Below are 72,089 nucleotides of genomic sequence, written 5' to 3'. Positions count from 1 at the left end.
AATCTGTCTGTAAGTGTGCTATTTTTCCTCACAAGGAATTTGTTTTGTCACATGTAGAGTCAAGCACAGCCAGTCCACTTCACTGCAATTGGTAATTCATGCTTAGTGCATCTATTCGTCCAGCTCAAGCATACTCGTATTGTTACCTACTCCTTCAACTGTTAAACTTGCCATTTGCTGTGTGGGTTGATAACCCATTGAAATCCACCACACTGCTGTGTTCCTACAACCTGACCTTGTCTCTTTTCTCTACACATTACCTGCTGTCTCTTAGCCGCCATGATGTTCAGCTTGTCCACCTCTGGTTTCAAGGCCTTATATTGGATCCCAAGGTCCTGTTCTGTTCCTGCATTACGCACTTTCACCAGATTGTCCTCCACCTGAGCCAGGTAGATGGAAAAAGTTAGACAATATAAAGTACAGAGTCCCTCAGTGAAAGTTAGAATTTAGACATTTAAACCCATCATTTCAAAACTGCATTCAAATCATGCCAATCAAATATGATGTGAATTTAATTAGCTGTAGTCTGTCACCTTAAATTTCAAGAGGTAAAAGATCCAGTGGTATTAAATAAGTTTTAAATGAAATTGAAAAATGAAATAGATCAACCAAGCACCATTTTATCCTTAGATACATTTATGTGGGATTGTACCAGAGCTCATAATAAGTAACACTGTTCTTGATAGAGCAGTTACAGTATGGCATATGCAGAAGAATCTCACCAGTTTAAGCTGCAGTAGAAGTTTGTAGACATCAGACATGTCTGCCAGAACCAACAGATGTGTGACTGCTGACAGGAGGGCTCTGGCAGCACGAACCATATTGCCCCTCTTCACGGACGAGCAGGGGTCTTCTGCAAATTCTCCAGAAGCCTGCCGCATTGAGTCACCTGAGGATGTGTGACAAACCAAAAAAAACCATCTGCTGTTATTCTAAGGTTTAGACTGAAACTTAAAATGAAAAAAACTGACTTTTGAACCAGGAATAACCGTTGTGTACCACTGGCATTCATAGGGCTCAAAGTATTAGTTGGAGTATTGGCCTACAGTAGCTGACAGCAGATGTCTGAGAGCTGCCACAGTCCATACAAGCTACAAGTTAATTGCGTCAGAGTCTTCATTTGGGACAAAGGGGAGTGAAGGGAGAGAGGAAACAGCACATTTCCTGCTTGCTATGGGTCAACACGTCCACACAGAGAGACAAAGACACACACACCTCTTCCATGTCCAGTAATAATGTGTGCCTGCAGCAGACATGCACACATAGCCCTCTTAAAAAGAAAAAAAAAAAAAGAGGTCAAAGCCATGACAAAGGGCTCACTGTCTGGTCTGTCCGGCACCATGCTTTGTCCTACATTAGATGGGCCTGCACAGTTGACTGGGCACACAAATGGACTTTGTAGGCTCACATTATGAACAAGACAGTAAATCCGTAAATAGTTTACTTCAGTGGAGACAGATGCAAACTCTAATCTTTGTTGTAGACATAACTGTTATAAGGCATGTTCTACAGATTTGGTGCCAACAAAAAGACAAGTACTTATCTTGTCCACTTTCCTCTGATGTGGAACTGCTCTACAGGCTGATGCCAAGAACACATGACAAGCACCAACATGAAACATTGTTTTGGAAAAAAAATATAACTCAAAACTAATTTTGCGGCTTCCTGTTCATGCTCATCAATTGTTACCATCTTTATAAATACTTTTTCTATGAAAATATATAGAGAGCAGCTCTATGTTTTTAGCAACACTGCTTAAAAGACTCCAGCCACCATGAAACTAAACAAGGTAAGCAACTACAATTATAGATGCTATCAAAGAAAGCAATAGGTTATAAGTAGGGATGTAGCAAAATGTCATTTCATGAAATAAAAAGACAAATCTTAGAAGCTGGCTCTAGACGCAGTGCAGAGTAAGAGCTGAGTGCTGTTTTTATAAAAAAGTCAGTGTCCTCTCTTCCTCCAAGATAACGAGCGACTTGTGTTTAGATACAAACTTAAGTGACTTCTTGGCTTTGAGCACAGAAATGTTTTCTGGTCACAAACAGTCAATGAATGAGTTCCTCAACTGATGTATGCTGTGTGAACAAAAGGAGACAGTATGGGTGACAACTCAGGCAGACTTTTCCCCCAAAATTTTTTGAAAGAACTCCAATTTTTCACATTTTCTTCCAGGCCATCTACTTTCTGCCACCCCCTTTTTTTCATGGATGGACTCAACTACATACTTTTATTGAAGTTGAGACACTTTCAACTTTAGCAGATATAATTTGCAGCACTTTGAACGAAACTGCTTCTGTTCATCTGTGTTCAAATCTATCCACTGACTCGCACTGATGGGGGCTACATGAATGCTGACATGACTTGCATTCATGTCACCTCCAAAATAAGACGTCAAATCTAACTGAACATGTTGATTTGGAGGTTGATGTGTGACCAGTTGATGTGTTTTTATGACAGTAGTCCAACTAAGTTCATACAACCTTTATGACAACACCCTGTATAACCAGTCATTTACCCCTGCTTTCAATCTCTATGCTAAGCTAAGCTGTCTGACCTCCTGGCTTCAGCTCTGTATTGCACACAGACAGAGTGGTATGAATCTTCTCCTCAAACTCACAGAAAGAAACCGAAAAGCAATCTGTATGAAAAAAGCTTAAATTAGTTTAAAGTTTAAATAATGATACAATGCACACCACAAATTACCTAATCTTATTTATCCAGCCAAACTTCGAAAACAGAAGAGAGGTTTTAAATTTTACAAAAACATTTGCAAGGTGTAAAGAACATATTCCACGGCATGGCGCTTCCTAACGATTTCATGTTCTGTCATAATATTATATCTTACATATATTTAATAACCATTTTGCAGTAATATGGGTAGATTTTTATTTAAGCACTTCAATAACTCAAATAAAATAAGTCAAAGTAAATAATAAATCCTCAGGCTTGAACAAGACTGTCATGATTTACTCTGTGTATCCAATAGCAGACATATTAATGCAATGAAGGTGATCATTACTAGTACCACACTGCATAAACACACTGCATGCTTATTAGTAATATAGTGTTCAAATATAAAGCAATCACTGTGAATCAGTAGCAACAAGCTGAAACTCATCTGAAATGCGACCTCACTGACGTGTCGTGTAAGCTAATGCTGCAATGCAACTACTTCATTAGTTAATATAGATAATATTTTCAGTCTGAATTTTTTTTAAGCAGTGGCAGAAAAATCTGAAAGCAAGTCCATCATCTACTGTAACTTCAGTAATTTACATGCAACACTGTCAATAGCCACCTGCAGTAAAACCCCCTGTCCAGATGATGGCGAGTTAATTAGCCACCGTCAGTGTGTATATCAGTCTTGTCTTTGATCTCACTGCATGACCTTGTTTAGTTTTAACCATTGCATCTGTTCGGTATATGGCTACAAGGCATAGCTATAGCAAAATGCCACAGCAGCTGAGTGTCCAAAACTTCTTAAGAAGGCAATAAGAAGCCAATAATGCAATCAGGATGAAGGACAGGCAAGTAATACTGATAAAGTTTATCAGCGAGCGGCAGCTAATGTTACGCAGTGAGCAAGTGGCAGCAAGGAGGTAAAAATCACTCATCTGCTTCGCGTGGTGTTGACATGAAAAGTGACCGCTCAGCCAGTGTCTCTGTTTATCGTTTCTCTCCATGCTCTTTTAAATGCAGAATCTAAGTCATGTACATTTAATGGTATTGTGATCAAAATGTGTCTTTTTATTAAAAATTTTAATGGCCCGTAAAAAAATGAGTTTTCACGACCCTGTCTGTCAGAATGATGGACAAAGAGAACGTCTATGAAACACCTACAGTACAGATTAAGCAGAACGCCGGCAGCTGCTGCAGTTCTCTTCAATAGACCTGTTCAGCCACAACACTGCTGTGCAGCATGTTCAGAAGGCCAATACAAAATGGAAGTTCAAAGAGAACATACTTGAAGCTTACAAGGACACTTTGTTAGGGAGCCAGTGTAGACAGCATATCTAGTCCATCAGGCAGACAAACTGAAAACCACAGCTGTAAAAATGGGTGTGAGAGAGCAGTGACTGTGGCTTCGGCAGCACCACATCAGCAACTGTTCATCATCATCGTGCATTGGACGGAGTCTATGAAATTTCCTCCAACAGCAGGGTGAAGACAGGTCTCCATAATAACAGGGTGACTATAGTGAGATTGCATTGCAGGGCTGAGTTGTATAGGGTCGAGCTGGACGCTATGGGTGAAATTATTATCACGATGTTAATAAAATGGTATAGGTGGAAATTACAATTGATCCATGAGACAGACAAATTGAAAAACACAGCTGTAAAAAAAAAAAAAAAAAAGTGTGAGGTGGCGGTGACTGTGGCTGTAGCACTACTGCGTCAGCAGTAACCGTTATATGATCATGTGTTGAATGGAGACTGTAAAAGTTCCTCCAACAAGGCTTCACCTAACAATAATTTCTACTCCCAACTGAAGTAGTAATCGATAATCAGAATAGTTGCATGTTATTTCTTTTTCAATTGACTAACAGATGAATCAACTCTAAGATAGATCAAGAGTTTTAAAAAAAAATGCAACAGTATCTTAAGCACAGTGATATGAGAAAAAGTAAAAGCACCAAATACTCACACACAATAATTCAAATGCTGTTTGGTATTTTTCAAATCAAACCTGTAGGACAGAAATTTCACACCGATCTTGACCATTTCACCCCGACAGAGAGCAAAAGCAGTTTGTGCAAATGATCAACAACAGAGATCTCAAACACAGTCCGCACCTTCAGGCTGTTATCCCCCCCCCCCTATGAACAAAATCAATAAGGCCATTTTCAGGGGGTAGATAGTGATCAGTGCTCCTTTTAATAAACTTCCATCCGTCTAACGCTCACCTGTGGGCCACCAAGTGCAAGATGAAATGATTAAAATGTATATCACACAACAAGACCCCCAAACAGCAGGACAACAAAGACACGGACACAACAGACAGGGAGGGAAGGGCAAGATGGAGAGGACAAGGACGAGAGCAGACAGAAATGGCTGAGTTAAGAAAAAGTCTTCAACGGAGGTAAGAAATGTGAAACTTCAGTAGATAATACAATGATTTAAAATATTTTTATAAAACAATATAACCACTAAATCCGAAGTTTAAATAATTAAAAAAAGATTTTGTCAAACAATGTTAGCACCTTCGTCATTACATGGTCATATCAAAAACCATTTTCTACCATTTTAAAACAGCTGGTAAGTCACAGCTGGGTGGAAAACGCTCTCTGAATCCAGAGGGGTGTGTGTGGAAAGGGGGGGGGGGGGGGGGGGGGGGGGGGGGGGGGTGTTACCCTACTCAATAGCCGTATTATCAGTCTAGGCACGCTCCACTGAGCAGCATGGCATAGCTGACAGCCAGGCCTAGGCACCAGCTAACAACAGTCACTGAATTCCAGTCCAGTGACAGCTTACCATGACTACAGTAACATTCCTGCCCATTGAGCACTGCACAGGCTATCTAGCGACATGTCATTTACCTCCCAACTACTCAGAGCAGAGCTCGAGGAGGGGGGACATCTAACTCGCTGGGCATCTGGGGAGAAAAGACACAGTGACATAGATGTCGCTTCACAAGGTGATAACAGCCACCCTCAAGCCATGGCTCCCTGGTCTCAGTGGTCTGCTAGTGTGTCAAAGGACTGTCAGATATCCAGAGCAAAGAGGAATAAATGAGACTTAAAAGTGTGGTTGTTAGATGATGAAATCTGCTACTGCAAGACAAATGATACTTTAATTGGCTGCTGACTGGTAGATGGTAGATTCCTGTCTTGGGACGCACAAGTTCTTGGACAGCACGCGTGTCACTTGTGTCACAATGAACCGGTACTCTATTAAGCAACTCGGCAGATACAGGATGCCAGACAAATCCTCCTCCACCACCAACACGCTCCCACAATAATCTACATAGACAAGATGCGCCTCCAGTGTGTGATGATACCCTTTTGGTTCTGTCATCATCCATATAGACTGCTGGGGCAAAATAACACATCTCACAAGATGACACAAAAGGTCCAGGAAGGGCTCATTGTTGCTTCTGGTGTGAACAAGATAATAAGTAAATCAAGCTGACTGTATGCTCCTGCTCCTGACGGGGGTCTGACACCGGTCAAACAAAAGGGTGAACGCAGGTCATAACAATAACGAAATATTACCCAGCCCTGATTTGTGGATTATTTTTTTTTATCTTTTGTGGACGTTACATTTTAAATTTTGGTCTACACAGTATATTCCAGTTGTACATCAGTTTTAGACCATTGTAGATGGCTAAATACATTTGGTTCTACAAGTCAAGTTGTTGACCAAACCCAAAACAGAGTGAACACATGGAAAGCAACAAATATGAGAAATCAATATTCTCAAAAATGAGTCTTTGATCGACCGTACCACTCTCACTTTCTGTCATACAAGAACACAACAGCAAAGAAAAAAGAAGATGGAAAACACAACCCAACAGTTAAGACTAAACAGCGTGTGATGCTGAAATCTAAATACACCCACTTTGCTACATATGCATGCACACTTCTGATAGGAAATACGGTTTAAATTGCATCCTGGTAGACGGGTATGCAATGACAGTGTATAGCCTGATATGAATGTGAACCGTCTGCATACTTAAATGGAAAGTCTCTATTAATGGGCTCCCTGAAAACCCCATAGCAAAGGGAAATCTATCAGGCTCAAAGCATATTCTTATTTCAAGGTCTTCCACTGGGGCAGATGATATGTACATAGATATGATTTATTTATCATGCCTCCCATCTTAAGAAGCACTCTGTACAAGCTAGAAACCACACACTGTTGCAATATGTATTTTCAATATACCTTGCTTGCGGACATCTTCCACAGCAGCAGTCAGCTCGTCCTTAAGAAACTGACTTTCCTTTGCAATCTTTTCTCCTTTCTCCAGGAAGTTTTGGGTGGCAGTCTCCACCGATGCCGCCAAAACGTGAGCCTTCTTGGAGCGTCCTTTCTTCTTGTTAGATGGGCCTTTGTTGCTGGAGTTTACCAAAGTGGTGACCTATGGCAGGGATAGGAAATGATTCAACAACAGACACTGACTAGGTTTATGCCAACAGCTCTTTTCACACACACACAACCTATAACAGTTTCATGTAGCTGATATGCAACTTGCTATCATTTCAGAAAATACAGCTGGTGAGGAGCTCCTTTTAATACTAATTAAAATTACTATTAACCTGCGGCCATTACAACTATGAGCTCTCTGACCCTGTCCTATTATTCTAAATAAAAATGCACAATGTGTCTACATTACCTGGGTCACCAGGGGCTCCAGCAGCCGCTCCACAGCCAGAGTACGGATCTCTAGACTCTTTGGATCCCATTTAAAGTTGATGTTGGCTGTGTTGATGCTTGTCATGGTGTCTGGAGTTCTGGGGGTAACAAAACTGACAATGTCAAGGAAAAACATTGAAACAGATGGCAAGGGCTGAAGTCTGCCTCATGCTTCAGCTGCACTGATGAAACACAATTAAGACTGCATCAAACACAAACATCTTTGTCTTCCATAAGATAGAAGATAAGCAGTGAGTAAAGATAGTGTCGCTTCCTTTATGAATTTCGGAACATTTCACAGAAATCAAGAGAACATAATTTCAGAAGTCTCTTAACGTTTGTACATCAGTCACATTGATACAGCCAACAATGCTCTATCCAGACTTTTTTGAGAGTAAAATTCACAAAATTTCAGAGCACTTTCAATGTAACAAAAAAAAGCCTTGACCAATATATCAGTCAGATGAGTGAACCGTCATCTACAACACTGTGATCGCAGCAGCTCTCGGTTATGTCCGTTAGTTAGACACGTTTTCACTATATAGGCCACCATGTCTGTGACTTTTCCCCTTTAAAATAAGTATCGGCATCAGCCTCAAACGACCCATATTGGTCGAGCTCTAGTAGCTAAACTAAAGATTAAAATTCTCAGAGCCTGTGTCATCACATCTATTATTCCCACAGCAATCAATGTAGCTCCTCATATCCAACTTAATTGTATGTTTCTACAAATACGACGATGGGGTTGTTTCATTTCAAATATTAAAAAGACGTTTGTCTAATATTAGTAACTGTGTAAATAAGGCCCCAGAATCTGTTTAAAAAAAAAAAAAAAAAAAAAAAAATCAACCTATATTCAAGGTGTATATTCAGATTTGAACCTTGAAAATATAACTTAAAATTAAGCACTTTCCAAACTTTGCATGAACCCTGTTCCTCCCCTCATAGGATGACTGCCAAAGGCAGAGAGCAGCAACGCTGTGGCCCAATTTCGATTTTCTCTTTTCAAGCAGAGACTGCAGCTCCATTGATTAGCGATCTAACATGGAGGGGCAGTGATAACCAGGAAGCCCCGAAGGGTTGGGGGGCTTCAGCTGAAAAGATGGTCAGCTGTATAATGAGAATATTGTTGTAGATAGCCATTAGCCTACATAGTCAAAAAAAAACATTAACAACACCAGAGCAGCATCTGAGTAATAAGCATCTAATAAAAACTGTTATTTATTGGTTGGGTGTGCTTTTAATTTTTGCCTTCAAAAATCCTGAGTAATGTTTGCATTTGGATGGTGTACTTATGATCTATGCCCCCTTTTAACTTTTAATCAAAAAAAAGCAAGTTAGTATGGATGGAGGCAGATTGCCTGGCACGGTCGTAACTCAATTTATCATGGACAAAAATCTTAAGGCACCTTCTTACTACTCACAGAGGCTTTAATCTACAATTACTTCTGAACCACTGCAAGGTTTCTCGTCCACTATAATATCAAAAGGTCACCTCACACAAATCACCACGAGCTATTTTTATCCCCCTAGAGGTATAAAAGCATGGAGATAGTTTCAGTTTTGTTTGCTGTGGTTTTCAGATCCTCACTGTCGTAGCAACATCCGGATACAATACTATTGCGTGTGGTGTGTGTGTGTGTGTGTGTGTGTGCTAATCCACATTTCTACTGAAACTACTTCAATCTAAGAAACAGCTGCTTTAAAACAGGTTCATGGCTTATTTCAAGTACCCGGGACGGTGGTTGTGAAATGCCCTTCACCTCGTTTTTTATGGGTGTGGCAGAGAGAAGTTTCAGAGATGTTAAAATCTGATTAACCGAGGCCAAAAAAAACTACCTGCAAGTGATTTGATAAATAAACCCTTGAAAACTCTTGACCAACAAAGACGTGTATTTTACAATAACTATTAACTGATTTTTTTTCTATTTTATTTCATTCATACCTTGCAGTTATTATGTATATCATGGTCACTTACTTTTGTAATATTATTTATATTATGGTCACTACTCTTGCAGTAATATTATTATTTGTATCATGGTCACTTTTCTTTGCAATATTTCTTACACTATGGTCATTTTACATTACAATACTCTTTATACATCATGCCACTTTTATCCTCAGTACAGTCTGTTTTGAAGGTTGATTGTTTTTCGTGTTTATTGTGTAGGTTATAGATATTTCTGTCTGTTTATTGTGGGGTTTTTTTGCCTTTTCAACTTGTTTCTGATTCTGTAGTGTATGCTACACTTTCCTAACAAGTAAAATTCCCCGTAGTGGGATGAATAAAGCATATCTAATCTAATCTAAATACAATATTCAAACAGAAAACATTTAAAAAATAGATTAACACGAAGACATTTGACACTGATTACGTGTAAAGAGGAACAGGGTGGGTCTAACACCTGGTCAGCTAACTTATAGGTGCTAACGCTCAACGGTTAAGTAGCTTAAGTTGCACCTGTTGTTGCTAATTTTAAAACGTCACATAAATTAAGCAGGTAATTGACACTACAGCTAAATTTAATTAAAATTAAATAAAAAAAACCAGTGTTGATAACCGGTTTCCAACGAGCTTTTTTCCCCCTCTTATTATTAACCGTTAACGTCTGAGCCAACGGTTGAGTTACCTGCTAACGGACGGCGTTCCAAACACGCTAACGCTAAATGCTAAGTCGACACAACAAACATGAACGCTGGCTCCGCCGGCCCGCGGACAAACTCTCCTTAAAACGTCCCAAACAAACAGGCTATCCGAGTATAACTATCCAGTTTAATGCCAGGTTTAAGTAGTTGTGTTATAGTTCAAATCATGTTGTAAACTTACCGATAACAATCCACCAGAAAAACTGGGAGTTTAAAAGTTCAAAATGGAGGAGTGAGAATTACGGAGAGTTCCTTGCCTGAAAAGTTTTCCTCCCTTTTCCTCCTGACTCTCAGTTTAACGCTCCTCCTAAACTTTTCCAAGCTACTTCCACTCGTGGGTACAAAAAAATAAATATATCGAAAAAGGTTGAACACAGCTTCAAAAGAAAAAGAGATCTTTAGCGGTTACCTGAAAAGTTTCGTGTTATAGGATTGTTTCGATGTCGCAGACTATTGCCCAACAATGGATGAGGCGGAGGCGGAGGCGGAGGGGGGCTGGGGCGGTGACCGAGTTCCTGAACTTCCTGGCAGCGGGGCAGGGCGACCACAGGACACAGCAAGCCCGAAAACGAGGAGGTGTTTTGGGCGTGGCACTCACTGTATGTGTCCATATATGGATTAATTACTGCTTCCATGAAACTAGTGTACGACCTGGCCAAGCCATGGAGTTAGCCTACCAGTTTCAACTTCTCTTTTTGTTTTTGCAGTTTTACAGTCTGAAGGAGGAGAAACTAGATAGTGGAATTAGATTAGATTAGATATACTTTATTCATCCCACCACGGGGAAATTTACTTGTTACAGCAGCAGAAGAAAGTGTAGCATACACTACAGAATTAGAAAAAAGTAGAAAAGGCAAAAAACACAGAAATATCTATAACCTACACAATAAACATGAAAAACAATCAATCCCAAGTACTGAGAAAAGTGGCATGATATATAAAAAGAGTATTGAAGTACTGAGAAAAGTGGCATGATATATAAAAAGAGTATTGTATTGTAAAGTGTAAGAAATATTGCAAAGAAAGTGACCATGATACAAATAATAATATTATTGGATGACAAATTTTATGTTTGGCAGGATTATTATGACAAATCCTGGAGTGAGTGGGACAGTTAAATCATGTGATCAGACAGGCCTAATCTGGACTATGTTCATCATAAAATAATTAATCCAAAAGTTCATTCCCTCATACTTTGGAATGTGATCCAGAGCTCGCCTTAGGTAACAAGTAAACATACAAAGCACCATATTACCACCCTATAAATCACTCCATGGTTAGGGATTTTTTTTTTAAATGTTGTTGAAAACTTTTATTATGCCTCTGTCACTTTGCTTCAGTTTTCTAATCTTGTCCACCTGTACCATGTTAAAAATTCACACAGAAATGTTGGTTATGTTCATTTTAGCTCAAATAATGCAACATATTTTTTGTTGAATGATTTCATTATGAAGCAGTAATGAAACAACCATGACCTTATGACCTCATGACTAATATTACTGTAATCTTTAAACTATTTTCTTACAGTTATCTAGTAAAATGTGTCACTTTTTGTAAAGAGTAGATGAATCACTTTGAAGGTTACCTAATTTTCTTGTTGAGCCATTCAAAGTCTAAGCTCACAGGACACCAAAGAGTTTTTGTTAAATAGAGCCTTTTGTGTTAGAGTGTCAGACGCTGGCTCAGTAGTCTGGATTTTAAAACTATTTGCTATCATATGACCCATTCTCTGTTCTTGTCATTTCACTTTATGAATACAATTTAGAACAGCTTGATCTGAAAACCCACTCAGAAATTACGGACACGATGCACTAATGCATTCATCCCATGCCTATCATTAACATCATGTTTTGTTTTTAAGTAATTGGCTTTAAATCTTAGGCTGACAAAGTCAACTGAAGACCCCAGAGAAAGTCTCCAAAGTCTGATGATGCAGCATGAACTGCACAGGCACACACACACACACAACGAGCAGGTTGTGGCTTCGGTTTCTCATATTTTATTAATGTGTAATAAACCTGCTACTACACCGGCACTGACATTTCACATAAGACTTTTATTCAGATAGCTTGACAGGGCTTTCACATGGCACAAATTTTACAACTTCAAGGTCAGGAGAAACTATATAAGCTATGATCAGTATGCAGTTTTATGGTTTGTTGCAGGTGTGACTAATAACGTTCAGACATTTGACAAACATATTCAAGAGCCAAGTATTTTAGTTTGGGCCTAATGAAGTGTGAAAGCCATAAATAGATTATCTAAAGAGGCCAGGTGCCAGCCGTCCCGCCTTACTTTTCCACCTACAGACACACACACACAAACACACAAACACAATGTTTCTTTAAACAGTAGTATCATGCTAAAAGATTTTACTTTATGGTCGCAAAGTGTTGTGTTGTAATTATGTTGTTACACCACTTTTTTATTTATTTCTTTTGCACCTTTCCATCAGTGTGTGTGCCCTCAGTAAACCTCAATGGCTAAAGACAAATCTACTTTAAAAAAAACATTATAATCAATTATGACAAAGCAAACAAATCCTAATTCAAATTATATACAGATAGAAAAATACTGAAATAAGTGGAGACAGTCATCTGAAATTCAAGGAGGTGGCCGCAGAAGACATCCCAAACAACAATTGCGTTTTGTTCTGTAGGCAAGTACAAGTAACACACTTCTATTTGTTGGCTGGAGTAGGTGTTAATTAAGAACCTCCACCAATGCAGCATGAATTACAGTCCTGAAGAGAATGAGCTTACAAATGTACTTACGAAGCTCTTAATGAAGGCCTCAGAATATAATTATTTTCTGAAAAGACACTCCTGAATATTTGTTTGTGCAATAATAAATTGCAACGTAATTGTTTTCTCCGTAGAGTTTTGACCACAGCAAAACTGAAGGGTCATGCATTAAATATGCATATTAAATTCCCCAAAAACTGAGATATATCCGTGAATCCTGTGTGTAATATTAATTTCAGTCAAGAACACAAGGACCTGCCACTTTGCATACTGTAGCAGAGATTTGTTTATCCAATTAATACTCTGTGGCAAAGAGGGATTGGATGTGGCACAACTGTGTGCATGAATGATGGATGTTTGTCCCAAGCAACAGCTTGTTGGGAGGACAAGTTTGGGTGTGCTTGACCTTCACTCTTTTTGTACCTGTTGAGCTCGACAAATGATAAGAGCACAGCATGCTATAAATAATTCCTTCTCATTATGTGGAAGTGCCCATGTTTGTCACACACTGAATGTATAATTGAGCACATGCAAATCTGTAGTGTGTGGCATTATGGTGGATTGTAAAAAGAAGAAGAAAAGAAAAGATGGTGAAAATGTCATTTCAATCATGATGTTAGGTGCTCATTGTCCAGAATGTAAAGATTGCGTTGATGTTATTAAATGTGTCTCTTTTTTTCCTGCTCACTAAAGCTATTATTTTCTCATTTCTATTTATTCACCATGTCTCATTGAATGGCAGTCTTGGCACTGCTCCATGCTGATAAGAGAAACATTTATGATTGCAGTTACAGGTGAGCCTTTTTTCACTATTGTGTTATCAGCTATTGTTTTGCAGACGTGGAAGTGACTGTACGTTATAGCTTCCTGTCAAAGCAGTTACTCATGCTTTGACGCTGACTGAATTGGAAGCTCCCTCACTGCAGGAGGATTTTGTTCCCTGACATAAGGAACACAGCGACTTTCAGTCTGCCCACATTCACCTGACTCATCCTGACAGCTGTCCATGGAGCAGCATGATGTCATCTCCAGGCTCTCCCTCACTGTGCAAGACCTTGTACCTCCATGATTAGAGATGAGTGTGGTGCAATGTAGGCGTCACTCTTCCACAGCAATACCCGAGGGGTGGAAAGGAAAGTCAACAGGCTAGTAGCACTAATGATTGTCCTCGATAGCAGTCATTCACTGTGACTTTCTCGCAGAGGTGAAAAGAAACATACATTATCGCAGGGAATTAACAAAAAGTCCCATGGGAGGACATATCAGGCATGTTCACAGATAGGTCTCGGGACAATGATGTAATGGCTGCAGACGGCAGTTATGCTATCTGATTGGACCATTGAGAAGGTCGCAGCTCTCTTGACTCAAATGCTGCCACCCATTGTTGGCAGTCTGTTGAGCTCCACCTGCTGGCTCCACCTCTATTCCTGTGTAGTCAGACTGTATGGTATCAGCAATATGATGTAACTGAGTGACATGCTTTTGCGCCTGTTGCTGGACTGCTGAGCAACCTTTCATAGCAATATTTTTTTTCCCCTCAGATGACCTTGTGTGTTTATGAAAGTCAGAATTGTAAGTGAGAGAGGGATCTTCAAAGTCTGCAAGAGTTCCACTTGAAGACCTGTTGTTGACAATATTAAAACAAGTGTGTATGATTGACTTTTTCTAGCGCTGTCCGCACTTTTTCTTGTGGGCATGCTACATCTCTTGTCGAATATGTTTCACAGATGGGGAGACAATAAATGTTTTACACATCCAGTGAATTCTGACTGAAATACAATTACCAGCAGATCACCAACTGCAAACACACTCGTCACTCACAGTGCTCACACTATTCCAGAAACCTTGTTTTATTCCAAAATTCTCCTGAGAGCTGATGCCCTAATTTCTTGCTTTCCAAGTGGGATTCAGGCTAAAAAAGAAGGTGAATCATGTTGAAGAAAATGAAAAATGAAATATAATACCTTACAAAGCTGTAATGAGTCACGGGTTAAGACATCCTTCAAACCTTTTAATCTTTATAACATATAGATGCCTGTGTGCTTCATAAATACAGTATACTCTTTGTTAGTGTAAGCACTAAAAATGCACAAGGTCACTAAATTAGCAGCACTGAAGCGCTGACGACAGCTTATGTAACCTCAGACAGTACATTACTGCCTGGCTTTAATTTTTTAACGATGATCTCTGAGGACATCAGTGTGCCACAGACATAAGTTTTTTATGTGACTTTTGGTCACTAAGTACATTTACATGCAGAGTCTGCATATGTTGATTTGAATGTATAAGTTGAGCTTTTATTTGTCATTTGAATAAAACATTATTACAAATCACAGTATATATATAGATATATATATTATATATTATATATATATATATATATATACACCACACCCATTTTACTAAGCTTACTTGTTCATTACTACTTTACTGCTCAACCTGTTTACAGTACTGATTCACCTGGCTACCACAGTTACTACTTACATGATTTTTCTTTTTCTTTTACATTTTTCATACATATCTCTGTGAGAACACTGTTGGTGGTAGCCTGAGATCTTTGATTTTCATTGCCAACTGCAGCTTCAATGTAATTTCTGTGCATATAACACATATGATAAAGAATTTCAACTTGAATCTCAGAACAACCTCAAACCTTTGACATACAGTCAAGACACATTTCTATGTGAAACTGTGCTGGAAATAGAATAGAATAGAATTCAGAGATGGATTTGGACTCATAGAAAGTTAGACTTCTTTAGGTTTTTAAACTTAATTATGCCTATAAAAGTACCACTGTTGCCTAAGGTTCCTAATTAGAGCATTACAAAGCAACCCAAACTTTAGATGTGTTGCTGCCTGTTGAATTGCAGTTTTTTTTTTTTTTCTTTTGCTTACCTCAAGCAGAACTGATACCTCCAAATATTTGTTTGTTTACTGGTCTGTTAAAAAAGTATTTCACACAATATATTTTAAAATAAAGTTTTCTCCAAACATGTCAAACACAGTCACCTTCACAGGACCACATAAGTGTTCTTCAGGAAATGAAAAAGGGGGGAAGTAATGTTCCTACTGTGTATTCTGTGTAGTGGCCGTGCTTTGTTTTTGATACAGTGCAAAGCATGGGTCAATGAAAGCATAAAATGTTTTCACATCACAGAAAATTCAGCAAAGGAAAGTGATGCTTCGTTGGTCTGACATTGATTCTTTCCGATTTAAGGACTCCTGGTGGGGAAGATGTCACCAGTATCTCTGTTTATTTGTGGTTTCCATCTTGAGCTGTTGTCAGTCGTTTCTACCCAATGTGCTGCTGTGATTTGAATGGATAATGAGGTCTAGAAGTGAGTGAAAAGTTTTTAGTAGAATCAGATAGCAGCAAATGCATCTTTCCCCTTCAGGGCTTATAAATTCAAGAGGCATTACCCACAAAAATAGCTGCGATTTGAATAATGAATAGAAGATCGAAGAAAAGCTGATCCACTGATATGCAAAAAGGTTGTATAAAATAAAAAAAATACACAAACTACATCACTTCATGAAGTAATTATCCATCCCAACAGCAACATGGTAAACAGCGATTTTGTATTCCACTAGGAAACATGAAGGGAATGCAGCAAAAATGTTTATCGTCAAAGTGCAATGGATAATTACCCATGAATTACCCAGAGAGACATTCCTTACTCCCTCTGTAAATTCACCGTACCTGCAAGTGTAAATATCAGTCAGAAGAGGTGACAGTGCAGTGCACAGCAGGCCTATGCTGCAGTTTTAGAAAGAAAACCAGTCACGCCTACTTGGAAGTGTGTGGTTGCTGTGAACCCGCTTGCTTATGGTTCCAAGGAGTGAGATACAATGTTGAAATACTGCTGGACCAGACAGCAATAAACGCCCAGTCGTTGCCAGGGTCCCCCACAGTAAACAATCACTCGGTATCTGTCAGCCGGATGTCTAATCAATCATGGGGATGTGTCCACTTTAATGCACTGTCAAGAGAGGTTTATGGATTTCTATTTTGACAAGTCAATGTTGCCAATAACAGGGAATCCCATGTGTCTATTATCAAAATTTCATGATATTTTTAAAGAGGAGATATATCTGTTGTAGCATAAAATCAATGAACAGACCGACATTTTTTAATTCACTGATTTTAAACACCAGATTGCCTTATCCAACCACATAAGTAAATAAGACTGTGTTACTTTGTACTTCTATAGTACACCCAACCCAAGTGCTGCAACTACTACTTATTGTCATTATTGATTAATCTACTTATTTTCTTGATTTTTATAGTCTATGGAGCAAAAAATACACATCACAAGTTCCTAGAAGTCCAGACAAAAGGGGCAAAGCCTGAAATTGTTCAATATCATGACTTAAACGTGATGTAATGATGATTTTTACAAATCAAATTTGATCAAAGTTGCAGATAATTTTTTTACTCATCAGCTAATTGATACTTACATACTGTACACAATGATAAGCAATTGGAGTTATCACCAGAGTCTGCAGCTCCACTTGCTTTTTAAAGCTTTCTTACCAGTTTCAGTTCACTGTTCGTACTGTACGGCTGCAACTTTATGGTTTTGGCTCACTCTCACCGCTCTCATAGCGCATAGCAGGCAGCTGTTTTCAACAGAAAAGCAGTGAAAGCCAACTGTACACTGCCTGCTCACCAAAGAGCAGAGAGACACTTGGAGACTAGCTGGTGAACATAGTGGAGCAGCTAAAGAGCCAAATATTTCCTTTGGGAACAAAAAATAGAGCTAACACAAAATACTGGACTTATATTTGTCAATTGGTCAGAAACATGAGTCCAAATGAATGTAATGTTATTCCATAAGTGCTGGATGTGTGAATACAGTTAGCTGATAAGTTCATCAGATCAGCTTTAAAGGTAAGGATGTGTCAGTTTTGTGTTCTTGTGTTATTCACCTATTCTACCAGTTTTTACAAACCAATATTTTATTATCTGTAATGTCACATCTAAAAGATTGAGCTGAATTTTCAAACACAATTTAGATGTCTGATCTGGTTTAAATATCAAAGTCCTAACATTGATAAACTGTAATAACTTTCCCAGTAATGAGGGGTGTTGCAAAATGCCATTTCATTTAATGACCTTTGATTGAATGTCTGCTAATGACGCTTGGATGTGTACAAACGACCTAAACTGAAAGACAAGGATTTATGACCGGGGAAAACTGATCACACCCTGTCAGTTTATATTTTGTGTGACAGAGCTGACATCCACTCTATAGCAGCACATCCGCAGTAGGATAAAATACATGGCAGTGAAAAACTAATCCTAGGGTTAAACTACAGTTGACTGTAGCACTGACATGTCTTTGAAGACAGACAAAGACGAGACATAGTGATAATAAAAGGCACTGTCACATTGCAATTTCATCTGGGAAAGAACTATTGTTGCTCCGTTTAACATACCAAGGTTATCTACTGACAGGAGACAGGCCTGAAAAAATACAATGAGCCTCTGACAAATATAATGCAGCTTATCCGAAAATGTGTCTTCTCTTAAGTATAATGAAACTATTAAGCATGAAGCATGAAAAGATCAGAATGGAGGAGACTGACCCAGCTGTGTTTTTACAGAACCGGAGAGAGGAAATTAGTTTGGAGGGGCAGAATAAAAGGAAAAACAAAGTGAGGAATGGGCCTAGTTAGGAAAAAGCAGTGATCAAAGCACAGCGAGATGCAGCCAGTCTGTGTGTTGCACCATTAGGTCTCCAGTATGTCACTATGGCTTTGGTTGGCCCTTTTCTCACACATAAGACCACAGTCTGCACCTTCAACGCATTGCTTGCTGATTGCTCAGCTTCATTTCACTGATTGTGTTAAATGTTTCATACACTATTGGAGGGGGTAGCCTATGCCCACAAGGAGGACTTCCTAATGAAAGATTTATCCCGACAGATGTCTGGGTCTGCCTTCACTGCCACGTAACACTCAAGCAAGCCAACAGAGAATGGATTAGAAAGCTATCTATACTCACTGTGAGGACAAATTCTCCAAATGCTGCCTCGCATCGAGTTGGATTTGAAAAATATAACACTGACATAATTACAAGTCATTAATTATTGAGCCCTGAAGTCACAAAATCATAAATTGGGCTGGGATAATGAATATATGCCATCTTAAATATTGGGGAATGAAGATATATTTTTTTAATCTCCTAAATCTGAATAAATCAATGTTTCTGATATGAACGTTCAGTAAAATATGTGTAATGTGAAAGGTGCTGCTCATTGTGTAAAAAATGCTGGAGGATTAATACTCAACTCTTCAGCTCTACAGATTGTTTCAGGCCATTAAAATGCCATTGAGGAAAATGTAACACCTAGCCAAAAGTACAAATATTTTTTCTGATTTCCCAAAACAGAGCTAAAAGGAGAGTGCATATGGGATATACACAAGTTATCCAATATCTGCTTAATGTGTGAATAGCAAGTGTTAATAGCCATTACAACTTTGTAACTAGTGACAGTGTGGCTGCCACTGATTTTCTGCCCCCCCATTGGCCAAAACTGAACACGAATACAGATTAAATGGATGCATGACATTGTCACAGTCCCTTCGATTTAATTTGCAGATTGCATACTGTGACAGTCTAAATGGAGTATGCGTACAAAATACTGACATTTCCTCGCTTGTGTGGTTCACGTTGTTTAAAAAGCTTCAGTGTCGACGCTAGTGGTATGCGTGCGTGGGTGTGTGGGTGTGTGGGTGGCTGGGTGGCTGTAGTTGTGTGGGATGTAGATTGAGTCAACACATTTTTCATAATAAGTGCCCTTCATTCGTCAGCAGATCCCATTCCATATAGAAAGATGAGCCTCTTCCTAATCTCTTAATAAAAAAGTAGAGGGACAGGTAATATGCTTGACAGATTCGAGTGAGTATTTAATTATTTCAGCATTTTTTCTTTGCTGTCTAAACTTTTAAACATAACATAATAAATTGGATCCAAAATCAGCCTGAACTGTTGCAGGTTCTCGTTGTTCACACTCTATGTACCATATTAGATATATAATTACAGAATTAGTGCTTTTGGTGTTCTGCTGCGCAAGGTGGAGACTTTGCGATGAACTACTCTAAATTGAGTTAAATATGCAAAACCTTATCATGAACTCCTGGAAAGTCTCCAGCCCTTACTATTGCTTTACAATTATTTTTGAATCTTTGATCACTAAGGCTAAAAGGGGAACTGTGAACTGTGAGGGCCAGTTCTACATCACACTAAGGGGAAGCATCTTTATTTTAACTACTATTCATCTGGGTGCTGCTTTGAATGCACAATAGACACGTTTTTCTAAATGGATTAACACAGTGTAACACACAGTTTTTAATTGTAAGGTATTGACTGGATGTTTAAAGTCTAAAGTATTAAAAGTATACATTTAAAAGTATGGGCTGCTCTATCGCTTTGAAAAATCATTAGCAAAGTCATCAGTTTTACACTTCTGTGCTGACGACTCTCAACATCTAAACATTATATGCCTTCTGTGAAACTCATAATCTTGCAAACAACAGATGTTTGTAATTGTGCTGCTCTTCAGTCATGTCAAAATAGATATTTTGCTCATCGGAACAAATTTTGACAGTATGTATAGACTCAGTTATCAGCATGTCATGGCAAGATGGTCCTTTCTGTACAGAGTTTGCATGCATGCACCCTACATATCTGTCCTGGTTCCCCTCAAGATGCTTTAAATCCCTCTCACAGACCAAAGGCATTCAGTTTAGCTTGATAGGACACTGGTAGTCTTGCGTAACCAGACATGCTGAAGAAAGGTGTGGCTGCACCCACCGTCATTCTATTTCCAGGATTAACATCATCCTGTTTATTACATCTTGTCATATACACTGCTATGCAAGGTGATTGCTATCGATCAATGCCACCTAGAAGCCTTAATTATACTCCCTTGCATTAGAAAGGTCTGTCTGTTGGCGAGGCGAACCCTGTAGTTCTCCTTAAAGTCAGGCTGAAAGTGTTATTTATCTTCCTGGTACTGTGGTGAGCCTCAGCTTTACAGTTACTGTAAGTGACTCAGTACTTCATAGTTAGCATTAGGTCAGGTTCCTACTGATTGGAATTGATTTTGCCTTTCCCGTTATCCATTTCTGTGTGTTTGTGTTGATTGAAATTTACACATGTATTTTAATGTGAATGAGACTGACGCATAAGACTAAATGTACATTCTCCGTGTGCGGCTGTCTACAGCCACATCATATATTAATTATGGTGCAGTGCTATTAACTTGGCCAGTGTTGCTGGAAACAAGCCGTGATTAAAAATACATGCTGCAATGATTGAGTAAATGTAGGTAATATACATTCAGGCTCTCATTTATGCACTCTACCAGAGTAAAATGTTAAGCTTGTTATTTGGAGTAGTGAACCTATGTACTGCATCCAGGCACTTTTATCCGAGTGTTAAGTTTACAGTTTAGTATTTCAGATACATTTCACACTTTTTTTTTTTAATGCATCATAATTTTGAGGCAGGTGAGCATAAGGGGCTTAAGAAATATCTTTTGACACTGGTTTGCTCATTGACAGGCTTACAGTATGTTCTTCCGCTGACCTTCCTCCCTGCACTGCACTGAAATGCAAAGTTGTCAATGGCGGAGTGGTAAGGAATGTTGAGTAGCAGAGGACCAGAGTTCAAATACAGATAACATAGCCAGAGGTATAAGTGGGAAACAGTGATACTACTGCTGGTGCTTGTCAAGTTAATGGCTTTAGAACAAGTATTTCTGTAAATAGAAATAATCAGCTAGTTTCAAGTGTGTGGACATTTAATGATGATGTATGATGTGATTGGTAAGTGATGGGCACAATTTGTTTTTTTTAAATAATCCATTATGTTATGTAAGTCTTATATAAAGTAAAAGTGAAACTATATGACTAGGTTTTCAGCCAACAGTCAGCGATGTGTTATGAAATCTGTCTGGAGTCTGGTGAACATCTGATGATACTCCAATTATATTACAACAAATCATATAGTATCTGCAGTAATGTTGTGAATTTCATTATCCAATCTGAAAATAATTACAGACTGCTGAAACTTTCACAGCTGAAAATGAAACGTATCAGTGGCAGATCGAAACACTCCCTGAATTGAATCTAAATGATGTCAACTGACACATGCCTGTGAAAGGTGCAGTACTCATGCATTGTTTTTTATTTCACCTGCTGCTTTCCCAACACTGTCAAACCCGCAGGATGAAAACTGTTAGAGCAAATCTGTCATCAAAAAGAATTTTGATGGCGAATCATCCATCATGCTCTGACACAAGGCTATTGTGCTGCAATCATGAATGTGTTTACCATGGTCCATTTACAGTGGTAGTGAGTTAATGTCACTTGTATCATGTGCTCTACCTGCAGGTTGTAAATGCATAGGCAATGGCCTGTGAGTGGCAGAGGACATCATAGCTGGTCTCAGCTACACCATTTACAGTAATATGCTGGGTTATTGTAAATAAATGACTGGCCTTAGGTGTGTGTAGCCATTACAAAAGTACAGAACACAGGTAAAAAAAAATCACAAAATCATTCACATGAACAATTTTCACATAGAGAGTATTTTCCTCCTTTTTCCTTTCTTGTTCCCTAACAAACAAGTCGAGCATTTGATTGTAATGTTCTGGCTTAACAAAGATGAGATTGGTATTTATTTCCTTTTCCATTATCTGCCTCTTGATAACAACAAGGTAAATTATTTTGTGATTATAGTGGACATGGGAAGCACTGAGTCAATCAGTTTCCAAATGGAAACTGGATGGAACAAACTCAAACTGAATATGGAGAATCTGTCTCCAGGGTCACACTAGATAGATAGACGCCAGGTCAGATTTTCTGCATGCTAAACAACTTTTAGATGGTTCTAACTCTCTAACTCTCATCCAATGGATCGCTCTGGCCAATTCAAAGGTTAAAGCTATATTGAGAGCCTGTGAAACAAAATAGCTGGGGAGAATATTTATTAAAAAGCAAGAGAAAACCACTCTGCATGGGCCCTGGTTATAGTCATGGTTGAAATTCCCACACAAAGCTTTCATCACAATGCTTCACTGACTTTGATAAATTTCATCCCACATTGCTTCAACCCAATGATGCCCGGTATCCTATACTCACCCACAAACACACACAGGAGTGTAGCATGCACCATCACGTAAATACACATGAGAATTCAGACAAAGAGAGACAGTATAGATTCAGTGCCTTTGGGACAAAGAACAATGAATCCAAGCTTCCTTGCTCACCATTTGATTGAAAACGCTCTTTCCTGTGGCTTTTTTACTGTCACCTCCAGGGACCGATTGTCCCTTGTGCATGACATTGTCTATCTGGTAAGTATTTGGGAGAGGTACTGCACAGTGATGTGATAAGTTTCGAATATTAGCATGTTCTTGGGTGAAATCCTCTCTTTCACCCATTCTTCTAAACCCTTCTGAAGAGCTTGCATGCCATAACTCACACAGCCACCCATGCTTTGCAGCCAAGCCCAGGAGCTTCCTTGTAGGAGATTAAAGAGAAAAATACTGAACGCATGGAGAAACATTCGCTACTCTGAACTCGTTTTTTCACTGTCAAAGGCAAACACATGCACAGTAACATATGAAGACAGAGGAAATTGTTTGCATGCAAACAGTCCAAATATAGTGCTGTTTTCTGCTATTGAGATCACTGAGGCAGTGCAGACTGCTGTTTTTATTTAATGAAAAATGATACAGAACTTGCAGTTTTCTATAAAACTCTGATCCGTCCACTCCTCCATTATGAATACACATCTTCCCATCAGCTATCATCGTGAGAGATACGGACCTGCTAAATTAAATCCGGCCTGCTGAGAATAAAGCTATTTTTACCAGCATCATGAGACTGAGAGTCAATCCAAGCTGGAGCCGCCTATAAAGAGGAGAGGCAATCTTGGTTCTGAATGGGTCTGAACGCTCAATCAGCAATATACTGCACTCCAAAGGAAATAAGGCAACCACTTCAATCCTGACATTGATTTCTTTCTCTTTCCTCTCAAACATTGTCTTCATGATCACAGACAGTCACATAACTCCACATTATACTCACAGAATAGGTGCCTGATAATATTTTCAGGTGAAACATGCAGTGCTATCCGTGCATTTAGATTTCTATAGCTCACAAATTGCTGATTTTGAGGCATAGCTCACTTCCAGCCTCACTATGGTTATCAAAAGCTCTAATGACTGGGCACAACTGCAGACCAATGTAATATTGCATCAAACCACAAGAGGGGGAGGCACCACCTATTTTATTCCCAGTAGCTGAACATCAGAGCTGGTTTAGATGACAGGCTTCATGTAAAATGCAGAGTGGAGGATGGATTGTGTGCTGCATTGTCCTGTTTGAGAGGAAATTTGCAACATGGATCAAAAAGGCATGCACTGGACAAATTAAATGCAGGGATACCTGAGAACAGAGACACAAATCAACACAGGCCTGAGCCAGCCTGTTTTGATAACAGCTATAAACCCAGAGGCTGCCAGTGATATGCTCCACTGACTGCAATCTATTATATAAATATGCTAACATTTTACGTGCATGTCTACTATCTGCTCAAATCTCTATTTTGCAGCAGTAATTTAGATTTGTATCATAAACTGGGAAATAAAAGGGATGAGGATGACGTGCAGTGTTGTCACTTGACCAGTAGGTGGAAATACATGCATATTAAGTGGCTGAGTCAGTGCCAAACAGCTTTTGCTGCAGTGCCAGGAGCAGGAAGAAGAACCTTTAACGTTTTAAAGCAAACATTTTCTTCTTTTTCTGAGCAATAATTGTTATGGAAAATGGATATTGATTTTAAAATAGTGTAATATACCATCTAGGTACTACTGATGCACAAAATGTATTCACTATGCTGCCGAAAACCCTCCAGTGTTTGTTTCTATGAGACATGACTCAGGGATTTTGCTCTGAAGTCTGGGTAATTCTATCTTTTCATTTTTTTTTAAGTAATTTGAAATAAATGTTTAACATTTGACAAATTATAATCCTCAGCAGTAGACTGACTTTGTTCAGTTGCCATGGAAATAATAATGTGTTTCCTTAATGTAAGCACCTGTAAAATATCTCATTCCCTAAAGCATCTCAGCAGTTGACAAAACAATCTCCGTTTAAGGTCCACTCACTTAATCTGGAGCTTTTGCCTGTATCAAATCTTAAAAATGTGGTACTGTATTATAATTTAGTTGTGTAACTCAACTAACTTTATGGTTTTCTGTAAATTCAATCTTTGCTTATTTGAATGTGAGAACATGTAAGTGTTTAATAAACTGGCATCAGAAGAACACTGGCATCTTTTCCTGTGCTCTAAATTAAATCAAATACAAATAAATATAGATTCTCAACAAAAAAGAACAACACAAGCATACTTGACAAATAACTCTTGTTATGAGACTTGAGATCATTAAGAATGATAAAACAGAACTTCTGATCTGATGGATTCCTTATGCACAGGACCATGCTGTAATCGATATGTCCAATGACGTGATACCAGAGAAGAACTCCTTTGTTCCCATCGTTTCCTCCACCTGATATGCTACAAATTACAAAAATGTGCCTGTAGTCACATGTTGAGGTGGATGAATGTCGAATATAACAAAGACAGTCATCTGTCAGGTATAAATTATTCCCCTGTGGTGCACAAAATCTATTATTGATTCCCGATAGTCTAGGTGCTTGACCATATCTCCCTGGTGAAGTCCACAGAGGATTATGTTTAGGGTTGGCTGCCGGTCGATTTGCTTGCAGTGACGCAGTATCTACTCTTGTGAATAAAAAAAAGATGTTACCTCGTAGTACATTTTGTTTGATGTTCATTTTTTGATCTGAGGTAAGTTGGGCAGTTGCAGACGAACAACTTTGGTTGTTAGCATGTGCATTTAAAAACTAATCAAAGAAACCTGCTTGACCACCAGCTTCATCTGCATCAGCACCTATTCAAATTATTCATTAAATTTTATGGCTAGCCGGGAAAAAATTTGCACAACCCCTAGCTGATTGGAACGACTGCGTTGGAGCCTGTGTATTACTCATAAATATAGCAATAAAGATGAGATCAACAAATGGGCAGGGTGGATGCGTGGGGGGGGGGGGGCATGCCACAGAGTTATTTGCAGACCTTAAGGCATGTGTGCTGCATACTGATAATGCTGAAACTCCACAGGCTCTGTACGAATCCTCAGACACCACAGAGAGGTGAGAGCTCTCGCTGTGGAGATGGTGAGCACTAATTCATAAGGCCCACTCGGTCCAGCAGGATCAATACTGCACACTGGTTGTTGTTTTTTTTAAATACATCTTTGAGGTAAAAAGAAGCTGCCTGAGTTTTGTTTATTTCTGGAAATCTGATCTGTGCACTCATAGTGTTTACACAATAAACCGTGTGGAGGCATTTTATACTTTAGAATAAAGACACTTTGATGCCTGTCAGGGGGAAAAAAACATTTGTGCTCTCCATGAGGCCTTGAGGAATAAAGTAATTATACCATTAAAAACTCAAAATGACATAAAAATAATAGCACTACAAATTTGTCAATTCAACAATGCTGCGTTTGGCACTCCACGTGTTGAAACAGCAACGGGGTATGGCAGGAAGACAAATTGTGATTTTGTACTTTGATTGCAGTTGCAAGAAAAATCTATTTTAAAAATCTGTAACCAAATGTTGCACACGCAGCAGTATGAGTGATTGATTTTCCATATATAGCGAGTTTGGCAAACATATTAATGGATATAGTTTTTGAAAATATGAGAGAGCAATCAGTCACTGCCTGGTGGAACATCAATGGATCTTCAGGAGCCAAGACATTAATTGGAGCCCGGACAGGAGGAATAAAACTAAAGAGATGAAAGGGTCTTGCTCAAAAGCTGTGACTGAACAAAAGTTCAAATGTCTCCTTCAATGGGCTTATTGATACAAATGAATCTGTAGAGTACAGCCAGGAGAATCGGGTAAGAGTTAAGTTATGGTACAGACTTAGGATTATTACAGTCATTATCCTTCTTTGACACGACTTTGTTTGATTTTCACTTTACTTTAACGTCACTTCACTTTGCCCTTTTTTTCTGGAATGACTCCACCTATAGAGGCAGCTCTGCAAAAGATTCTTTAAATGGCAATGACAATGATGCTCCTTTAAACTTTTAATGAATTTCAACTCTAAATGCTTGTCCTAATCCTAACCTTAAGTTATTTTTGTGGAAACCAAACCTTAACCACAACACTGTCACATCATGAATACTGATGTACATTTCCAACAATGATTTATAACGGTTATGAAAGGCACAAGTTATGACGTCGTAACGTGTCTGACATGTAACCTTTCCCTGTGAGGCCATAGAAAATAAAGTTACAGTCTGTTCCCGTTGATAGTGGTGGCAGATCAGAGAATATGCATGTGTGTGGTTGTATTGTAATGCATTTTGTTAATTAATGTGGAGGACGTGTTGATAAATGTGGACTCTGATTGTATGAAACGGAGAATTCTTCAGTTCAACTGCATGAAATCCTCTCAGTTGACTGTCTTTTGACTGTTCAGGCATGTCCACAGCACACTGCGCATACATATTATACCACATGTGCAGCAAAAATAATGTTTTACTCTTATCGCCACGGTGCAAAATAATGACACTGTATATAAATGTCTGATTTAGTGCAAACCAACAACTGCTTATAAGCTGTATGAAGGTTTTCCCTTTCAGTTGATTAGCTCTCTGTACAGTCATGCAAAGATTAAAGGTGTGTTCTTATTTGACTGACATATATCATTAAAGGATGAGTTTGCATCCCAGAGCCACTGTGGTTCATGATTAAATCTTGAGCATCCAGCATAAGACCACACAATTCTTTGTGCTTATCAGCTGAAACAGGCTGAAACAGTCTGTTGTTTCTTTCCCATTCTCCAGACATACCTCGAGCTTGTTTTGAGCCTTCCTGACGTGTTCCTGACTTCCCGGCAGTATGTTCTAAATTTGCCAAAAAGTCCCCTCTCAGTTAGGTGAGTCCAAAATATATCTGCTGAAGAGCATCGAGGAGGCGTCCCAATCACACCATATTCAGCGCAGAGGAGCAGTGGTCCTATACTCTGAGCTCCTTACATACGGTGTGTATCTCAGCTCCTCAGGCAGCTGATGAAAGAAGTTCCCAACTCGACTCGAAAGTCAGGCACAACTCCCACATCTCTGCAGCCTCACCTCACCAATGTACTTTTCACTGTCATACTTCATCTTAGCCTCCCCTGTGATCAAAACTCAGAGTGGCTTGAACTCCACTCATTTGGGGGGTGCACCTTCAAGTTTCCCCTTTTTTAAAGAAATGGGAGCAACTTCAGTCTGCAAGTCCTGAGGACTATCTCTCCACATGAGACCAGAAAGGCATGTTTGCTATGACAACCCAACGATAATCCAGTTTTCCAGTTTCCAGTTTTTTTTTGTATCTTCTGTTGAATCTAATCCACAAAGGGCAAACGACATTGTTGAACCAGATAGTGCTTTGCAAGAATAAGAAGAAAAACGGATAAATAGATAGATGCTCTGAATTTTTTAGACCCTTCCCAGTTGTCTGAGTGCATATTATGCTAATTTCCAGCTCTGTATTCTTATTTTGGGACTCCATTAGTGTAGCTTTGCATAATTCACAGTCCTAAAACAACCTTGTTTATCTTATAATGGCTCTCCATCTCCAATCAAATAATTAGAGGCCCATAGAGCATGCGCAGTGCTTTGTATTCATTTATGTAATTTCTTTACAGCGGGAAGTGGCTTTCTTGGCTTCATGCGCCACTGGGCAGCTTTCATAGTAATGAAAGGAGCCCCACCTCAACGCAGCATCCAGTAAATACATTCAGGGGGCAGCACCCAGTGGTTGTGAGTGAGTCTTCATCCTCTTGCATCTAACAGCTACAGTAACTTTGCATGAAAAACAGCGATATGGGGCAGTGAATGTTCAAATGTGACAAATGTTCTGTTTATTACACCACAAATGAGACCCGAAGGCTGTTAACCGTACAAACAACACATGACTTTTATGACTTTATTCACTGATTCTGGTAAAACTGGATCATATTTCAAGGAGAAAATATCTATTTGGTTTTTTCCCACTGATGGCCCCCGGCGAATCTGCTTCAACTTTGAGGAATTTACAGACTTTCCTGAAGGACAGAGCTCTGCTTGTTGTTGGAAGTTAGCCACTTTAGCTGTTAACTGCTACCGTAGCTGCCGTTAGCTACTCATCTCAGTTAGCCATGCAGCTAGACAGTCGTATTAGGTGACTGTCTGGTGTGGGAGCTCAGACACTGGGAGAGCGTTGGTGTTCCTCTTGCACAGGAGATTTGAACTGCTGAGAGGTCCAATAGCAGTTAGCAGCAGTAAGTAAAGATATGATATCTTTCACTAAACTCAGTAAATGAGAGGCAATTAAGGCAGAAAAGTTGGAGTACATCAGAGAGAAAAACATAAAATATTAAACTTTTCTTCACACCCAAAATAAGCAATTCCCGTGAGCATGCAAACATTGAGTATAACAGTGTCGAGCAGAGCAGTTGAAAGACAGACTGAGCGGACGGATGGGCATGTCCCTGTACTTTGTGTGCATGCTGTGTGGAGCAGATGACCATCTCATTTACATGCTCCGATCATTTATGGAGACAAAATGTCTGTTGATCCGCTCAACACTCATATTCTCGATAGCCTCCAAACACCTTCGGAGCCTATCAACCGATCAGTTGGCCTTTTTCACAGCAAGACATTCACAGTAGGAAAAGCACAGATGTAAATGAGGAAATTAATGATGGCTGAAGTTCATTTAGCTGCTTCAGTTTCAGGGCCCTGGTATTGTTCATGCTGGTTCAATGTCACACTCCCATCTGACACTTGAATAGAAGTGAGCCATTGTTAATGCTATTAGTAACACCTGTGCTTTTTCCTATTGTGACAAAGTGCCTGCTGTGATAAAGGTGAATAGTGTCAAACGCAGGAACGGTATCTAGCAGGAGTCACACTCTGCCATCAGAGCGGCCTCTGTGGAGTGATCTGTAGAGATCAGATACAAATTAATCAGTTATGCTGTTCCCCAGAATATGTTGTACAGGTTGTACAGACATTAGCTTCTCCAGATTGTTGGACAGGAATGGAAGTTTGCTAATTGGTCTATAACCATGAGGATCTAAAACACCACAGTGACCTCTAACAGAAAAATGGCAAGACAAAGTGTCCATCACATTTATCACAGCTGACATTATGACTTGTCCTCCTGTCATCTCTGATAAAGGTTTATTGTAAGAGTCTCGTGCAGCTCCAGACCTGCTATTCCACACCTGTCCACCAGCCGTCACTAATGAGTTTCCTGCTGTGGGTCCTCATCTGACCCTTCTTGTCTTCGTCAGTATTTATAGAAGGTAGCGGCCTGCTGTTTTTGTTTCATTCATTACTACATTATCTTGAAGAAGTTAGGACATTTTCTAAATTAGAGTCATCATTTGGTCACAGAGTTCAAAGACGTGCGTGTTAGGTTAACTGGTGACTCTAAATTGCCAATTTGTGTGAATGTGTCAGCCCTGTAACCAAAGAATTGGTGCCAGTGCCAAACAAGAAAACAAAACAAATATTTTTCAAAGTATGCTTGCTAGTACTCACTCTAACAAGAGTCAAAGAGAAGCAAAGAAAATTTGTTTGCAATAATTGTACTAAAATCATCACAAGTTATTCAATGAAATTCTAAATTTTTGAAAATGCAAATTTCTATCACATCTCTTTCACATTTTGCTTTTAAAGTTTGAAGGTACAGAAATATTTGCATGGGGCACAGGGTTCAGGAACATTGTTTTCCTATCTGAGCTTTGGTAACCTCGGTCAAGAAAAACATAAACCCATCTGATAAGCTTATTAAAACAAATCAAGACCAAATATAAATCATCTGATGTGTCACTGTTAAGAGTCAGGCAGCGACGGATGTCCTTGTCCCTGTGCTCAGTTGGTAGAGCAGCTGCCCCGTGTACAAAGGATCAGTCCTTACTGCGGCAGCCCAGGATTCAAATCTGACCTGTGACTCTTTGCCCCATCTCTGTCTCCCCACATTCCTGTCACCCTTCAGCTGTCTCTATCCAAAAAATGTTTTATTTATTTATTTAAATGGATATTGTTCCTGTTATATAATGAAATAATGAATAATATGTTCATCATCTTTGTCACATACATTAGTTAAAGTTAACTGCTTCAAAGTACCGTTGATACGAGGAAGAATAAAAAGTCCTCCTAATTTTCTGAATTTTTATCGTCTTCTTCTTCTTCTTTCTGTATCCTGCAGACAGAAATGCATCACTTTCCTCTCAGCTTGGCTCAAAGTGTTGAATAAAACACCACCATTGATGTTGTGTTATAGGCTTATACAAGTCATGGTACATGTTTCTCATTATATTATGGAGAATATGAAGCTGAAGGGCATTTTCTTTGGAATATATTCATCCCATAACACCATTACATGATGTATGCATCACCAGTGTTTGTATTATATCAGAATTACATCTAATTCTGTGAAATATGTTCATGTCCTTTGCCAAGGCACAATTTCTTTCACAAATCAAAAAAAAAAAAAAATCTAATCTACAATGCAAAGCATCACAGACTTCTCTCTGTGCTTTTATCTTCCCAAATCAATATTTTAAAAAGCATTACACATTAAATCAGATCAGATCAGCTGCTGTCAAATCTGTGCAATTTGAGGCTAAACAGAGACACAAAATATCTTTATTCTTTTTCCATTTTTTGGCATGTAATAACCAGCCTAACTAAAACTAGATATTTTGTGTGTCAGAGTTAGAGCAGACGCCAGACGCAAGCTACAAGAAGACACAGTACTTTCTAGTCTGAATTAGAAATGGGAGTACTAGATAAAAACTCTGTAAATTCTGGTGATGTCAAGAGCCTATAAGAGTGTTTTTTTTTGTGTGGCAATTCTTAGAAAATTAATGTAGAGTAAAATGGGGTATTTGTAACATTAGAATAGATGTGCGGTTACTTTATAAAGGAATGGATTCACCACATTGTGTGAATTCATCTTGCTCAATCCCCCAGAGGAGCTGCAGAAGGAGATCATATGATTGTCCAAAGATCCTCCACAAGATCTGTGTCATCCAGCAGCCAGTAGAAAACAAAACAAGCACGCGAGAACCAAGGTTATTATAATTATCTAAAACCAGACTAGAATTTACTGACGCTATGTAAAAAAACATTTTAGTCAACTGAAATTTAAAAAAAATGAAATATTGTCAAGCTGTCGATTAAATTTGTCACACAACAAGCATGAGGCATCAGGGCATAGTTATGTTTAAAGAGACTGGGATGTCTACATGACTGTGAGTTGAATTTTGCCCGACAACATACCAAACAATTAAAGCTAAACATTTTTGAACATTAGAGATGAAACTGAAATAAAAATAAAACCTAATGACAAAATCAGGACGATAATAATGCACTATGGTCAGACTCCTTTAAGACAAGCGCCTGTCAAATCTCATTTGGTTTCTGATTCAAAGAAACGATTTTTTCTGACACGTTGTTGACCTATAACCAGTTCAGAGTGGCAGAACTGTCCTGCTGGGAGTGAGTCATAATCCGATCGACCATCTACTCAGAATAAATACGACGACAACTTGCGTGAGAGGACGCTGTCTCTATATGTTATGACAGGAGAAAACAACCTCAAGGCCATGTAGATGTTTAGTTTTGCGCAGGATTACATTTATTTTTATTCACATCTTTTCTCTCTGTGTGTGAAAATTTCATGAATATTTCATTCGGGTTTAATCTGAGCGAGAAGTGAAAACAAAGAGCCTAGTGTTATACAACTCACACAGTGCATGTATTGTACATGTGAAGAACTAAACACTCTCTGGTTATTTACAAATGAAACAGCAAAAAATAAATAAAATAAAATAAAAAAACATTCATAGGCAGAGGAGTTATGTAAATGAGGCTGCACACCAATGGGAATCCCTCGAAAAACATAAAAACATTGAAGTTTCCCTTCCTGTCATCACATGTCTTGGGAACACCAACCCTCTGTCTTGCCTAGCGTTAAATATAAACTAAATACTGACCTGAGCATGCAATTAACATTAGCAAAGACCTAGAGGATTTACTGAGATGTTTATCTTATCTTGACAAAAGATCATATGACATCTGAGGCATGTGATACTATTAACTGTGAACCAAACAGGGCAGACTACTGTTTCATTTATGTTGCTTCATGTTTTCTTTCTGGTTTTGTGCCCAGCATTAACAACACAGCTTTCAGACTAGCTCAGCTGAACGTGCAACGCAGGCAAATACATATTTGTGACCCCCAAATGACCATATCTATGCATTAAATTACAACATGTCTGGTCTGACATCTGCAGTTTATCAGACAAATAATTGTTCTCTACTAATGCATTATCGAGTCCCTCTCGATGCATTTTAGTTCACATTCTCATAATTTAATTACAGGCCCCAGGCATACCAGCATCTCTTCAATTAAAAATGGTCTTAAAAAGTTAGTTAAGCGCTCTGTTATTACCATTTCATTTGTTGGCAGTACGTACCACTCACTGTTTTTCAGTGCCATCTCTACAGAGTGTATTTATGGACACAGAGCACAGGATGTTCCTGTTGTGATGCTTGATAGATAATGATATGATGTGACAAGTCAGCAATCACTGTTTGCGTCTGTCTATTAAAGCTAACTCATGGGATGCGTCTGTTAAATCATCCAAATCAAATGTGGTGTGGCACATTAAAATACATACAGTATGTACTGTATCTGTGATTCTCTATATGTGCACACATTAATGTTTTATATACAGATTTCTATATATATCTGTGTGGAAAGTAAGAATCGAGGTGCATTGAATACACAGTACCCTGCATGTGAATCCAGCCATCAGTCAAGCGAAAAACACTTCAAGATGAAAAGCATTCTGTTATCCCATCACCCTTTAAGTGACACATAAACAGACACAAATCGATGAAAAACACACACACTGGCGTTGCCTAAGCTATCTTGTTGATGTGCACCTCTAATACTGAGCGACCACACCTCTCTAAAGACTTTTAACCAAACGCCATCAGCTCTGAGCTACTCTCTTTCCATCTTTACCTGAGGAATGATGATCGCACTAATAATCAGTGCCTAACGCTCCCCGTCAAAGAACTTAATGTCACAGGCAATTATACTCTAAATAATGAGTGCTCATCGGGGTGATGCAGTGACATCAGACAGAGACGAGCGTTTTGAACTGTGGAGGACAGACGGTGTAGTCTGTGAAGAAACAGACATTTATGCTTCATTGAATCAATGCTGGGCTACTTACTAGGCAAAGCAGGCAGTGCCTTTTGGTTCTTAGGGGAAAACTGGATTGTGGGAATTTAAAGGAATAATTGGACAATTTGCAGAAAACAAACGCTTCCTCACTGAGAGATAGATGAGAAGATCGATACCAGCTAGTGTGGTTCTGTCCAAAGGTAGCAAAACCTGCCTACCAGCAACTCAGAGCCTCACTAATTAGCATATAATACTTTGTTTGTGTTTGTTTGTTTTATGTGGTTTATGTGCCAAACAATTTCCTAATCCGGGAAGTTATTGATCCCAACTGAGTAATGGTCAGTCGGTCAGTTGCCAAGCCAGGCTAGCTGTTTATTTTCAGTCTTTATGCTAAGCTAAGCTAAAACAACCTGTTGCTGTCTCTAGAGTGAGAGTGTTATCGATCTTCTCATCTATTATGTAAGAACGCGAACAAGCGTATTTCCCAAAATGAACAGAAAAAAAAAGATCCAAGTCAAAGGACAGCCTCTAAACTAGAAAGCTTTTATTACAGACAAAAATGGCCACAATATTATTTTTCAAGTGCATCTCTTTCAATTATAATCTCTGCCTATATAGGTACAGGCATTGAGAGTTATAATAAGTAGTTAATGTACCGAAAAGTGGGCTCTAAAAGCTGCTTGTCCAGTTCCTCCAGTTTTTTCTAGTCCATAAATATAAAGTGGTGTGGACTCCTGTACGTCCATGAGCTTAGATAAAAATTAAACAACTTAAAGAAAGGATTCAAATTAAAGACTTAAACTCCCTAAGAATCAGGTCTGACTCGAGAATAATGCTGTTTGTCAGATGGATGCACACAGTCTATTTTAGTCTTCAAGCCAGATAGGTTGTTATTGACAGGAACAATATGTACAAAATGACTTTCCGGCTCTATTTTCACAAGAGCATATAAAATTCAGTAAACATCAATTCACTGCTCAAGCCCAGACATATTGTTATCGCACAGAATAAAGCATAAAGCTTCTCGCTGTGCTGATCACTTTGAGGATTTTGTGTTGTGCTTCTGCTGTTGCGTCTGTCCTTTTAATGCCATACTGTGGGCTTTATGTGATCTGTTTCACATTTTATGAGTCACCTCAGGCCACTGCGGTGTGCATATTATATCATTCATGAGGACCAACATATTGTAATTGCTTACAATTAAGTTGTCCAGGACTCCACTGTCAAGAAGTAAGTAATCTGTATATAAAGCGTCTTTTAAAAAGCCAGGACTTTAACGCTAGGATTAACTATTCTCAATTAAGAGCTACTTTGGGTTTGATTCATACTGTGAAACTGGCCATAAAGGTCTTTACACTTTAACAAGCTGTCTTTCAGGTTGGAGTTTTATTGAGCGCTCGTGTTCTTTTTCAGCAATGTCTCACTTCATATTCGCACAGGTGCACACCTTTGCACTCAGGAGCTGACCGGGGGGCAAGCACTGTCGTCTGGTGTTGACCACTGTGCAGATGGGAGGTGCGACCCTACTAACCCCCGTCTTGCACGAATACTCACGGTGTCAGTTGTTGAAAGAAAGAAAAGATTCACTGCTCCTGTTAGATGATTTGTAGCAGGCACAAGTCTGACTCACTCTTGAGTAACCACTACGGTTCATACTAATACCAATAGTAATGTCTTGTGAAAAGTGGCATTAGTGTCTTATATATTTGCTTTGTTTATCTCCATAGTATGTAAGACACAACAATCACATGGTGCATGGACAGATGAGGAGCATATAATTTCTCTGAAGAGGAGAAAACTATAAAAAAAAAAAAATAAACCACAAGATGTAATAATGTGTCTCGTGGTAATGAACTTTAGTATGAAAAATGGGGGCAAAAGGGAACCTTTCAAGCTGATTACTGAGAGCAGATAGAAAGTCATTTCCATTGTGTAGAAAATGTTAATGGTCTACAGTATTTATGAGCAAAATCTTGACTTTAGCATCCTGCTGCAATTTCCCACATTTTCCAAACTGGCTGTTGAGGATGTAAGTTTTAATTATGTATGAGTCTGACAATCCGAACATAATGGTTTAATCTGCTGTCAATGGGATGCAAAATTTGAAAAGTGCGGCGGAAAATGTGAACCAAAGTACAGACACTTAACAGTGAGGGGGCAGTGATGATACAGAAAGTATTTATTGTAAGCTGAGCTGAGGAAGAGAAATGCAGGCCGGGGGGAAGCTTGGGGATGGCTGTGTGGGTTTGAAGCTGGGAACCAGGAGTTCAGGCTTGGACTAGAGAACTGAAAAGACTGGGGGTCCAGGGCAGGGAAGTGAGGCTGATCAAACGGGATAAAAGGCTGTGGAAAGGAACTGAAACAACACAGATGGGACTGCAGGCTAACAGGAGAAAGGGTTAGAGAAGAGAAAAAAACAGGCAACAACAAGAAAACTGGTAATGCATGAAAAAAAAGGCTTAAAGCGTAGATTGACTGGTGCAGAAGCTTCGATCTGGCAGGGATGAGTATTTGTAGAGGTCCTGATTACTGAAAGGTACGGCTGGCATGGCTCTGCTGTGGCTCACAATCAGACACACACACACACACACACACACAAAAACGTTTCACGACTTTGGAAACCCACTGAGTCCCTTTAGACTTCTGCATCATTATTCCTTCATCATGATTGTAATAGTTGACTGAGAAATCAGCATGAGTCATTTACGGACATGACTGGATGAACACACCGCTTGCTGGGCTGTCATTGGCCCTGACTTTCAAACTGACAAAAAACATGCAAGTATTCGACTTGCAATCATATTAGCTGCTCTGTGAAGCTATATTTTGAACTAAATGGTCATATCGGCATGCTGACATGCTCATAATGACAAGGCTAACGTACAATACGGACTGAACGCAAAGTATAATTGACACTAATGGGAACTATTTGGCAGGTATTTGGTCATAAATCAAAGTATTTTTGGGGCTAATGGCATCAGGTGAAATCAGGGGATCATTGATGTTCACTCAACCAGAAATATGAACCTTGTAGCGGCCAGTCAGGAGAACAGTGATTAGAATACACAGTCTAGGAACCATGAATGTCTAACATTTTGCCCTTGTATCTCGTAGATGTTGGTGTACACACTGTGCAAACATACATAAATACAAAAATTGGATTATCCATGGACCTCAAGGTCTCCTGAATGCAGATCCTCCTTGTAAACTGGTCGCTTTATTCCTCTCTTGTCTGTGGTTCCAGTAAATCTCAGAGTATGAAGTGAAAACTGGATGGTTTCGCTGTTTGAGTCTTGCAGACATTTTGCCGCTCGACATGTTTTGACTTGTAGATACAATCTTCATAGCCACACTCATTCACTCTTGTTTCAATCTCTGGTAAAGAGAGAGTTATACTCACAGATCTAAACTGAAGAGATCAAATTATGATAAAAGATGAATTAATAATGTGAATTTTATTCCGGGTGGATTTTGCTGTCAGGAGAGGGGAGAGGTGAGTTCAATGAGCTTGTTGAAGCAGGCAGAAGTCTCAAAGTGTATTTTATATTAAGTAAAAAATAATGAATTATTGTGCACTTTTAACAGTAGATGAAACAGAAAAAAAGCATCATAGGGGATATGAACAATAGGTAGCTTGAAGCCAACATGAGGAAATATATTCTCACTGACCTGTGGTCAGATCCCAGCAGAGTTTTCTCACAGCCTCAGTATAAGGCTATCACAGCAGCCTTTAGGGTGAATTCGACATTTAAAAAAATAAGTTCATTGCTAGATAATCATCATTTGGGAAAAAAAACAGAAGGTTGGTGTTTAATAGACCTTGAAAACCTGTGCTGTAATTGAAATCTAGAAACACACATCTCTTTTATGTAAAAATAACTGAACCATGCGTCTTTATTAAGTCTCAGTTTTGTCCCTGTTCAATCCTCTTATCCTTTAAACAGTAAAATTCATTGTTATCTTTAGTCATATTTATTGCCATCTTGTAGTTTAAACATGAAAACCTTTGAAGTCTGTATCTATCACACTTGGACAACATGTTACAGTTGTTAAACATGAAGCAGAGTGTGAATAAGTTTGGTTGTTCTCCTCCTTTAATCTAAATGCGTAAATCAAAGTGGATTTATAGCGTTCAGATTCGATTTTTGCTCTTTTCATTCGCGTCTGTTATTGCACGACAGAGCGAATGATCTTTGAAGGGAGGGAACTAGTGCTCCCTGAGGCGCACACTGCGTTTGGCACAGCGGACGCGCACGGTAAGTGGACAGATCATAGTTTGCTTCCTGAGATAAACATGTTCCAGGGGCCATCCACTGTCCACATAAAAAGACTTGATTAGATTCTACATTTTCCTGTTTCTAATCACATATCCTACAGTTAGGGGAATCCAGGACGGGACGAACTTCAGCTGCGCTCTTGGAGAGTTTGGAGACCAGACGCCGGCTGTTCACCGCCCGGTGCGCGCGTTAATTACAGCCACAACTGAGGCGATTATTAAGAGGATCTGAAGATGAACAACACGGACATATTTTGCAAAAACAACCAAACTCTGAACTTTACTGACCCGGCATGTTCCAACTCAACCTCAAAATCTTACAGCCACGTCGACATCACCACTTTCATGCACATATTTCCAACCATTTATGGCATCCTGTGTTCGGTTGGAGTTATAGCCAACGGACTGGTGATCTACGCTGTGAAAGCATGCAAGAAGAAAATGGTATCGGACATCTACGTGTTGAACTTGGCAATAGCCGACATGCTGTTCTTGCTTGTGATGCCTTTCAACATTCACCAGCTGGTCAGAGACAGACAGTGGGTCTTCGGAAACTTTATGTGTAAAGCGGTTGTGGTGGTGGATGTGAGCAACCAGTTCACCACAGTGGGAATTGTGACTGTGTTGTGCATTGACAGGTAAGTTATAAATCCATCCATATCACAGATCTGATGCTTGTCAATGTTTTATAATTCATTCAAAGAAAAAGTTAGAGGTGTTGTATTTAAAGCACAGCAGTACTTTGGAAACAAACATTAATAATAATGACACTAACAAAAGGTTATTATTTTTTAGAAAATAGGTAAAGATATTTAATTTCCCCTTGTTACTCAGTGTCAAAGAGGTAATCCCTAAACACTGCATCTAAAAATATACCAGTGGAGTTGGGTAATCATCTGTACAGCCCATGAAGACACAATGTTCCCTGCATAAATGATGTACATGCCATGTTTATGATCCAAACACACTCAGGAGATTTAAATTTGTCTTTATGCCAAGTGTCAGACTGATAAACATCTCCATTTGAAGGTAATCACCTGAGCAGGGGAACCATAATGTCACACATCTTCAGTATAGTAAACATAATGTGCCTTTACAGGGCCACTAGACCAGCTAATTGTATTTTGATGACCACCTGTACAAGACAAATATCCATTACTAGCTCCAGTAGTTTACTTATTAGTTTAAATGTATCATCATTTCCCTCAGCACTGTTTGAGGTAGCTTTGAAATCAAAACAATGTCAATGAACTGTCCTTTTTAAACTACTTTAATCATTTTGTTTTAGAAAGTTACAAAGTGCAATACTGAACAACAGAGATCAAATCGAGTCTGAACCTTCTAAACAAGTGATTATAGGCAGCTCAGTGTTAAAAAGGAGATAAAACTAATGATCATCGAACAAACACAGAAAAAGCTATCTTGTGTGACACCGCAATACGTTTGAGGAAAATCAAAAAAAGGCATAATTTTAGTGTTTAAAGTGTTTCAGGGGCTCATTAAATTCGTCCTCCTAATTCAGTGAAACTACTGTGATTAGAGTTTTCCATCGACAGATCCAATGATACCCCTTAGGCCATCATTTATTTGAGTTTAGGAGCAAAGTGTGAACAAAGTTAACTCCTAAGGTCAGTATTGTCAAGCTGTATCTGTTAAAAACACGCATGTTCAGTCACCGAGGACTTTATCTATTTTTTCTATCAGATATTAAGACACATTCCAAACTAACTCAATGGTTTTGCTTCTATTCCCCCGGGTCGTGCCTACAAAGAGAGGGTTGTTTTAATCAACACAGGAAAAAGTTATTTTTGCTTGATCCACTTTTTTGTGTCAGACTGTGTTTCATGTCATGGTGGTTTTTGAGGGTATCGACATGACACTGTTTCCAATTATAGCAAGGTAAAATACAAAGTATAGAGTGTTTGTTGACACCAACTTTATATAGGCTTAATAATAGTGTGGATGCTGTAAAGATAACCATAGATACACAACAGCAATCAGTAATCTACATGCACATGGTCCAATTGATGCCCTTTATTGCAACTGATTCTTCCTTTGTATGAGTCTAAACTAATGTAAGCACATCTATCAACCTCAGAGCATAAAACATTGAGTTTTCTCGACTTTGGGATGTCTGAAGTGTAAGTTTTGATCATATCAATATCTAATTCATGATTCATGATTCCCCCATGATGCTAAAAAATATATTTATTTAACTCCAACAGCGGACAACAGCTTCTGTTAACAACCAGAATGCTAAACTCCTGAGTTATGGTCTAAGATAATTGCAATTTAGCAGGATCTCCTGCAGAAAATTGAAAAGAACGTTGCCATCTTAATTGTTTCCACGCCCGTTAAATCTTACCGGGCACGACCACAGAGTGACATGTAGACAGCAAGTGGAAATAAGTAATTTGTTCCACTTACAGCAAATGACACTTTGTATAAGTTATAACAAAGTGGTCATTTATGTCTCGTAAATGTCCTAAAGATTGGAGGTCAATTTGGACTGAACTAGCCGAGCGGCTTCTCAAATTGAAACACAATCATATGCAGTATCCAAATGGAAATGTGCTCATGTTCTACCGCTAAGTCACCCTGTCTAAATTATCCTAATTTGTCACCGTATTCATCACTTCACTGAGCACGTAGAATATTGAGAGCGTATCTCTAACATGGCACACTAACATTTCATCATCCCAGCCTTGCCTGATATGATTCTCTGAGCTTGTCAAGTATGAAAATGACCTCTTCAAGCAAAGCTAATGTTCTTTATATGCACTTAAGCAAAGTCGCATCCATCATTTTTTGAGTCTAGCTCTAAAAAGTGACTTCTTCCTTTTAGGTACATCGCTATTGTCCACCCCACCTCGGAGAAGAGGACAATCCAGTGGACTGTCATCATTAACCTGTTGGTGTGGCTGGGCAGCTTCCTCCTCACCGTCCCGGTCATGCTGTATGCCAAGGTTGTGCGCAGAGGTCATTTGGAGGTGTGTATGATGTACCTGGACGGGCCTGAGGACATGTACTGGTACACTCTCTACCAGTCCATCCTGGGCTTCATCATCCCTCTCATCATCATCAGCACCTTCTACTCCCTCACCCTGTACCATGTCTTCAGCTCCATCCGTCGGGTCAAACGTAAGCAATCTGTTTGGGCTAAAAGAGCCACCAAAATGGTCCTGATGGTTATCGCTCTGTTCCTGATCTGCTGGTCGCCCTACCACGTCATTCAGGTGGTCAACCTGACCAACAACAACCCCACTGTTGCCTTTGTGTACGCCTATAACATCAGCATCTGCCTCAGCTATTCCCACAGCTGCATCAACCCACTCATGTTGCTCATCTTCGCTCAGAATTACCGCGAGCGTCTTTGCCACAGAAACAAGCTGTTCAGCTCCCACTTATCCAAGATCACGGTGGTCAAAACGGATGGTTCCAGTACCACCAATGATCCCAACTACCGCTGTACAGTCATCTGATAAGAAATATATAATATTTCTAGATATATATATATATATATGCACATGTAAATGTGAATGGTGTTGCCTTGTGAATATTTTTCAGCTCTTTCAAGTAAATAAGTCGGAAAATGACGCTGTACAAAAAACTGGGTGTGAAACTTGAGCGGCAATATCAGTTTGACTGAAAAAGAAAAGTAACATAGAAGTAATGTCAAAGATTTTGACATCTGCAGTGCAATACTGACTGACTCAATCGCAGTCACATGTAATCATGCCTCAAAATAACAACCACCTCCTTCTGCTGATGAAACCAGTGTCTGTCCACACGCCAGCTGCAGAACAAACTCTTCCCTGCAAGAAAGGGGGGCTCTGCTTTTCCCCTTCAGTCCTCCACGACCATCTCTCTTTACTCATACTTGAAGGATGAACTTCCATTTCACACATCCACCCTCGTCTGATGACTTGTTCTGATTATTATGATTATTATATTAAGTGTTCATCTACCTAGCACTTCGCCTCTTTTGATTGACTGTTATTGCAAACAGCAGAGAGGACAGTTATTATTACTTTTATACACCTCACACACTTAAGATCAACCTGCTTGCTCCACTCTTTCATCTGCTTCATTCATTTACATAACTTTCTTCTCTATGCCTGCTTATGTATTTATTAACCCATCCCCATTTGTCCTTTCCTCGTTCAGTGACGGATTAAATGTCCTTTTTTTGGTCTCATTCTTTTATCTTTCAAAATATTTATTTTCTCAATATTTTCCCAGTTATGGGTAATAAGTTTAAGGAGATTATCCCCCATTGTTGGCAAGGAGGCAGCACCTCTGGCTCAGCCGTTGTTTCCTCAGGGGGGATTGTTGTAGTCTGTCCTGGCAGATCCTGAAAGTTGTCTTAAGTATCTGCAAGAGGCCAGCACTCTCCCAGGGGTCTATGTACAGCCCTAAGCAAACCACAGTAATAAATAATTGTGTGACTAGCGGTTCCAACCCACCTGACCTTTACATGAGCTTTTGTACCCTGTACTGTCGCCAGAGGTGTCTTTTTTATTTAGTCAACTTTAGTTTATTTATTATTATTTTATTCTGTTTTTTAGTGTATTTGCTCATCCTTCCTTCTCTTTGCATCTTCTTCTTTTCTTTTTCATCATAAATGCACACACATACATGTTTTGTCCTGCATAACCTCTCTTAGCGACTTTAACTGCCTTGCATATATTATCTTTATTACCATCATCATGATATCTATAGTTTTATTGTTTTTATTTGAACGTATTAATTTATTTTGAATCGTTTCCTTCTTTTTGAAAATGTTATACGTGTTGCTTTTTCACCTTGTATACTCCTTTCTATGTATTTTATGTCTCTATGTTCTGTCCCTTTGCACCAAAAAAACAACAACAAAAACAAAGGTAGTCAACAGAAACTCGAAGGCAAAAGCCACAACATCTACTGCTCGGAGGGAGGAGAGGGACACTAAAAAGGAAGGCAACTATCTCTGAGCTAAAACTAGAGGGAATATCAGCACTGACTTTCAAAGATGCACAGATGAGAAGGGACGCTGAGGAGCGACTCAGATGTGGCTCTTTCTTTTCTCTTTTTCTTGTTTTCTTTTGGACTAGAAGCTTTCATTAACTTCATCAACCACAGGCTACATCCAGTGTTATGTTAGTGACAGCACTGGAGTGCAGCCTTTGGGTCACTTTCACTGACAAACATTAACAGATTCAAGTGTGAAATGTGTTTTCCACCATCTGTCTTACAGCTTTCTGAGGGCTTGTGATATATTTTCCACTTCATAGCTGTAGGTGTTGTTGTTTGATGAAAAATATTAGCTTTGCACATCATGACAGCTTCGATACTTTCTAATAAGTAAACCAGTTAATTTATTAAGGTAAAAAAAATAAGCTAAATGATAAGGTAATAAATAAGTGCGAGTTTTGGAGACACTTCATTTACATTTTGTAATAATGCAGTTATACATGTTGCTGATCCGTTAGCAAATCCTCAAGGGTTTCTCACTTTCTAATTAGCAGTTATTAATGATAACAAGTCGTTAATGAAAGGTTTTAATAATTGAGTTTAGCTTTGTAAATGTTAGATAGACAGATTTTGGTCCAAACTAGCCAGAGGGAGTCTGTTCTGATTAATGGCGGATTTTTTAAAAATATTAGATTTATTAACCATTATAAAGTCTTTAGTTACAGCTTATAAACCATGTTATCCCAATTATCAAGTAAAATGTTTATCTGATGACAAAATTACATGCAATATTACCATGCTTGTTGTAAATATAACATTTAAAGAGAAATATGGGTTTCTCATCATGAACACAGATTCAGAGCCTGTTATTTTACTCTATAGTCTCGGTTCGTTCTAGGCTCTAATCGCTGGAAAATGCAGCATTAAACTCTTGAGACTCCTTTACACCCAAAATAAAGACAAGCAACAATATTTTAGGATTGTCAGAAGAGGCTTGTGGTGACACAGTTGATCCTAAATAGATCCTCCTTCTTTCTCTCTTTGGTAAAAACTCCTGAGCTGCAGTTACAATGATTTCAACATCCTGTTGTCAGGTTCAACAAATACAGACAGGTTTGAGAAGATTTGGTGAAATCATATAGTTATATGTACTGATTTAAACAGTGTTGGTTGTCTTCATCTTAAGAGTACTGCGGTGGTGTTAGGATGTTGTTTTAATGTATACTGTTCTTTATGCGGTGCCTGTTTTTTTTTGTTTTTAATGTAAAACTAATCACTCACACTGGTCAGCAGCTGTTTATGTGTTCGAGCTTTGAAGAGCATCTTTTGTGACAACGACCTATTTTCTGCTAATGGACCCAGATGACAGATTCAGTGATGCTGCAGAGACAAAGAGACAAAAACACTGTCAAGGACAGGTAATGCTCTTGCATCGATATCATGTCATTTGCTATGTACATTTTCATAATGAAAAGTGAAACGCAATGTACAGGAAAAATTATATTTACATTTTCCTTAGTCACCAGAGTTATTAAGTGTGTTTACAGTGGCACTGGAGCACTAAATGTGATGTACTGTGTGTCCCGTACACAAATAACATCTCCATGCGTTCAAGCGGCGCACCATACTGTCATATTATTCTTCTCTGTGCTGTGTGCAAAGATTGTAGACATTGTTTTTTCTTCGGATCAAAGCTGGATTACCAGCTGGGCAAAGTGAGCAACTGGGCCGTGTGGCCTTAGGTTATTTCTCTGAAAAAATTTTAATATGCAATGTTGTTTGGCAATATTCACATGAACACAAAATAAACTGAACTGAGGCAGGTGGCTTCTGCATTTTTTACCTGATCTCGAGGCCACATATTTATGAAAATCTAGTTTTAATACCGTTTAACTGGGCACTGTAGTGATGTGCCAAAGACAGAGGCTGAGATATTCTGACTTTTTAATCCTTAGTATTAGTCTCGCTCCAAAACTCTGGATCCTACATCTCCCATAATGCAGCTAAAAGAATCTATTTGTAAAAAAAAATGACACCTCCTCAAGAGCCAAATATCACATTATACAACTGTTTACACTGTTCCTAAATAAATTTGAGTGTAATCAGATAATCAGAAACTAACTTTCATAAGCTAAGGGGCGGCCCACCGCTTATTTTTGCCTCAGTGGGTTAATCTGGCTCTGATTTTGATATATGGCTCTTTTCAGTGTTTGGTATTGTTGATATTTGTCACTTTTTTAAGTGAAGATTACTGTATCTACTGGTCAAAGTTTATATGGCTGTTGTAGTCTATGGTAAAATGTATATGCCATAACCTATAATTAACCAATGTGGGATGAGTTATCACTGAATGTAAACATCGATGGTTAAAAAAAAAAAACAGATAGCTATTGTGTGGTATACTTGTGTACTTTTAATTGTTTTCCCAAAAACTTAGCCTGTACTTTGATAGTCAGTAATCTAAGCTTTGTCAAACAAACAGTTTTCCAGAGACTGCTTTCATTTTAATTTATTCCACCAGTGTTCTTATTTCTTGCTTTAACAACCATAAGTAATACCTGAATGGCGTTCAGGCTTTTAATCATTCAGTGGTGCAAAGGTAATATCCAAGATTTAGCTTTGATAAACTATGACTTTGCTCTTTGCAGTGTTTTTTACAAGCTCTTAAGTTATTTATGACTGTAGCAGGCTGCTAGAGGATGCCAAGTGAAGCAGCAGAAAGGACAGAGGAAAATGAGACATTCTGTCATTTATGGTGTTGTGGAAGTCTACCGAGGTTTGTCTGATGGTATGGGACATACTGTGACTAATGTGACCTCTTGCAGGCAGACGTCAGTGGGTCGACTGCTTTTCAGAGGTACAAAGAACAAACGATCATCCATTAAAGTGACCCTGGATGAGACCTCAAACTCAGCCTTGGTTCTTGTTTGATTCTTAACTTTGATTCTCAACTCTAGATTCCGACTGCTGATTTTATAAACTGTATTAAATTTCCTCTAAAGTATCAATGTGTCGTCACAGCAGTTTTATGAATGATAGATTTTTTTTTTTTTCTGTCGCAAGGCCAAAATGCTTTGGGAGTTATAGATCCTCGGTCTAATTTGATTTGAAAGTTATGGACACAGTTGAACAATTTTGCAATTTTTGTTCCTATTTAATGTGATTGCTTTGAGTAAAGCTTTGACAGTTCTTACTCTTTGGACTGGATCACCCTGACACAGCAAATATGTGACGCTAATGTGCCAATGCCAATGCACATGGGCCTAAATATAGAACACAGTAAGAGATGGGAAGAAAGAGCTAGTCTACTCTGTCCAAAGCTCACTATTTACATGTTGTTTGTCTAATCTGAAGCACTGTTGCTGTCATCATGAAGTTTCCAGGCATCAGACAAAGTCTCTAGGAAGTTGCTGTGCATGAGCTAGCAGTATCATGTACACTCCATGTGTAGTTTTTATATTTCATGACATAATGTTGTAATAATGTTAGGTAGGTTTGTTAAACTCGAGGCAGAGCCGTCTCCCTCTGTTTTCAGTCTTTATGGTAAGATAAGCTAAGTTGGCTGCAGCTCTACACATGAGAGCGTTATCCATCTTCTCCAACTCTTGGCAAGAAAGTTATTAAGCGGATTTCCCAAAATGTCAAACTCTTCCTTTAAGTCCTGCCAGAAGATAATTTATTATATAAATGGCAAATTGAATTAAAACGGCAGGACAGCATCAGCTAAGGACAATCGCCAATGCCGCCACTGCTGAACACCAGTATTGAACTTTTAAACTATTAAACTTATTTGAATCTCCACATGAAATCAGAACATAAACACGTGTATGAATATGAGAAAAGAAGGCAGGTAGTAGAAATTCCATCCACGGTATGAACGTACTCGTAATGTTACATTCCTGAGGAAAATGTCATTTTGAATGGAAACCTCTTTTGTTGAAAAATAAAGTTATTCTCTTGTCTCTCTTCTCTTCTCAGCATCTGTTCAAAGTGAGATCTTAGAGCGTGTGTGTTGACAGTTCTCATTAATGAAGCTTAAGCATCTCATCTTTCCCTCCTCTTTGCATCCACTGCTATAATCAACACCTGTTCTGCACAAAAAACACATTCCAGTCCTGATTCAAAAAATGGTTGGACAGCAGAACCTTTTATGATTTGTGCAAACACATAAATTACATAATTTTTTCCTCACCTCTCCTTTGTACTGACTTGTCTTTCCTCAGTGAAGCAAATCCCTCCGAGTCCCACAGGAGACGACATAAATCAAATTATGGATTCCTTACTTTGTGTCTCAGGTCTGCAGGGAAGAAGCCAAACTTTTTTTTTTCTTCCGTCCCCTTACATTATAACATTAGCCATCATCACGACAAGATTATAAAAGATGCACACCTGACAAATTCATTGCTCCACTGCTGAAACCTTAAAGACGATCATTGCATGTAGAGTAAGTGGGGCTGGTTTTACAGCACTTTTCAAGGTGCTCGGGTGGAGAATTATGGCTGGTGAACCATCGCTGACTATAAAAACTTCACTTGTTAACGCTAAAACGCTGCGGTGGCACAGTGCTGTCGCAACGACATTGATATTACGCTTGAAAATATTACCCTGTGGGAGTAGAAGTAGGGTGGCTTCTACTAAACTTCTGCTCATCCACCGTCCACACCCAAACTTAATCCAAATATCACACACTCTCCCTCACATTAATTCTATTTCTGTATTGTTAAACTGTGTGGCCAAAGATGACTCGAGGTATAATACATTATGAGTTTGATTTAATTATATGATAACACTGATTATATTCTACATTTTCTCCCACGCAAACACCTCACATGTGTCTTCACTGCTCTGCAATTGTCCAAAAATCTATTAAAACCACATCGATGAGCCGTACTGACCCGTTCCTTCATTACAATAAACATGGGCAGTGTAGTTTATTTTGAGTCCTGCTGCTATAAATACCACACGACCAAATATGTATTAATCTGAAGCCAAAATCCCTTAAATAATGTGCACAACATGCCCTCCTGTGTGAGTAACATTTGCCAAACACTACAGCACCCATCTGTTTTGGGCAATATATTCAGTATTTGTGACACATTGTTACAGATTTACATCTTCAGTAGGAACCGGTGAGCAAAGAGTCGATTGCCACAGAGAAGGTAGCGATAGCAGAAATACTGAGCTGTTTCTTTTTAATTGGAAAAATATGGAAAGACACAAGTCTCACCTTTTCGGTAAATCCACACTGCTCATGTGATCAACGCACGCCTGCCTTGTCTGACACAGAGAAGGTGATCACTGTGTTCTCCCTTACTCGTTCTGACCTCGATGCTTCCCATAAGCAATAATAACTCCCCCACCCCCAGGGGAACGTAGACTCGAGCGAACAGGTGCATGCTGGGGAGATGATGAGGATTATGAACAGGGGCGGCAGCTGTACGTGTGCCTAGTTTTTTAGGTGAGTTGTTTGGCAGCTGGTATGACAGTAAAAGAAAGTGTGAATAAAAAAACAGACGTGTTATGTCTCCAGGTGTAAGGAAGAGGACTGTCATGATCTGACTCGATCTTGATCTTCAGCAAAGGTTTCCACTAGAGTGCAAATTAATCAAGACACTCATAGGCCTCAAGAATGTGGATTTAATATAATACCCTTCGGCACCACACTGCAAGAATGTAATGAATCCAACAGGCCAGTGCCACGAGGAAGCAAACTGTGACTGATGTGCTTCTTAAGACTGAACCACTGATAGAAATCATTGGTGTTGTTGTCAGGACCAAATTGGTGACTGTGTTTATTTGCATGCACACAAGAAATCCGATTATTGCATAAAAAGAGGTTTCAAAATGTGGATAAAAAAAAGTCTGTCTAGTCGATGTCATGTGGAGACTTATCCATTTTCTCACATTTCAAAGGTCATCGTGGTGCTTTCAAAAGTTTACTTTCCATACAAAATAGAAATGATTAAACATCTCCTGCATCCTCATCTTTCAGTTGGCATTGCGGCCATAACCTGGTCAGGAGTCGGGGTCAAATCAACAACAATCCAACAATTTTGACAAACAAGTCTAGCCACTCGGTGCGTGTTCTCCGCAGGTCACCTCCAACTCTGCATGATCACAAACCTCTTGTGTTGAGTACAACTGTTTTTCTTTGACACATTGTTTTGTTTTTATTTTCAGACAACTGCAGAACTGTAAAATGAACTGAACCTGTCAGGCTTTATTAATGCTACCTACCCCCACTACCTGCTGCATCGAGATCCTCAATCAAAACGCTGCTTTATACTGATGTAGTCATCTGCCAGCATAAAGACACAGCATGCCATCACCTCTATTGTGTGATCAGCTATAAGAAAATAAAAAATGAATGATCACAAGGAGCAGCTGGAGGCTTGTTCATGTTGTTGCTTTACAAAAGTAAAAAAAAAACAGGTCTGTGAAAGATAACAGGCATACATCTGTGTTTTCTGAATGCTCTCTTTTTTTTATCACCTACATAATGGCAGACGGTGTGTTGTCAGATTCATTCATGCTGGTGAGTGATTTGAAAGATTTCGGTTCTCGAGTGTGTTTTAAAAAAAAGCTGTTTGGATAGAGGGCCAACCAGGAAAGGTTTATCTTCATCACTGTGGACACAGCATGGAAACCTGGATTACATACAAGTCAAGTCAGTTTTATTTATATAGCACTCTATCACAGATGTGCCTCAGGGGTCTTTACATACAGCCATTTATCTGATTTCTACTCGCCGTCTCAGCCAGTCAGTGATACTGGTCTGGGTTTTTCAAAAAAATCGATTTCACTATCAGAGCTCACGTGCACTCGCACATTTTTTCCACCAGTTCTTTAGATTTTTGAAAGCTTGCATTCCAGCTCTCTTTTAGAGCATCCCAGAGACTGTCTTGTGATGTCTGGATGTTTTTCCTTCTCAAACGGTCCCTAAGATGTTCATTGGGGGTTGAGGTCTTGTGACTGCTTACGGAAAGCGAGTGAACACTTGTTGCTTTTATTTGGACTTTAAATAGGCCCACAAATCCTCTGCAACACGACTTGACTGCATGCTTTTACAAGACAGATGAGTGTGCGGAGTGCTGAGGTGCAAGTCACCAACTCTGAATATGCTAAACAGCTTTCTCTGTGCTGTAGATCATACGCGATGTTGCATTATTATAAGGCTCAAACTTCTTTCCAGTAGTTAGATCTTGGTACTTTTCTTTGAGCCTATGTGGCCGGCTCTTATATTAAATGCTGCTTTTTAAAGCACTAAAGGGGCTTTGTATCACTTTTACAGCTCATAAAGGTCTGTAAAAATTATTCCACAGTGTCATGTAAATGCTTCATAAAAATGTGGTACTACTAAGACATTTTTTCTTTCTTTCTCTGGAGTACAACTTGGCTCCGGTTTACTTATCAAATTTACAATCTCCAGTTTTCTGCATTGCTTTTTCTCTTTGCAGGTACGCGTTCGATTGGATTAAATAACAGGTCCAAGCAAACAACGTGAAAGACATACAGGCACTAACAATAACACAATCATCATTAAAGAATGATACATCTGAATAAATCAATAACAGTTCATCACTGTCCACAATGACAGGCAAACTTAATCATAAACTTGAACTTGACATGAAAGTGGAAAAATAAAGAAAGCTCATGGAGAAGCAGGGCTGCTATTATTTGCACCAAAACATGAAATAGACTGTGTACTGTATAATAATAGACTCACAGGCAAAGTGTGACTATTAAAGGGAAACCTCTTTCATGTCATCCAAAATTAACAATGCCTTGGAGAAAGAACGTGGGATTGATGTGGTTAATAGAAAACACTATCGTGAGATTACAGGAAAGTGACAAAGCTGCTGGGATGCAGTTCATTGTTCGCATCAATGACCAACACTGGAAGCCATTTGTGCACTGAACTTGGCTTACAAACCTGAAAGCATGCCCTCCATTCATTTAGACATAAAGACCGGCCTTGTATTGATACATACCTTCCTCTAGGCCTCGTTCAGACTGAATCCGCAGCTACGAATCAAAGCCCGATAGTCTTTGTTGAATGAATGTTTTGTGTAATTCCCGCATGACTTAAGGATCGATAAAATTTCTACTGTGGTCTCATGAAGGCTTTCAGGAAAATCATACTCACAAGAGAAGTGTAAGTCACTTTGTGATTCTAACAAAGCACACAGCGAGGAGTCAGACAAAATCAACAGCAAGCTGCTCGGCAGTGTTTTCAGGAAAGGTCAAGTAAACAAGGTTATTAGATCCATCATGGTCCAATAATATCAACAAAGAGCGAATGTAACATGGCAGTCGTGATTGTCTCTATGGGAAACTGTATGTGAACTACATTAATTTCTTTCCAATGTATTTTGTTTTCTGTGACCCCGAGTGCTGCACAAAATCCTGTGCCCAAAAAGAGAGCACGGCTAAGATGATTGGTATGAGTTCAACGTCGTGGAGTGAAGATTAATCGAGGTGAGCAGAAACCGAGGCAGATGGCAGCAGTGTGTTGTTTTGTTTACGAATTAAATCCAAATGGCAAAAAGTGAATTCACAAAAGGAATAAAGATTAACAAATAGGCTGAAGGGGGTGATCCAAGCTGCTGCTTCGCCCTGATCCAGGACTGTTATACGACTTATCAGTGTCTTGCATAATATCTCTGATGATCAGATCATAAAGTGTGTTTCTCTCTGACACTCTGCTCTGTTTCCCATTGTGAGATGACTGCAGGTCCATATGGCTGTGTAGCAGGTCCAAGTGGTGAATTTATCACGGTTTGTAAATGTTGGCCAACCAAAGCTAATTGTTATTTGGGTATGGTATGGAAAGATGTTGAAAATACTAAAACATCAGATCTTAGATGAGGAAAATCTGTAAAAATCATCAAAAGACATGATTAACTCCTTAAAGATGCATCTCCACGAAGGAGCAAATAAATACTCCAAAAACAAATAACCAGTTTAATTTGCTAATAAACCAGATGGACCGAAGTCTGATGAATGAACAAGGCAATCAAATAAAAATTTTATTTGACTCAAGGTCCCCTTGTTGGCTTTCTTTTGGAGTTTACAGGCCTTCATTAGCGAATGAAATTTGCGCAGTCGTCTGTGATAATCCAGTTGTCATCATCAAGAGCTTCATGAAAATCTGTCTGCTAATTCTCTGTGAGAGGTCACTGAAAGCTCCTGACATTTTTGGCAGGTTTCGCAAGCAGGCATTAAGATTCCTCTGTTTTCTTCTAACTCTTCTTTTAATTCTCATTTGGTGTTTATTACTACTTTAAAGTGATTGTTAACTCCAAATCTGTCCTTTGAGTGTCTCAAAAAAAACTTTGTGAGTTTTAAACGTGTTAAATACAAGGTCAAGAGTGACCCTTCAACCAAAAAAGAAAAAAAATACTACTATATATATACATTGTGACGGTTCCCTGTATAATTGAGTGTGTGCTCCAATACCCAGCTGATTGGTGGAAACCCCTGGGCCCCAGTTAGGGAGAGTATAAAGCTCCACCCATTAACTCTCTTTCTCTCTCTCTCACTCTCTGGCAGGCTCCATCCACCTCTCCAGGCTGCCTCATGGTTTTTGGTTTTCTTTGTTCTTATGGCACCCAACATCTCACATCTACACATTTTCATTCATGCATACATGCACCTTCACCACTGATTGACTGATTGACACACCCCATCGTTTCTTTGGTTTGTTTTTGGTAAAAAATGTTTGTTTAGTTCTTTACACTAAATCATTTCCATTTTGGCCTTCAATCCGTGTCTCCCTTGTGTGTTTGTCATGGCTCTAGAGCCGGGTCGTGACAACATTTTCACAACAAACTGTCCTTGCCACAAAAGTTCTCCTGATAAAAAGTTTGCACAAACATCTACAAGTACAACTTTCTCCATCCATCCATCCGTCTGTCCGTCCATCCATCAATCCATCCACAGCTAATATCTAACTAATATATCACTAGGGATGGGAATTGATAAGATTTTTACGATTCCGATTCCATTATCGATTCTCATTTGGGAAAAAAAGGAGAACAAACAGTTTGATCAGCATCAACTTTGTTTAGTTAGAAGTATCACAACCTTACAAAACCAACAGCGAGGTCAAAAGAGTCCCACAGCCTAGTAACGATGTGTAACTGTGGCAAGAAGCACATCGCGCTAACATGGTAGGCAGTGTGTAACCGCAGCCTGGCTGCTGCTAGGTTGAGATTCATCTCCAGTCCGAAGCGTGTCAAAAACACGACATTCATTTAAAAATATTGCATGTTGTGTGCGCAAATGTTTCTGCACGTTCGTCGTGATCCCTCCCTGTTATCTCCACTTTGCAATGATTGCAAGTCGCCCTGTTGCCAACTTTTTTTGGTAAGAAGCAGCCAAACTTTGGAGCGTTTGAACCGAGTGGGTGCCATCGTTTACTACTGATTGCACTGCACATGCCAAACTTGCGTAAGTCACGTGGCGTAATTCGTGCTTTCTGGAATCGATAAGAGAATCGTTAGATAAACTGCCAAGCGATTCCATGGAATTGAAACACACGTTCTCAACAAGAACCGGTTCTCAACAAGAACCGGTTCTCGATTCCCATCCCTATATATCACACATCTTGTCTCATCACCCTCATAACCACACGCTGGCACAGTGACTAAAAATGATCTGTCTCATATCCTGAAGGTGTGGGAAGAATCCTCTTTAATTTGTCATATTTGATCAAAGACTCAGCAGAATATGAGCCACCTGCTTCACAAACATCAGCTAACATGCATTATTGACACCACTGAATCAGTTACTTGCTCTGATTAAGTGATTCTCAGTCTCAATAAGCGGCACCGGGCCTCCCAGTCATCGAGCAGCCCTGTGTGGGATGGTAATGTGGGGTGAAATAACTGTGATTGAATATTGATCAGGTGCCTGTGTACTGCCCTGAGGCACCTCAATATAATCACTCCCACACTTGTTCTGTCGCCTTCTGACCGCGGCTGACGGAGTGATGACAAAGGATGCAACTGCACTGTGCGAGGTGTGATTTGTGATGCACACACGCACACGCGCTTAGAAACTCAGACAAACCAGTTATGAGAGAGAGATTAGGTTACATTCAAGGGCAGATGCATCATAACCTAATTGTTTTGATCATCTTTTTTTAAGGAAGATGTGAGATGTAGATTAAAGAGCGGGGAAGTGCTTGAGTGTACTGAAACCGAAATGAGTTAGACTCAGTTCCATCCACCGAATCCAACCTTTTTTTTTTTGCATCACAAGTTTAATTGAACTGTGTCAGCAGTGTTAAAAAAGAAAAGAAAAGAAAAGAAGTGGTGCTCAGCCTGAGAAAGAGAGTGTCTGAGAGGCATATTGATTAGCTGCTCCTGGAGGAAAGGATCCTCCTCATCACACTTCCTTGCAACACCTCCCACAGGGCATCCATCTTAATGTGGTATGACAACCCTCAGCCATATCAAAACTAAATCTGGACATCGATTTCGACTTTCAATTTCGGCGCTGAAAAACACTTTTATGCTTTCATACGCACAGCCAGGCGTATGGGGTGTTTGTCATGCTGAGAGGGACTCCTGCTGAGGCCTTACACAGGGCGCGCTGGAAGTAAAGACCTTTACTGCCAATAACTACATGTTTCTCAAAGTTTCTTGGTGTTGTTTGTGTGCTACTTTCTATTAAACTCTGTATTGCCCCGACCGCCGCACAAAGTCGGGAACAGATTTGAAGCAAGTGTAGCAACGGAAAAAAAAGGTCAGCTTCTGTTTGTCCTCAGCGGTCCTAGCCTTGGCTTTAGACAGCAAGATAATTTGCATGAAGGATCCTCAGTAGCCGTGGTTATAGCGTACTTGCCAGAGAACATACTGTTCATGTTATGATGCTTACAGTGGAGAATATGGTTCAAGCTACTGGCTCAGAGCACAGGAAGTAATAAAAAGCCAGAAGATGAGAGTTTTGGCAGCAAAAATCAGCAGACCAGTTTATTAGGTACAGACGCACGAATCTGCTCTGAGGTTTAAAGAAATAAATACGGCCAACAGTAATGACACAGCCAAGGCTGGTGTACTCATGTGGAAATACAGTACATCATTTAGCATATAGATTGTTAACCGCACATCATTCAAACGGCCTTGGCAAGCTGATGACAGGTGAGTGTAGGTTCAGCTGTGTTCAATGTATGCTGCTGATAATGCAGCAGCCAGTAAGCGCGTCAGTTTTATGACGTGTTTGCGACTGAGAGGAATGAACAGTTGAACTTTATCTTGGTGAAAAGTCAACTTTTCAGAGAAGTATTATAAAAATGACTTGTTTCCAGGCACGCAAGCGCATTTTTAATGTTATGGATTGTTTTTTAACAAGGCTCAACAAGTTCAGCCAAGATTTTTTTTTTTTTACAAGTGCAGGTAATACTTCAGGTGAAAATGGGAAATGACAGTAAAGATATGTAAAAAGTTCAGCATTATTGGAGAGTACTGTCTTCTTACTGTATATATGTTGCTGATTTGCTTTGGTCTTTTGTGCAGTTCGTTGTGTCTGCTCTAGAAAGGTGCTACAGAAATATAGATTTCACAAAGGATTCAAAGGATTTCTTTGACACATACACAAACAATGTGTGCAGCTACACTCATAAGGCCATAAGACAGCTGTGCAATGAATGAAAATCAATCAGAGCACACAGGTAAGTAAGAAATAGAAAAGTAAATATAAAGGATACAAGTTTAAATATTAAAAAATAATACTTATATGTAGTTTAAGTAATAAAACAAAATGAAAAATCCTACTCCAATCGAAGAGTTCTTTATAAAACCACAAGCTGGAAATCAGGTTAAAAAAGTGATCTTCAATATACAAATAACTTTTCTTTCAATGAACCCAAAAATACCATACAAATAAAGGAGTAATGGGAGGTTCAGACATGCCATTAGATAGCTGGATGGAGGTTTGCAGGGAGGCACATTTGATGACCAACTTATCAACTCATCATACTAGGTGGAAAGTAATAATGAGATACATCCGGATGCCACAAATAACAGCAAAGTGGTTGAGCTTCACTTTTGACATCGGTCACTGCAAATGCCACTTAGCAGCTATTTATATGGCATGATCTTGATCTCAATGGAGCTTGCCCAGTTGTCATGAGATTTCTATTTTTTCCCTGAGTGCTTCTCTTTCATGTTAACTTTAAAGCCATGACATCTGGCCAATCTTCTGATGAAGATTATGTAATACGGCAGAAAGTTTTAGAACAGTGTCTGCTCAAATAATGAATGGCACTTAATGGTTCCCATAAATGGCAAATCAAAAGATAAATATTGGCAAATTTTCTCCACTAACAAAGTCAAGATGAGGACTGTTGTCTGGGTCGGTGACCCTGTGAATGCCTTTGTGCAGTCCTACATGTGCTTCTTCACCCCCCCTCTGCCAATCCTGACAACTACAAAGGTCTCTTTCAGCAAGGTTGCTGCAGTGTTTGGACAAGAAGACACACACACACAAAGGAGACACGAAACAGTTGTTGCTCTCAGCGACAGTGTCCATCAGTCCAGGAGTTCTCTGAAACCAAACTCAGAAGGAGTGTGATTAAATTTCCTTGTTGTAACATATATTAAGGTTGGAGATAAACACATCTAATCTAAAGAGTGTGAGGAAGAGGTCTTAGGTATCGAAGAACCCGTCTCTCACTAACATGATTAAGTAGGACTTGTTGGCAGCTGCACGCGTTACGTAAGCTTGCCTTGATGATATACAGAGGAATGATGTGATTATGAGCATACGGTTGTGTAGATATGATTCTACATTTCATGCTAAATAAAGCTTAAACTCTTTGGTACATGAAGTGTGTAAGGGACTCTCATTGCTCTACACTTTAGCCATTTTCACGGTGCCATTAGCCGATCTCTTCATAGTGTAGTTTGACACGATTAACATCCCAGAAAGGCGACCATTAACTTGTTAATTAACACAATTCAAGGTCTTCACTTCTAGACTTTAATTCTTTAGTACTCTTGAAGACCTTTCTAGTTACTCAGAGGGAACGTGTTAAATTGTGTGCTTTGGGGGAATAAGGGCGCACACTCCTTGCACAGATTGTCTCAGCAGGTAGTAACCACAGCATCTACACAGACATGCAAGAAGTAAATAGACACCTTTAATTTGAATTTGAATGAAGGTGTCTATTTACTTCTTGCATGTCTGTGTACATACTGTACCTCACATGCAAACACACACATCGGCTTATTTTATTTTTTTTCCCGATAGCAATCATAACACCTTAAAAATATGCTTTGTAACATTGCTGCTAAGAGTTAGATGAGAAGACTCTCATGTTTGTATAGTAAATATGAAGATAGACGCAGAATGCAGTTAGTTTAGTTTGCCATAAAGACTGACAACAGCTAGCCTGGCTCTGAGTGATTATGTGCTTCTTAAATTTGATCTCTTTTCAAGAAGAGTAAGTATTTTAAATAATAATCATCACCACCACCACAAATGATTGCCATTAAAATTGTACAATACCTCTGGCGCTGACAGTCTGAAGACATGCTAGTGGCTCTGTAAGGCTGTATAGATAATTTCACCATTCATGACAATTGTACTTTGTACTATTTAAGTTATATTAAGGCTAAAAGTTATACATAATTAAGAGCGTAGCAGCTTTGACTGCAACTAGACTTCATTCTTTGCCCATTTTTAGATTAGTCTGTAGCCGGTGGAGGCAGTCCGGCAGAGATAAGAACCACCAGCTTCACATCAGCGCTACAGAAACCTGTGGATGAAGTCATTGAGAAAAGGCCCAGGCATAACGTTTACTGTGTTCACTGACTCACTACTCTGCACTGAGGAGGAAGTTGTAAAACCTAAAAAAACAAATATGTCGTCAGTTTTATAAGCATTTGGCATAATCCAAAGTATTGGATAAATTTGAGCTTCCTGTGCCACTATGTGAAAAATCAGAGGAGATTATTAATCATGATTTATCCTGAGTGGGAACATTAATGTTTGTTCAAGATTTCATGGCTATCTATCCAATAGTAAATTCACATGACAGTAGCTCTAAAGTTCACTCATTAACATCTAATCTATCTAATTTGTTTAATTCCTACAAAACATTTGTGGTTTTACTGAGTCTTGCTGGTGCAACTAGCTTCTGAACCGGAGAGAAAATAAAAATATTTCCCAAAATGTCAAACTATTCTTTTCATTCTATTCATTTTCTGGAGAGTAACGTTCAAACAATCAAAGTCCAGCTTTAATCATTGCACTAGCCTTAACCATAGCACTAATGAAAACAGAAACAAGTTACCATGTAATAAATGCAATACACACACACACACACACACGCCTACACTTAAACATACATCGTACTCTTCTTGTCGAGCGCCTTGAAAGCACCATAAATATATAGAGCGCAGATAAATATTCCAGCTAAAAATGGCTGACATGCAATTAGCTCTTGTGTGATTCTGTCTTTAAAGCAGAGCCTCTTGGGTGAATTATGGTTGGCCTGAGAAGCTCTCTCCTTCAACTTTAGTCCACGGCGTGCTCCTGCGACTGAGGTGCCAGCAGATTAAGAGCACTGCCGTGAGTTTTGTGCCTCGGCCATAATCCCTCTTGCCATTAATTAAATTGAGCTCTGATTTAATCACTGTTTTTCAGGTAATTACAGGGACTCATTCAATTACGCCATCAACCAATCAGGTCTGTTGGAGCACAACAAACGGCACAACGCTTAAACATCATGACATCATTTGATGTCGGTCTTGTCTGAGAGGAGGCCATAGCCTGAAATATCCGGAGTAGTAGATCATGTGAGGAGAAAGCTTGAAGATTTTTTTTTCATAAAAAAGCAAACAGTTTTTATTTTTAGATGAAATTCTGAGTTGTTAACAAGCAGGAAGGAGCATGCCACTTCAAAGATCAAATCTAATCATGTTTCTTTCCAAATGCTTCAAAGAATTATATTTCTAGCAATATCTGTGTCAATAATTCCCTCGGTTGCTGCTGGTTTTTCTGAAAGAGTGCCTTTAACACACCACATGAAAAGGCGAGGAGCTGAGTACTGTCATGTGATGTCTGTTTCTCCAAGTTAGCTGACGCAGATGTGACGTCACCTGCTACTGAAAGGGCGCCTTTGACAGTTCGGAAGGGATAGTTAGCTATGGAGAACGCTTCAGTAAAATCAATTGCAGTCCTTGCCAGCGGGACTAAAAGCCCTGTCTGGAGGGCGACATGGTCTTTTCCCTCGTGAAGAACCACAGGAACATTTCCCACTGCCATTTAATGAGGTGTTGTTGGATGTCTGGTTCTTGTTCAGATCAATTGGTTTATCTTTGGTAGGCAAAGTATTTTAAAGTTTGTGTGTGTTCGTTCCCGTTTGAGCCAAAGGGAAGAATTTCTATGCTTCATGAAAGGGTGTAACCATATTTATGTTGTGATTTCTCAGGAACAGAAGTAAGGGCGGGGGTTAAATGTTGTACATGAGGTTAATTCACTTGAATTTATCACACAAAAAATTTAATTAACATAAATAAACATTTGAAATCGAACGCTGTATTTTTAAATTGCTAATCGCCTCATTTACACCAGCTTTTCCCACTTCAAACCATCATTGAATCCAGATTGATTTCACTGACTGACACAACTTTAGGAACAGGCTTTTCTTCTCTGAGTGTCAAATAGAGGCTACTCAGGTCCTCTAACGAACTCTTTAAGTGGCTAATTACAAACTCTCTGGATCTAACTCAGCTGCTCGGCCAAGGACAACTTGGTGAGATCGTAAACACACATGTATAGGCTCCAGGGCTTTGCAATGAGTCAGAAAACCTACAGGGCTGCAGTCGTACATAACTAAGACCAACCTAACCACAGCTATAATTCACATGATCATATCTATAGTGTAATGAAGTGTGGGGAAAAAACACAAACAATTCTGAAGATTTACTTAAATGTTGAAAGGTTTATGCACTCCTTGGTAGAGCAACACAAAGTCTGCAGGTTACAAGAAGAATAAAGTATACAGGAGCAGACAGATTAATATTTAACACAGTTTTTGTTTGGTCTGTGTCTAGCATACTTTGGACACCGGACAGGCCTCATCACCTTGTGAAGAAAACGTCATAATTCTACCGGACAGCAAACTGTTGTCGGTTTCTGATTGGCTTATCAATAGACAAAATCAAAACAGTTTAGGTAGAAATCAGTTTAAATGCAAAGCACCTCGTGGAACTAGCTGGTAACTCACTCGCTTTTTTCACATTCAACAGGCTGACGGTTCTCCACTCGAGGGAGCCGTTTAATCAGACACATTAGTCACCCAACGTCATCTTTAGAAAAGGAAGGTGAAAGCAGCAGTCTAATACCTGCAGAAGTGGAGATGACATGTCGTTAAACACTGTACAGGCAAAGAAAGTAAACGCATTTTGAAAAAAAAGTGCCACATTTTTATCACTTTTCTGAAATAAAAATAACGCAACTCACTTTATTTGTTTCAGTCAAATACTGTAAATGTTGTATTTCAAGCAAAAAATATCATTTATATCCCCTTGAACCAGGCATGGCACTAAAGTTTTATTAACTATTCAATATTTCAGTATTTATACCAACAGAAGTTATTTAGTTAAAACATTAAGCAAATCCAATCATTAAAATCTCACAGGATGTGTACCAGTTAGCAAAACTGATTTGGGTGTTTTTAAGATATAAAAATGTGACACAGAAACACGACTATGCAAGTATGAAAAAGAAAAATACAGCTTCTGTTTCTTATAGGTGGTCCCGATTGGACTACTACAGAAGATCCTGAACAGCAGGTTAAAGTGTCGGTGCTGTAGCTATGAATGATATTGGCAGGGACTTTAGGAATGCTTCTTTACCACCTAGCCTGCAGTAAGAAGAAGCTCGGAAAACCCGTTTTTTTAATTTTCACATGCACTAACACAAAACAAAGGACTGATTTACAACCCTTCCTCCAAATGAAGAAAAGTCTCTATCATTGCCTGAGGAGATCTGCCAAACACGGTGTCACGTCGCTTCGAAACTATGTGGCAGTAAAACATGACCTATATCTCCACCGTATCCTGCTTTCGTCTTCATTCACATCTTAAATTCTCAGACAAGACACAAATCTTTGTTTAACAGTATCTCATGGGAACACGTTCCCCAACGGTGGAGATCAAACAAAGGAAAATATTTGAGTATTTAGTTGAGAAGCAGCAGCCTTGAAGGAGGTGACTGCCTTGTAGATGACATTAAAGAAAGAAAAGTCAGAACAGGGTAAGAAAACTAAAGTAATTACGAAGACCGTACAGTCTGTGATTAGGTATGTGGGTTTATAAGTCATGCAGCTTATAAATAATGATGTATTTTTATTACACATGCTGCACAGCATTTTCTCTATCATATATCTTTATGCTGGCATTGCAGGCATTTATTATAACTCATCTTTTATCAAGTATATCTATTTAACCCGCAGGGTTGGTGTCTTTGGTTTGATGGGCATCAGTATATGCCATCTATTATTGATGCTTTGTGTTTCTGCTGAGAGAAAAAGCAATTCAAAAAGGGAAAATGAGAGAGCACACTTGACAACTAGTTTAAATTGATCATTTCATATTATCATTTTTTATGACAGCGCATTCAAAATCAGTAATTGTAAAGCAAAATGCTGTTGACACTTCATACATCAGCGTGCTCAGTCAACCACAAACAGAATAGATTATCAAGTGATGAAATTAAAGTATGCTTTAGCTAAGATTACACCCTCAAGACAGAAGGAGCTTTTTTTTGTTCATTTGCACACCAATTGGTCTCTGACTTCACTGCAATTTCACAGATCTACAAACCAGCGGCTCATGGTTTCAGGATTCAATTAGGACCGTCTTTAAAGTGAACTACATGGAAACAACAAGGTGCCAACATGTGACAGAACATTTGCTGTGTGTCTGTCGAGGTGAGATGCATTAGCACGGCTGAATAAAACTCGAAGCAGAATACAATAAGAAAAGCTACAGTAGCAGCCGCAGCTATAAAGTAAAGAGACAGCAGTGTGTGGTGTGGCCTTGAAGATCTATGATACAATCTGGTGAATAAATGTTTAATCTTCACTTATAAAGAGAATGGAGTGTATATCTAGAAGCGTTATCTCTGAACTGTTCTTTAAATAACATTAAACAGTCTGGTTTTGAATGATAAACTGCTGCGTGGATTAATGGAAGTAAATTGTTGCTGCCTAGAGTACATGATGTTTCCTGTGCAGATAAAAACACAAAGCCAGTCATATTTATTGGACAGATAATGCTTATGGTAGCAGCTGCTTTAAATCAAATCAAATAGGAGGAAGCTCAGCTGCAGTAGCTGTCTTTGTGGTCATGAAGCTGCGTGCTTTATGTAAACAGGTACGACACTAAATTCATGGATTTTCAGGGATGGTTAGGTTTACACATTATCATTTTGTTGCCGCGCCCTGTGGCTCGAAACTGTGAAACAGAGCACCCCAGCTTGTGTCCATTAAGTCGTTCAATCTTTGCGCGTCCTGCTTTGATTCATCTTTGAGATGAGTCTGAAGTTGATGGATTCATTTTGTTGGAGAATTATTCTCTTTGATCTCAACATCTTAAGGCAGAGCAGTAATAACGGATGAACTGAGTGGATGCGTAGAGCTTCGAGCTGCTCTCCAAATCCCGCTAATGCTGAAAACATAACAGAGAGCGAAGCCGTTCGCCTGCTTTTGTTTACTATATCTTAATTTCATTAGCAGTTTTTGCCATTACATTTGCTGCCTTATAGGATTAAAAGATGAAGTCACAGCAGAAGTGTGTCACTATTTGTCTCCCTCTATTGGCTGACTCATGAGTCATATGATAAATTAAAGCATTTTCTAATCACAGGAAACCTGAAAAACAACATTCCAGTGTAACTGGGACAATTACCGTCAGTGCATGGTCTTTAATCCCTTTCCTCAGAGTTCAGTGGGCGGAGGAAGTATTCAGATCTTTGGTTAAAAGACAATAAAAAAAATATATTCTGTAACAAGTACAAACCCCGTGTACAAAATGTTCAAGTACAGAACTAATATCAGCACTGTGTACTGAAAGCATCAAAAGTAAAATGAAGCATTCTGATAGATCATTCTGCGTATAAATCATTTATAAGTGTTATTAAATTGCAAATTAACTGATAACTACAGAGGGCAAATACATAAAGAGTAAAAACTACAATAATTCCCTTTTAAATACAACACTTGCTTGGGTTAAAAAGGAAAACACTCCTTCGTTATCATAAATCCTTTAATATATGAAAGAGGCATATTTTAAACACAATATACAGTGTAACAGACCATGTCCCACAGTTTTCATATACAACAATTTCTTTACAAGGCTGCCCATCCATGCAGACAGGTCCAAACTGAAATAACGGATAGATAATATGATTTTGTTTGTTGGTTGAAATCAACACACACACACACACACAACTAAAAAAGTGTTAGATAAAACCGAGAGACAAATGCTTTTGTCGCACAGCTGAATGAAGTAATATTTAGTAAAGTGGTTTCTGTGGCTGAAAGATCATAAACTACTCTATCATTATTCTTAAACCGAGAACCATCTTTAACTTAAAGCACTTTTACATTCCACTCCCATCATGCTCAAATGTCATGATTCTGGGATGGAAATGTCAGTCCTAACAGCCGTGATATTGCTGTTAATATTCTCACAAAACAAGTAAATGATGCTGCTTCTCTGCACACGATGAGGTAAGACCTGTGGGTAATGTGCTGCTCGCCTCTGTGAGAAACATCAACAGAAATATCATCCGAGACATTGACCAGACTTCAAAGCAGGAAAAGAATCACAGGATATGTTATCGGAGTCACATGGAGAGACATTTTGTAGTAGGTTTATAAAAGAAATAAAGTTCAGTCAAATGCATATTTAGTAAAAGAGGCTTTATGTCAAAAACGTGATGATGCTATTAGAGATTTAGGAATCATCCGCATTGTTTACAGCTACTGAGGAGAGATCAGGAACCGAGATGATTGTTTTTGATAATTTAAATGTTTTGTGATTGCACATTTCCATGCACACACACCTGCAAACAGAAAGAAATGGAACGCTCATCTGCTTTCACGCTCAATGAAACAAAATGTTGAAACCAGAACAACATCCGAAAAACATCACTGAGGACAACTCTTTTATTTCACGTTCCTGAACTTGACTCGTCTTGTGCATTGTGCTGCATAAAGGTGAACAAGGATTTTCAACCGAGCGTGGAGCGGTAGGTCCATGCTGATACAGACTTATACATTCCTGGTATGCGTAAAGGCTCCTCCTCTGGAATGATTTAACTGCCCCGCAGGGGAAAGCAGAGAAATTAAGAGGGTGTTTCACGATGAAAGGCCATTATGATAAAGGACAAAGCATAATTAGTGTGGTTTTCTCCCCCCCGACATTAAAAGGAATACAAAACTAGAATTACCCGATGCTGTTGAAACAAACACAGTCCAGTTAGTCACCTTTGTAGAGTCTGCGTATTAAAATCCTGCCACGCTGCTACAACTAATTATAACGGTATTATTGTCCTTATAACCAAGGTGACTGATTATTGGCATCCAGACACGACGGTGGCTGCAGAGAGAGAGAGAGGGAGAGACAGAGAGAGAGAGAGAGGGAGAGGGAGCACGAGTGCTTTTTGTTTAGGAGCTGCAGCTCTGTACTGCAGCAGAGCTGACACCCGTGGCCCCCAGACAAGCCTTCAGCCAGATCCTCAGCATCACTCAAAAGGCAGTGGTCCTCCATTTTATGGCGTGCAACACAGAATCTTCTGGTATGCATAAATAGAGTTATTTTATGGAGGGGGGTGTTTAAAGACCCTGAGCTTCCAATATATTTAGCGAATTAATCACACATTAACTGTTTCAACCCACTTTTCAAAACATAAAACTGGAAAGGTGTGGACAGGGAGGGGAAAAAAAAAACACTGGTTTCATCCTTATCTTCTAGATTCGAGCAGGATTTACAACTGTTGGGGGTGACATCAAAGAGGCCCACACACATTTAAAATAACAGGAGGAAATCATGTTGCATCAGGCAAACGTGGAAACTTTAGGTGAGAATTCACAACAGCTGTATCATCCTGTAAATGTTTCTACATTTGATCGTGATGGGGGGAGACATTTGTTCTCTCAGATTGCTTGAGGTTCTTACAGATTACACCTAAAGAGCTTCTCCTATGCAAATTCATCCATTTCAAACGGAGAGAGAAGTCATTACCGGCACTCCGGGGTGCCGATGCATTGTTGTCCACGGGATGTTTTCTAGCTGAGATGCCCATATCAAACGTTTGAGTTTTTTGTCTCGTGTTTCTTTTTTTTCAAAAGGAGCCCATTGTTTAAAAATACTTCAAAATGACAGGCTCTGAAACAGGTGCAGTCAAAGTCAGTACAATGTTTTTGAGTGTGTGGGTGGAAGCAAGGTGACATGTAAGCACAGCGGATAATCATAAGGTGCTGTTACTGAATGTGTGTATGTGTGTATATATATATATATATATATATATAATATATATATAATCTATATATCTATATTATGTTCGAGAGACTGGGTGAATCAGACAAATGCTTGGTGTACTGTTCGCAGAATATTAATGCTGCTCATCGTTCAACTTGTGTGCGCTGCAGTTCAAAACTTGTTTTTCTTTTGGCCGAGTGTGTGTGTGCGTGGTATAGGGAGCTGTGTGTGTGTCTGTGTGTGTGTGTTTAAATAAATCCCATCCAAATCCTGCCTTTGCCGTGAATGATACTTCTACAAGCAGAAAGAAGTGTAGTGGTTAAAGCCGGACAGAAAAGGACAATATTATCAAGTGAACCCAGTCGTGTCAAAAACTACATTCTGTGAGGATCATGGAGATAAAAAGCTGCAGAAGCAACTTATGATGCAATGGTTTTTATAATAAGCAACAACATAAACTGAGTACAAAGTGTAAACTTGAGAAAACAAATATTTCCTCAGCCTGGAAACAATGACAACGATGGCATATTGTTTAAATGCCACCGTGTGAGACTTAGCTTGGTTACTGTACTACACATCAACAATCTAGTCAAAGTTAAAGCAGCATTCGTGTTATATTGAGGCTGTTGCTAATATTAAAAAAAAGGTAACAGCATGTATTTAGTATTCTATTTAAAAACCGGTCAAAAGGAAAAGACACAACATTTAGTTAAAGATAAAAGCCATACTGTAATATGTTTAATTTGTGTTTTGATTTCTCATTCCATCTGGCACTTCCCACAATAAGAGGGACAATAAATTCACATTTTGGCTATCTAGAAATGCTGTTTGTTATTCTCTGCATTTCTCACAAAAATCAGAATTGTAGCCAGACAAAACCTTGGCAATTAGCTTGCTGATATCATTTGGTCTCCATTAGGACTGCTAACAACATAAACAACAATGAGAAGCTGTTTTGCAGTTGACTGATGGGGTCAGAGGTAAAACAGGTGAAGTAAAACAAAATATGCGTATATGAAAGGAAAAGGAATAAAGGGTGAATGAAGGACATCTATAAACATACACATATTTCTATTTCGCTATGCCGAGGACAAAATATAAGACAAATGTGGTAACATAGGTCAAGTAAAAAAGGCCCCAAAACAGCAATCCCATGTGCCTGAGGGATGCTCAGAGACAAACAACAATCTCAACTATCATTAAACCCTTTTCCCTGTATAGCATAGACCTACAATCCCTAACCACACCAGGCCTTTCCATATAAAAACAACACAATATCCTTCAGTAAATCGACAGATAATACAATCACTGCAGGGCAAACAGGGCGACTTTCGAGGGACTGTCAGTGTTTTCTGCATTAAGTAAGTCCATCTAAATTCAACAGACATGGATGGAAATAAAATAGATATGCTTTTAACTGGTGGCAGAAAGCATATATTTTCGGCCAGGCCCTGAGGTATTGTGGGGCGGGTGGTGCAGAAATTCTATCTAAAGAACAGGAAGGAGACAAAAATATCACTGGAAATTAATGGCACTTCTTTTTTTTTCCTCTCTTTACATTTTGACTTTAAATCTCCTGAAATGATTCGAAGTTGCAGACTTGGCCAGCCAGTGTTCAGAGTTTGTTCAGTGGTCATAAAAAGGTCACGATGGAGAAAAATGACACGCGTAGGAATCCGTGTGTTTGTTGGCCGGCCCGGCCAGCCACCCACGATCCCCTACGGCAGGAAGTGGGGATAAGCACGTTTAAAAACAGGCTCTTTGTAGAAGATGTTCAACCCCTGTCTGAGTGGACAGAGGCTCTGTGACAATGTAGTGCTCGACCTAAAAAAGGAGGCTTATTGTTCCTTTTTCTGTTGTTTCTCTCTCTCTTGTTTTGTTGTCTCTGACTTTCATCCATGGCTTCCAATTTCCCAGTTGACAGAAGTCCTTGTGCAACTGCGTCCCATAAATACACTTACAAAAGAAAAAAGAAAAAAAAATCTAACTCTGAAGGAGGCAGGACCGTCCTCTGTATATTTGGGTTAAAGTCCCAGCTGAGTGGTAAACAAAGTGTTGACTGTTTGGTTTTTGTGGGATCATATTCTCTCCCTTCAAGTGTTGCTGACAAACGGGGAAGTAAACTCTTTGAGTCCGCACATATACGAGTGTGAGAGTGTGTATGCGCTGCTTAGCTCGGTGGCAAAGTAGACAGAGTTAAATGTTCTCGGCTCTTCATCCTACAGCTGGACGGGACTGTTTGTGTGCTGTGTTAGCCCGGCTAGGCCTCAGGGGCGGTGCTCCACCACTTCACCTCTCCTGTCACCAGTTGGCTTTGACAGCTTTGACGTCGCTCACCAGGTTTTGAGCGAGACAGATACCAAAAATCTAAAAAAAAAAAAAAAGGAAACAACAGAGGGGGTTAGGTCAAGTGAGTGTTCAGAATACAGCATGGTACAGTTAAAAAAGGGAGCAGGCTACTGTATGGCAGGTTGCAGGGTTTTCTTGATGTTATCAGTTGTCACCACTAGATGGCAGTGATGACAAAATTAGAACCTAGACACATTGTTAGTTTTAACGCTTAATTCACTTAGTTTTAAAAAAAAAGTTTAACAAACAAAGACTCACCTGTAAAAGTGCAATACCGACAAAGATTCCAGCTACAATAATCAAGTTGTCCTGAAGCCACTTCTCAAACTGTCCCACACAGCCCTTGGTATAGATAAATCTCTGCCGCTCCAGCTCCTTTTTAAAACAGAAACAGATCAGAATCAAAATCAAATTGAAGAGTAAATAAACTCTTTTTTAAATCAGATGGGAATATAAAGTTATTAGAGAGGACATTGGCCTTTTAATAGATAATCTAACCAACGTCTAAACTCTGACCTATGACTAATCTATTAACTCATTTTCCCTTCGACTCCTTCACAACTGAGGAGGGCATGGGAAGTGACTGATAGCTGAGTCACTCTTGGATTACAACGTGTCACTGTCTGAACAACAGGGGGAATATCAAGGGCCCTGTCGGGACTGAACAAACAGGCAGAGGCTGTTTCCTGTTACCGGACAGATGGCTGTTCGTGTTGTCAGACTGAGCCGATGATGTGCACGGCCTATTCAGAGAATGGAAGTAAAAAGGTGTAATTTAGAGCCGCAAAGATACTGGAACGGGGGGTAAGACTGGGTGTGAACGGGACTCTTTACAATGATCTCTTTGTTACTCCTCAAGACGAGTCAACCAGGCAAACGCTTTGTTCTCTCGCAAAACCTGAAAGCTAGCCTTCAAACCAATGGGAGGTAAAAGAAGCCCCTTGGCAGCCAATAAAAAAGCAGGAAACACAATGTTGTTCTGGCTGTGAACTTCCTCTGAAGCTATTTCAGCCTTTTGCTTTTGTTCCACCGCTGTCCTCTCCTCGTCTCCTGCTCTTCCCCTTTCTCAGCCTGTGCGCTCCATAGACAAGCTGCGGAGGAACTCAGTGCCCATCACTGATAGTTTCAGCAAAATGTCAATGGGCATTAGCAGAAGAGCACACAGAGGGAAACGAATTCATACCAACAGGCAGGTGGTTCACTGTATTGCAGTGCGCCTAGCAACAGCAATCTTTCTGACTGCAGTGCAGTGAGTTGTAACCACCACACCCACACACAGAGGAAAAGGGAATGGACTGGCATAACCCACTGAGTCGCCAATTACAGAGTGTAGTAAGGCTGCTCTCTAGGCTATAACTGGAACCTAATTATCCCTGTTAGAAGAACAATCTGTTATTAAGGCAAGAAGCACGCAGAGGAGGCTGTGTGCTAGTTAACCCTATACATACTCTGTCTGTCTGCTGCGTTGGCTAACTGTTTCTGGGCACCCATTTTCTACATCTTTCTCATCTAGAAACATAATTAAACATGCTATACAATCTACATTTTATCGGTTCAATTCAAGGCTGTTTTATTTCAAACATTCTTTATTCTATTTTAACTTAAGAGTTTGAGACAAGCAATCAAGCCCAATACAAATGAACCTGATTGCCATTATAAGTTCAGCCACTGCTTAGATCGGTTCAATCAACCAGCTTTGCAGCTTGTCAATCAACTCGCTCTCAGGAGTAATTCCACTCCAGCAGCTTTACGTCGTTTCAACCACAAAGGCTGGCACCGGCTGCCAATCATGTTTGATGACTACTGCCAGTGACTGTACTCTGAATGAGAAGTGGTTCTGTGCAACTGCTGATGATTTCATTAGACTTTTTGAAATGATCTAGATATATTTGAAACATATTGTGAAGCACAATCAACATTTCAAGAGAGATGGAAACGAACTTGAGTGAAGTATAGGGTTAATTTAAGTACACAGAGAGCTCTAAAAGATCCACAGAAAACACAGAGACATGTCTGGAGATACAAACCACTTGAAGCCGAACATCATAACCGCACTGCGTGTTGATGACATCCTCCTGCAAGAACAAGACAAAAATGTGAAATCCTCTCTCTGTCAGCTACTGGTGACAGTGTTTGATATGCTGAACGTCTCTTCTTGTCTATCTGAGCGACGGCAGAAGAAGCAAATTAAGAAGTGACCGATTTGGAGACATTTGGAGAGCTTTAAAACTTCAAAAACGCGTTGTAGCTCCACAATAATTGCTAGACGTATTGCTAGATATGAGAGTTATAATTGTATAAAACAAGCCTAAGTATTATTTATCACTGTATATTGTACATTTTCTACTTTCTAAATCAAATCTACAGAGTTCAAAGTGAATAAAATGCTAAAGAAATACTGAAATTATAAAACTGTTAACTATTTTTATTATACTTTAATCTGTTGACTACTTTCATGATTCATTATTTCACCTACAAAATGTCAGAAAATTGTGAAAATGCCTATTATAATTTCTCAGATGTCTTGTTGTGTCTGACAAACAGTCCAAAACCAAAGAGATGCTATCATAGCTCAAAGCAGCAAACATCTGGCACTTTTGCTTATGATTTTTTGATTATTACAATAGATGCCGCTTCAGTTTCTGTTGTTTGTTGCAGCTCCATACTAAAGATTAAAAATGTATTGTTATCTTTAAATGACTCACTGCAGGGTCTTTAAGACAGCAGGAGAAGGGGACTCCACAGCGTTCCCTGCTGGGGTTCAGCTCAGTGCAGTTGAAGTAGATGTTCAGATTCCAGTCATCGGGCCCGTGAGCTCCACAGCATGACCACTGAGAGAGCAGCAACAGCAGGAGGAGATTAAACACCCAACTCTGGTTAACGGACACATTTATTCTCTCTGATCTTTTCTTTAGAGCCTGGCTCAGGTCAGTTTGAGTGAGTAGCCAGATCACTGTGGTGAGTAGTGACTACAGAGAGTGAGACACAACAGCAGATCTAATTGCTTTTAAAGTAGTTTTGACAGAGTCCACCATACACAGGCACTCGTTATCTAAACTGTTTCATTCAAATAATTAGATATTCATTTCATCATCTTAATTGTGTAATTTTTTTCACAGATGCAGTAGATGAGTCATTTTCCTTCCAGCTAAACAAGCTGTGTTCAGAAAGTGAGGACTGTTTTTTAATTATTTTTTTTAACAGTCAGTGACACGCAGGTTTCAGTCAGTAGACGTGGACTCACATATTCTTGGGCAAAGTCAATGAGATTCTGCAAGTCGATATCATCGCGGTAAGCCTTGACATTATTGTTGATGAAGAAGTTGAGCTGGTCTTTGATCCAGTCCTTAAAGACGAAGGCAAGGATCCCTGCAGTCAGCTCCAAGAAGAAGATCAAACCCAGGAACACAGAAAACTGGAAAGGCAATGACGCACACAAACAGAAAACAATAAATCTGTCACTTCAATCGGGGGAGTCTGGGTGTGACTCATAAATCCTGTTTTGTAAAACATCAGAACATTAAAACATTCTTTTCCTAGCATCTCTTGTTAAAGAAATACAAGAACAACAGCAATGATGTAATGTCCCTGCACAGGTCTGTTTGTTGGGCCTGTCCTGATTTGCTGACTGAGGAGCATGGCAACAAATACTGCAGTCCCAGAGGTACCGTTATATCATCCCTTTACAGTAAATGTAGGAAGAGAGGAGACGGGCCTAATGATAAATGCACAAAAGCCACATTAGCTCCTCACTCTGACGCCTCACTTACTGCTGCTAATGGACATCGGCTGGAGTTAATAGCTACTCAGAATCGCAGCCAGCAACAAGGCAAGTTTGTCTCTGTCAGTCACGTTGTTATCAATGCAGCTGCACCCAAATAAACAACCCAAAATGGTGTTGTCACAGCT

General features: G+C 39.3%; 3 protein-coding genes across 7 annotated transcripts in view; 1 reads left to right on the top strand and 2 right to left on the bottom strand.

The window, feature by feature from the left end:
* ctnna1 (catenin (cadherin-associated protein), alpha 1) overlaps positions 1-10,581 on the bottom strand; it is a 75,556-nt gene extending 64,975 nt beyond the window's left edge. The window contains exons 1-5 of one of the 5 annotated variants that reach the window (XM_019268453.2): positions 10,183-10,581; positions 7,336-7,468; positions 6,885-7,080; positions 723-889; positions 261-380 (exon numbers count right to left, since the gene is read on the bottom strand). In XM_019268453.2, the coding sequence (XP_019123998.1) occupies positions 261-380; positions 723-889; positions 6,885-7,080; positions 7,336-7,440 (588 nt within the window). In that variant the 5' untranslated portion in view covers positions 7,441-7,468; positions 10,183-10,581. The remainder of the gene's footprint in view (positions 1-260; positions 381-722; positions 890-6,884; positions 7,081-7,335; positions 7,469-10,182) is intronic. The other 4 variants (XM_019268455.2, XM_010737491.3, XM_010737490.3 and 1 more) reach the window with 4 other exon arrangements.
* A 27,791-nt stretch (positions 10,582-38,372) lies between these two features.
* Positions 38,373-43,699, top strand: mchr2b (melanin concentrating hormone receptor 2b). Its single transcript, XM_010737487.3, has 2 exons — positions 38,373-39,014; positions 41,222-43,699. Exons 1-2 carry the CDS (start codon positions 38,611-38,613, stop codon positions 41,856-41,858), a joined length of 1,041 nt encoding a protein of 346 aa, XP_010735789.3. The 5' UTR covers positions 38,373-38,610; the 3' UTR covers positions 41,859-43,699.
* A 22,841-nt stretch (positions 43,700-66,540) lies between these two features.
* tspan17 (tetraspanin 17) overlaps positions 66,541-72,089 on the bottom strand; it is a 14,809-nt gene continuing 9,260 nt past the window's right edge. Inside the window, exons 4-8 of the mRNA XM_010737486.3 lie at positions 71,425-71,595; positions 70,886-71,011; positions 70,208-70,255; positions 68,439-68,555; positions 66,541-68,198 (exon numbers count right to left, since the gene is read on the bottom strand). Of these exons, the coding sequence (XP_010735788.1) occupies positions 68,133-68,198; positions 68,439-68,555; positions 70,208-70,255; positions 70,886-71,011; positions 71,425-71,595 (528 nt within the window). The 3' untranslated portion in view covers positions 66,541-68,132. The remainder of the gene's footprint in view (positions 68,199-68,438; positions 68,556-70,207; positions 70,256-70,885; positions 71,012-71,424; positions 71,596-72,089) is intronic.

This window comes from Larimichthys crocea, chromosome I, assembly GCF_000972845.2.
Source record: "Larimichthys crocea isolate SSNF chromosome I, L_crocea_2.0, whole genome shotgun sequence".
NCBI lineage: Eukaryota > Metazoa > Chordata > Actinopteri > Sciaenidae > Larimichthys > Larimichthys crocea.
The sequence above is the reverse complement of the archived record's forward strand: the minus strand, read 5'-3'. Positions and strand labels throughout refer to the sequence as shown.

What these genes read in the sequence shown, in the direction of transcription:
- mchr2b (XM_010737487.3), top strand. Translation starts at nt 38,611, where the DNA reads ATGAACAACACGGACATATTTTGCAAAAACAACCAAACTCTGAACTTT. An exon ending in ACTGTGTTGTGCATTGACAG is followed by an intron (nt 39,015 to 41,221) that starts GTAAGTTATAAA and finishes TCTTCCTTTTAG; the next exon opens with GTACATCGCTATTGTCCACC.